General features: G+C 42.8%; 2 protein-coding genes across 3 annotated transcripts in view; both read right to left on the bottom strand.

The window, feature by feature from the left end:
• The window catches only part of npr3 (natriuretic peptide receptor 3), a gene marked incomplete at both ends in the record, with an annotated part of 33,687 nt that extends 11,023 nt beyond the window's left edge, over window positions 1-22,664 (bottom strand). The window contains 3 exons of the mRNA XM_080004333.1: window positions 4,843-5,018; window positions 5,263-5,385; window positions 21,998-22,664. Coding sequence (XP_079860459.1) covers window positions 4,843-5,018; window positions 5,263-5,385; window positions 21,998-22,664 — 966 coding nt within the window. The remainder of the gene's footprint in view (window positions 1-4,842; window positions 5,019-5,262; window positions 5,386-21,997) is intronic.
• Window positions 22,665-28,258: 5,594 nt separating this feature from the next.
• zfr (zinc finger RNA binding protein) lies at window positions 28,259-69,948 on the bottom strand. Of its 2 annotated transcripts, XM_080003835.1 has the most exons (20): window positions 69,862-69,948; window positions 69,486-69,567; window positions 47,836-48,106; window positions 46,018-46,162; window positions 45,521-45,742; window positions 45,099-45,337; window positions 43,505-43,714; window positions 41,684-41,987; window positions 41,314-41,492; window positions 40,871-40,990; window positions 39,642-39,787; window positions 38,901-39,066; window positions 38,290-38,492; window positions 38,039-38,189; window positions 37,564-37,705; window positions 34,391-34,488; window positions 33,351-33,446; window positions 31,055-31,166; window positions 30,668-30,765; window positions 28,259-29,443 (listed from the first exon to the last, which is right to left on the bottom strand). In XM_080003835.1, the coding sequence occupies exons 1-20, from the start codon at window positions 69,896-69,898 to the stop codon at window positions 29,261-29,263; spliced, it is 3,204 nt and encodes a 1,067-aa protein (XP_079859961.1). In that variant the 5' UTR covers window positions 69,899-69,948; the 3' UTR covers window positions 28,259-29,260. The 2 variants fall into 2 exon arrangements, 1 of the variants encoding a protein (XP_079859961.1); XR_013844245.1 differs by lacking the exons at window positions 28,259-29,443; window positions 30,668-30,765; window positions 34,391-34,488 and having other exon boundaries at window positions 31,127-31,166.
• Window positions 69,949-72,089: the final 2,141 nt, after the last annotated feature.

Here is a 72,089-nt window from a genome sequence, read left to right as displayed (position 1 = left end):
GCTGATGGTGTGGCTTCCTTCAGTGTTGGGAAGTGGGTGAGAATGTTGTCCTCCATTTGGCTTGAGAGAAGCTGCAACTTTCTCATGAAAGCCTTCACTGCGCTGTATATTTCATGCACAAAAAGGCCCTTGCATTGCAGTTTGACATTTAGTTCATTCATTAGTGCAGTCACATCTACAGCAAAACCAAGGTCTGCCATCCAGTCTGCATCTGAAAACTGTGGGATGCTTTCTTTTCACAGAACTCGTGAATCTCTTCTCTCAGGTCCCAGACACCATTCAGCACTTTGCCTAGGCTGAGCCACCTGATAGCTGTGTGGTAGCTTATGTCACGATGTTCAGTCTCATTTTCCTCCAAAAGTGAAACAAACTGTCTGTGATTCAGTGCTCTTGCCCTGATGAAGCTAACTATTAGCTACACATCCTGATGTATAATACAATGTAAAAATGTCAATATCTGCTCAGGGTTCATTTCTGTCACTTTATCCTGCATTCTCTTCAAAAGTCCAACATTTTATCCCGTCAGATTTGGACAACCATCTGTTGTCACACCTGCCAGCTTGTCCCATTTCAGTCCTAACTTGTCCAAACGTGCATTTACCTCCGTGAACAAATCACTCCCAGTTGTTGTCCCTTTCATTGATTGCATGGCTGCCAGCTCCTCCGTGATTTTGAAGTCTGTAGTTATCCCATGTAAGAGGATGAGTAGCTGGGCAGTGTCATGTACATCGCAGCGCTCATCCAAAGCCAGGGAAAAATAGTCAAAGTTGACCACTCTGTTATTCAGCTGAAGCTCCAGATTTCATCGGGAGAGGGTCACGTTCTCAAATGCTCCCATTTTCTCCCGGCATATTAGTACTGCAGAGTCCAACAAACAGTCCTTAATAAACTCTCCGTCAGAAAACGTTTTACTTTTTCTCGCGATTTTGTGGGATATGACATAACTTGTCTTGACAGCTGCATCTCTGGATGTGCAAAGTTTAGTAAAAGGTCCTTGTTTGTTTTGCAGCTTAGCCAGCAAAGCCTCCGACTCCCTTGCTCGCTCTTGATCAGACAAGTTATTGTATTTCGCCTCGTGTTTGGTCACGTAGTGGCAATTCAAATTGTAATCCTCGAACACAGCGACCTGTCTACCACAAACTATGCACACGGCTTTACCTTTGACTTCTGTAAATACATTTTTAGCAGTCCATGTCTTGTTCAAAACGTGGCATTAGGCATCAATTTTTCTTTTTTTTGCGTGGGCTGACATTTTGAGAGATAGCTGGCCAGCATCACTTGTAGCTGTTAACCCACGCATGCGCGCCCTTACACAAATAAAAAAAAAGCACACTTTTCAAAATAAAAGCAACATAGTTGTATTGCATGCACAGCAAAAATACTTTTTAATTTATGTTTTAATTTACGATTGTCCTCACGCGGGCCGGACAGAGACACCCAAAGGGCCGGATTTGGCCCGCAGGCCGTAAAATGCCCAGGTCTCGTCTAACTTGTTGGCCGCCATTGTTGTTGTTACTCATACAACCGCGCATGTTCCACCCGTGGCGCTGATTGGCTGATCATTAGTCCCCCAGCGGCAGTCATTGGCTAATGTTAATCCCACCCGCCCATGGCGCTGATTGGCTAATTGTTAGTCCCCCCGCAGCGCTCACTGGATCACAAGATCATTTTTCAACAGAGAAATCGCTGTTTCATGTCATGATGCCAGACCAGAACAATCAGTCAACTCGTGGAGCGGATTCAAAAGGCCTGGACTCAAGGCAAGTGATAAAGAGTTTAACATTTAGTACAATATAATAATGCAGTGCAAATAATTAGTAAAGAAGAAAAAAATGAAGCACTCCAAAGGGTGGCAGACAGGATGGCAATACATTAGAGGAAGATCTGACATGCAAGGCTCTGTGATCAACAGGAAACACTGCAGAGTGCGATTACTGTCCTGAAGTTGTATTACGATGTATTATTAAAAGAGGTTTTGGTCATTTCTCAACCCAGGCAGACAAGTCAGACATAAAATGTTGGTTCCCATCATGTCTATCTGTTCATAGCACAACCTTGCTGAACACTGAAACATACTGCTCTGCTACAGCTTCTCACTGTGCTTAAATACAGTCCAATGGGGCAAATGTTTAAGCCTTAAAAAAAAACAAAAAAAACAACAACATTATAATACATGCTCCTGTTCATCATGTAGAACTGCTGGTGGCAATGTCTCAGCTTCTAAAGAAGCAAAACCCATTTCAGTGTTCACTGCTACAGAGTGGCACAATGGCAATTATCTCCGTCACACACAGCATCAGTCCCCAGCCACAAGTGTTCAAGATTCGCAAGTTAAACACACACTCTTGGAGAGTACTGTGTAGGCAAAATCCTCCTTTTCCGCTTCTACAATAACATGTTTGCCAAGCACTATCTGAACAGCATGCACCCTAGGCAAGGACGAACTATTCCCATAACAAGGAACACCTGTGACCCGCTAGCAGAACACACAAAGACACATAGTCGAAGGCAAATCCTTAAAAGGACTTCAAGGTCATCAACAGACACCCCACCCCAACTGTCTCACACATCGCACCACATATATACATGTGTACTTCCTGTATCCAGCAGGACGGGTGAGCTCGACTACAGGCTGCGTCCTGCCATTCGCTCTCTCCCTCTCCTCTCTTTGAAAAGACTAACTCTGTTCCTCTAAAATAAATATACACACAACAACAAATTTGTTCACGATCCTTTATTACAGAAATTACCACGACAGTACAGACTGGGCTCTTTGTCTGAGAAATAAATGAATCAGAATTATTCACTCTCTCTCAGTCTCTCTCTCAATTGCAATTTCCCTCTACCAGTCTCTCTCTCTCTCTCTGACATCCCTCTCTCTGTGATCTATCATTTTCCCGGCCACTGGGATTCTGTAAATTGCTTTATTTGTGGCCTGTCTGAGGCTCATCCATCTAATTGTACATTAATCTATCAACTCCCCCCTTGACACCCACCATCCAACAAGAAAGGCCAAGTTTCACTTTGGTGAACCAAACCAAAAACAAAATGAGCGCGCAATGTAGCCATCATTTTTTTTCGGACAGCCTTCTAACGAGTGTGACGTCTGACACAAATTAATCTTTGCCTTTTACAACTCTCGCATTCATCAGCTCACACATGTAGTCAGGCAAGGGGTCATTTAAGCTCACCAAAAACATCCCCAATTATGGACAACTGTAAAAGCCACATAATTTAATATTGCATGTCAAAGCAGAATTTTGCAGATTTGCAAGCGAGCATATGGATGTGAAAATCGGACCCCCCCGCCCAACACCTTCTCCACAGAAATAAAGAGACTGTGCCACTCATATACCTGCATGCTCAATATATATACTGTAATAACAGTGTTGTAATCCAACACACCCACCTACTGGTTGGGACTGTACATACTGCAAATATTTGGGGTGCAGCAGGTTGTTCACAAGAGGCGTATTCAAGGAATGGGGTTATGTGCTTGCACCAGCAAGAGATTCTCTATAGGAATCTTGTGGCCTTTATATGGCATCTTGCACTGGAAAGTTGTTAATTGGCCCCAGAAAATTCTGCCCCCCCCCCACTTCCAAAGAGGGGGGGGGGTAAAAGATAGAAACATGAACAGGTCCAAGGTCTTTATCTGGAACTTTCTGTCCATTTTTTTTCTTAACTGTTCAGCCCCACTCACCCCCACAAACGGACGTCATCGGAGGCACCCATCAGCGGGCAAATTTTCAGTTGGTTTTTTTATGTTGGTGCATTCAGCTTAATTGAAACATTCCTGACTTTAAGTGTGCCCTGAACTGTTCCCTTGGTGATAAATGAAAGCAAAACTCTATATGGCAATAATCCAGCCAAGAAGACTCAGAAAAACCCAAACTAAATTAAACTAAACAAACTAAACTAATTGGCTCGAAGCTCAAAGACTTCATGAAACTGTGTTCAAGTGTGATAACTTAGTAAGCAAATACTACATAAGCTTAGAACGGACAATAACAGACTGTGTAAACAAACTCAAGCTCTGGTTGAGAATGAGCCCCACTGTGTTTAATTGTCACAGTGGCCCATGTAAAAAAAACCTCTCCTATGCCAGTTATACATGAGCAGCAAGGAATTGGCCATTTCCAAATTCTGTCAAACTGACATAATGTTATAGAACAGGTGCTTGCACATAGTAAAATTTTCATGCCCTCAGAATGGATATCTATCCTCTCGCTGTAAAGCAAGATCCAAAAAGCACATTTAACAGTTTAATCCTCACAATTACCAATGACTTGTACAAGACTAGATGATGTAAAGGATATGTCAGGTGACAGCAAGTCTGGCATTTTCCCTTCTAATAAAATTCTTATTCTTTTGAACACTGTGACGGCCAGACAGACAACCAGCCCGTCATTCAATTTCCTTTCAAACCATAACGGGCTACCGCTGTGCTGCTCAAAGAGCTCCTTTTTAGCCAACCATTCCCCTCCGCTGTGCCTGTCGGTATGCCAGGTGGGGGAGCCTATTGACCTTGCGCAGCTTGAATTGTACACCGCTGAAAAGCCTGTGACTTGATGGCGCTAATCGTGGAGTTTCCTTTACATGATTGTGTTTTACAAAAGGCTTGGCAGCCTTTCAATGCCCACTGGCATCCAAAGGTTTGGACAAAAGCTTCCCGCTGTGAACAGTGCAATTATAGCTTGGAACTCAGCACAACAAATTGGATTTCTAGAAAGTTTGCACTGGCGTGCAAATAATATACTATTAGTCTGCATAACATTTAACAAACATATTCTTAAACCTGTAATATATCCTGTTGACATGAAATTCTCCAAACTTACGTACACTTCCACAGTCTTTGCAGTCGTGAATGTCTGATTTCTCAATGGCATTTTTCACTTCCATGGAGAAGTTCTCAAACTCTGGTTTGACCGTCCTCAGCAGGGTCACAGTGTTGAGGGAAGCGTATGATTGCCGCGCTTCATTATCGTACTTATCTCCTCTCTTCCAGGAGCCGTTGCCTGGGAAATACCACAATATATTCCGAATTCAGAGAAGTGCACATGTTGGATGACAGTGAACCAAAAGGTACCAAAAGTCTAGGGTTGAAGGCCAACTCTGGCAATAAGAGAGAAAAATACATACTCAAATAAATACAAATAGACTTCTACTTGGAATTATACAGGAAATTGTGGGAATTGAGCTCATGATTCTTTGAATATTTTCATGAGAAACATCTGAAAAGAAAAAGAAGTGTGTCTTTACCGTATGAGGAGGTGTTGAATAGTTCAATGTTGAAGAAAATGTAACTGCCGTTGGTCAGCCGTCGTCTGTGAGCAGCTAGCATGATTTCCCGGATCATGTCTGCTCCCATACACATGATCATCACTATCAAAAAAAACATAGAGACAAACAATATTCATGTGTTAGAGCCAATCCTACAAAAAGTCTCTATGTATGCCCTAAAGTAAGCACAAAACCTTGATGCCATCAGGGTGTAAAATTAGTTTAAATTTGCTGATAACAGCCATCTGGCTTAATGCTTTGTTTTACACTGTTATTACTACATTGGATTCAAATGTTTACAAAAAAAAACAAAAAACCTGAGAGGGTCAGAACGAATATTGTACCATTTCAACTTTTTAAGATACAATGAAACGGAGCAGACATTTAATCAACATTCCATCTTCCACATTCAACATTCCATAAAAATACATTCCATTTTCCTGTGCTGTCAGCATGCTAGGCATAGAACACAGAGTATTTGTATGCTATTGGGTCTAGGACAGAGTAAGTATGCAAGTGGAGTTGAATTTCTCAACCTACAATGCAACTCTTTATTAATTCTTAAATCATCAAGAACTGCTGCAATTACTCTGTCCTGTGGATGACCTATAAGATGACAAGAGCACAGCTTTTTGTTATATAGAGCCTGAGCCTGCTACAGAGTCTGCTCTCTTCTCAAGAAACCGCCCTCTGAGGTGGAACTTCTAGATTAAGAGACCAAAGTCCCCATCCAGTATTTGAAGTTAACTATGTGGATTTGCTAAGTAACACAACCCAGAGGTACATTTAATAAGTAATCAGCTCTCTCAGTGCATATATGGAGCAAAAATATGGCAGGGGTTTTACTGGCAGTACTAGCCAGCTACAGGCCTATCTCTAATCTCTCTTTACTGTTGAAGGTTCTGGAGAAAGTGGGTACCGCTCTGCTTCAGCTTCATCTGAAACAAAATGACCTCTAAGTAATTCTATTCAGGTGTCTGTTCAACCAATAGCACTGAATCAGCTCTGCTAAAGGCAGCAATGTGCAGCTGATTGTTCCCTCTTGTTGCTTTGGCTCTGAGCTGTGCCTTTGACACTGTGGACCACAATACCCTCCTAAAGCAACTTGGACTAGCTGAATATCTGGCTGGTTTCTTGAGGAGGCAGTGAGTTTTTTATGATATTTGAAAAGTGTCAGTCTACTTCCATTTACCCTCTTAATGAATCAACCTCACTGTTATAAAGTTATTTTATCTTCAATCCAATTTCTTTAACCACTTTTCCTGGTCAGGGTCACAGCTGGGCTGCCTCTCCCACATTAGGGAGGGAGACAGCAGAACTTCTCGGCAACTATCCTACCAAGCACCGCCCCACCAAAGTTGTTTACCCTAAAGAATAGCACAAATTACACAAATTACTTGTGTGTCCCTGGCCAGGTCACAATTTTGAAAAAAAGCTCTTCTTGTGTGTCTCCATGTTGGCTTTGTGACTACGGAGGCATTTGCCTGACAGCAACAGCTGAAAGGAGGTGATCGAGGTGGTAAGGATCCTTAATAGTCGTTTACACTAAGGTTCCTGAAGCTACTCACCCACTCGATAGGGGTCCTGTTGACCATGAGGGGAGTGTCTCCCCGGCTGCTTCCTCCCAAAGTCCATAATGGACTATAATTCCATAACCTTTGGCCTTGCCGACGTTCAAGTAGAGGTTGTTGGCCTGGCACCACAGTGACTGGTCTTCCACCTCTTCCCGGAAGGCTTTCTCATTATTGGTGATCAGGCAAACTTGATGAGGATGTTGGATGAGTCTGTCACAACACAGTCATGTGTGTACAGGGAGTGAAGCTCAGGATATGACCTTGGGGCTCCTGTGTTCAGTGTGAGGGGGTTTGAAATAAAGTTGACTACTCTAATCACCTGGGGTCTGCCGGTCAGGATGTCAAAGATCCAGTTGCATATGGAGGTGTTAAGTCCAAGTTCCCTAAGATAGTCTCATTTGCCGAATTGGGAGAGACCAGAGGCTTTGCAGTCCTCCTTGAAGCGTGCAACAGGGATCCAGTGTCCTTTCGCACTGAGATATGCTGATGAAAATGTAGCAAAACACATTTATTCAAATGATGAGTGCTGCATCCGGATGTTTGGTCTGGTGTCCGGTTAGCACATGATTTAGTTTGGATAGTGCCACTCCACCACCCCAGGATTTGCTCGACTTTAGAGTTCCACAGTCAATCCAAAATACAGAGAAAGACTCCGCAGGTTGAATTGCTTGATCCGGTATCAAAGTCTGCAATGTTTTAGTCAGAAAAAAGATGTTACAGTCTCTCACATCCTGTTGGAATCTGACCCTCGCCCTGAAATCATTCGACTTCTTCTAAAAATACTAAACATTAGCAAGTAGGATTCTGGGCAGAGCTGGACGAAGCCTATATTCCAACAAATAGTCTGCTTCTAACAAGATGCTACCATACTCTGCACAATGGGAGAATGAGTATTTTCTTCAGCTTACTCTCGGCCAGTTATGCCCTGTTCAGACTTCACAATATTTGCTGGATATGGCTGTTCTAGACAAATTTGTGAGCTCGGGACAAAATCCTCCGCATTGGCGCCTCTTGTCTGTACACTCCCGTCACCGCCGCTTGTATAGTTTGGACGGGTCTACGACACACAGCTTTTTGAGCCGTCCTGAGCTCCTAAGGTTTTAAAGTATGTTTGGGGACAAAGCTTGTGTCGTTTGAAATACCATCGGAAGCTCATGGATGAAAGCAACAGCGAGGACACCCAAGGGAGGAGTAATATAGAAGCATATATGGAATGTATTTAACGTATATTAAAATAAAGGAGTAGTATGTATTTTCATTGCACTTCACTGTTTAGGCTTAATAATATTATATTTAAAATAATTTAGCTCCAACTGTGGAATTAATCCATGCCCAGTTCACGTCTCCCAATCCACTCCTCCAAATTTGAGTAATGCAAACCTTTGTTCATTATAAAGCTCCATCACTTATTTTTGTTTAATTTATCAAATCGTTTTTTTTATAAATCGTATTTATTAAAAAAAAAAATTATTAACAATTTCACCAAGTAGTATAAAGTATATAAGTATATATACTTTATAATTTAAAAAAACAAACTTTAATACTTATATTTACTGCATAAGTATAGGGGTCCTGAAGGGTGGACAGGTCACAGTCGATGATCCTCTCTGCTGCTCTGATGACCTGTTGAGTCTGGCCTTATCCTGGAGGTTGGCAGGCACGCAGACACGCAGTTTTATTGAGTTTTTTACATAAATTTTGTTGGTTTTGTCTATTACTGACTTACCAAGTCAATAATGGAAAAATGAACAATAATGTGCTCCTTGCTGATGTTCTAGTGTAAACTGGGGTAACACTTTCAATTACAGTCAAGTTCAAGTTCAAGTTCAAGAGGTTATTTGTCACATACATATACATACGGTCATACATATATGTTGTAAAATGTCATGACACCCGGTGATTACGCACAATAAGCACTATAAGCTGTAAAAATACTAAAAATACCAGAATGTGCGTAATTGACACAAGGTGCAGTAATTTTTTGTAGATTTAAATTGCTGGGGTCAATTTAACCCCAAACACAAAAGATTTCTGTTAATTTTAAAGGGAACCTATTAAGCTCATTTTCAATTAGTTAATATAGATCTCTGAGGTCTCCAAAACACGTTTTTGAATTATTTTTGCTGAAAATACCACTCAGATTATCAATTAATCAAACAATCAATCAAACTTTATTCATATAGAACCTTTCAAACAAATCAAATGCAATTCAAAGTGCTTTACAAGCGATTGAAAAAACATAGGATGTTAAAAATGGATTTAGAGACTACCCAAAAAAGGTTGAATGGGACAACAATAAAAGATGGGTAGTTAAGATTAAAATATGTATAAATACTTAAACCCATAAAATTATAAAACACTACATAAAAGCAAGACTGAAAAGATGGGTTTTTAGTTACCATTTAAAAAAAAAAAAATTTGAGCACCTCTCAGATTCTCTGGAAGGCTGTTTCAGCGGCTTGGAGCACAATAGCTGAAGGCAGCACCACCAAATGGTTTTGTTCTGCTTTGTGGAATGGCTAAAAGAGAAGAAGTGGAGGATCTGAGGTGCCTTCCTGGTTCATAAACGAAAACTGTTTCTGAGAGGTTGTCTGGTGCAAGGCCAGTGTACAGTAGGAGCCACTTGAAGAGGGCTCTTCCAGCCAGCTGACAGCCGAATTGCAACCAGCTTCCAGTCAACTTCCAGTCAACCACCAGGCGCCTCCCAGCCGGCTGCCATTTGGCTGGAATCCCCCCTCCTTCTCATGTGTCCTGACAGGGCTTGTTTAATTTCGACTGTAAACACGCCCATTTATTAAATTGCAGTGTCACCATGAGATGGCGCTAATTTCACAAAAAACACAATCACATTCCTGAGCGAGATTTCAGATTTTCACCCCTAACCCTAACACATTACCTGAGATATTGTCCTTTGAACCCTGACCAGAGGTCATCTTTCAAAGTTCAATTGTTTTTTTGTCATGTGAAATAAGAACAGGTCCTAATGATTTATTTTAATCTTCATGTTGCACAGCTTTTCAATTTCAAAATGGAAGCTGTTTTTTAATTTAAATTTTTTAAATTACAAAGTTCAATAGCTTTGTAATGAGAGCACTCAAACTAGGTCTATGTAATTATAGTATCAAGTTTATTGTCAAATACTTGATAACAATTCAAGCATCATTCAAGCAGTAATGAGATTCTTAGTCTCAGAGCTAATTCAACTTTACATAATACGTAAAATAAGGGTGTAGTAGTGATTAAAATAAAACAGTATTTAAAAACAAAATTTAAAGAGAATTCAAACAGTTAATTTTTAAACAAAAGTTAAAAATGTTAAAGTTAAAGAAGTAGTGTAGTTTAAGTAATGTAAAAGTATTTACATAAAAGAAAGACAAAATAAAATACAGACAATAATGACAGTAAGTCAACTTGATAGTGGACATCTTAAATGGTCGTGGTCAGAACAATGCAATGTCATACTTAATGGTAAGATAGACACAGTGATAGTAAACTGGATATTTGATTCCCCCTCTACAGAGAGGAATTTTCACCTCTCAGTGAGAAAGGGGGGATTGCTCCATTGAGATGTGGAGATATTTCGTCAATGGGTCTTCGTTTGCATATGTATGGGTTAGGTGTGAGGGCTTCCAGACCTGTTGGGTGACATAATAACTGGCCATTAAAGGTAAACAAAGTGATGGCCCAAGGCTTTATCTGCGGTCTGCTTCATAGTGACTCAAAAAATGTTAACTGTACCCTTGTGTAAAAGTTACAGACTGCGAGGCTCCGATACAAATGATTAATAAAAAAAAAACAGAGGGTAGGAAGCAATAGGTAAAACAGAAAAAACATGTGATAAACAATAAAGGGTGATGCAGCAATACAGATAAAAACAAAAAGAAACAGTGATCGATAGATACCAACAATATACTTCAAATAAGAATTTCCATAGAGTTGTAGTTATAAGTGATAATAACTTGCTCAAGTTGCGCAACCGGCACACTGTAGGACAAAAAAAACTCGCTCCTATTCTCAGAGTTAGGTTTACCTCTCACACAATGAGTTGAAGACAGCAAAATGTTGAAGATAGCATGCTTGTATTCATGAATTTACCAATTTACAGTAAAGCAGCAGAAATGTACAATATGCTTAACCGGCATACGGTACACATGCTGTATAACTGCCACCAGTAGTTTATCCTTGGATTTTCCCCTAACCCCGGTCTTAATTTGAGGTAGGGCTGAGGCCTTTATTTGTTTGTGTTGACCACACCCCCGGCATTCATTAGAGGCCCGTTTTTTATTTGAGGAAATACATTATCACCTCATTGCTAACCCTGCAATGTGTTGTTATTTTTATGTCATTCATTGTCCCAAGCTCATTCAATCGTCACAGAGAACACAGAGGAATGTTTTTTTTTAAGTTTTGTGTTTATTTTATTTAAGCACAGTATGAAACCAGATGAGAATGGCACACTATTATTTTATATATCTATGTGTGTGTGTGTGTGTGTGTGTGTGTGTGTGTGTATATGGGAGTGGGAATATATATCATCTGGGACCTCACAATACGACACAACTTGTTTTCGCATGTGGGGACTCCCCGAGGGGCACTAGGACCTGGGGGAGCTCCCTGAGAACCAGGCACTGGTACTGTTGATGTGACGTCACCCAGGGGGGTTTCAGCACAAGTTCTGTGTTGTGTTTAATCTGTAACTTTCACTTATTTCACCTTATCAATACACTAAAATTTGTTTCTGAACAAATTTGAGGTGAGAACTAATCAATCCAGTTGCTGAATCTTCACTCATATTAGATCGACAAGATATAATTTAAAACTTTGTTTCCACTTTTGTAAAGCATGGGCTCACTCTGGGATTTTCTGTTTCATTCAATTAGCTTTGGAAAATGTAATAAATACATTGACAATAAAAATACTAATTTTATAATTTGTCCCTGTGGCAGTTCCGCCTACCACACACCACCCAAGTGGCGTTTCAGGGGCCTCCGGCACAGAGACACAGACGACAATGGGTTATAGACATCAGTTTATTGTAGAGAGCAGGCTAGGTGGAATTAGCAAGGAGCAGATGGAACATGTCATGACAGGGCTCCTACCCTGAGTGTGTGTGAGATGGGGGTTTTAACCTGCTGCTCGTTAGCCCAACCAATGAGAAACAGGTACGCAGCCACCCTGACCCAATCACCTAGATCCAGGTCAGGTGTGGCTGCTCAAACCATCCCATCTCCACATCACAGTCCCATCCCCGGCACATCCATCACTGAAGGTTCAGACTCTGAAGGTTCAGTCCCTGTCCTGGCTTGCATTGTGTTTTGAATCCCCCCCCCCAACTTGTTTTCCACAAATGCAGCCTGGGGCATTCCCAGGCGATGGCCCAAAATTATGTCATCGAGAGATATAATATATATATTGATATAAAATAATTAGAGGCAGTTGTATTCTTTGGTAGACCACAAAGGAGAACATTGCAATAGTCTAGCCTGCTAGTTATAAAAGTGTGCGTCAGTCTCTCTGTGTTGCTCAGAGAGAGAGATGGCCTCACTTTAGAAATGTTATTCAAATGATAAAATGTTATTTTTGTGACACCTCGCACAAGAGCCTTGAAATTAAAATCAGAGCCAAATATCATTCCTAGATTTCTTGCTTTTGGCATGGGTTGAATCCTTGTGTATTTTGTTTAGGGGTCAGTTTCTCTCTCTGAGTCTTGGAACCAATGATCAGTACTTCTGTTATATCCTTGTTGAGCTATAAAAAAATCTGTGACATCCAGGCCTTTCTATCTAAAATACAGTTACCAAGTTAGTCAACTGGCCCAGTGTCATTAGGAGACATGACCATAAAGAGCTGAGTGTCATCAGCATAGCTGTGGAAAGAGATGCCGTGCCTCCTGATGACACTGCCCAGGGGTAGCATGTACAGATTAAAAAGCAACCGGCGTAAAATTGAGCCTTGTGGTACCCCACAGGTAACCTCATAGTGTTTAAAGGAGTGATTATCTATAGATATAAAGATATGAAGTAAACCAGTTAAAAACAATTCCAGACAGGCTAACTGGAAACTCCACAACATGCTCACGTAATCTATCTAAAATAATCTGGTGGTCCACAGTATCAAAGGCGTGCTGCCTTTGATACTGTGGACCACCAGATTCTTTTCAGATCTTTTCAGGTCAAGTAGCACCAGAACTGAAGGCTTATTGCTGTCAGTATTTGTTCTGATATTGTTCACTAATTTTAGCAGGGCTGTCTCTGTGCTGTGATGTGTCTTAAAACCTGATTGAAACATTTCAAATTCAGTGTTTTAAGTATAAAAATGTACTTACCTGATTAAAAATTAGATTCTCTAAAATTTTGTTTAAAAATGAGAGATTTGGAATCAGTCCGAAATTGCTGGGGGTTAAAATATCTAGGTTCCCTTTCTTTAAAAGTGGTTTCAATAAAGCAGTTTTAAAATCAGTGGGGAAGACATCAAGGTGTAGGGAGTGATTTACTGTGGCAAGGAGGTCTTCAGATACATAATTAAAAATAGTTTTAAAAGGGGAGTTTGGAATTGGGTCGAGGGAACACATGGAGGGCTTCAGTTCTGTTACTATTTTCCTGAGAGTTTCAGAATGAACCAGGTCAAAACATTCCAACTTGACATCACTCTGTACACAGGATATAGGTAAAAGTGCTGTGTGCTTGTTCTGCTGAAAGATACCAGATCTAATGTTGATTATTCTCTCCCTGAAGTAGCCAGCAAACTCTTCACATTTACAACCTGGAGTTGTAAGTTGTGGGATTAACCAGGGAATCTATTGTACTAAAAAGCATTCTAGGATTGTGAATGTTGATGTTTATCGGGTTTGAGAAATATGCATTCTAGCCATTCTAAAATGCCTCTAAACCATCCTGTTCAAAGACACTCTGTTTCTGTGGGGGGGTGCCACCCTCCACCCTCGCCCCTAGGTCTGTGAGCCAATGGGATTTGAGCACAGGTTCCAGGTTCTATGAGCCAATGGGATTTGAGCTCTACTTACAGGTTCCGACGTATTTAGTCCGTAAACTTTCACTGTTTTCACCTTATCAGTCCATCTATTTCTGAACAAATTTAAATCTTAATCTTGAATTTGAGGCGAGAAATAAGAAATAAAGTTGCTGAATCTTCTCTCATATTAGATCTACAAGGCCTCATTTAAAAGTTTGTTCACTGTCCCTGTTGTTCAGCGTCCCGCCGCACCGGGACACCGCATGCCGGGATTTTTGGTTTCATGTCAACGTAGGAAAATAAAATAAAATGAAAAATAAATAATGAAAAATAAAAACATAGACAATAAAAACACTATTTTAATTTTGTTTTGCGAAACTCACAGCGGGTTGCACACTGCACCCTACAGTCTATCTACCGCATACTTTTAAATTCTTTCTTTAGAAACACACAGCACAATTATTTTTTTAATACTTTACTGTAGACATTACATGAGACATTGTCTGCAGTTTCTCCACGAAGAGTTGGTATTAATGCGTCTTTCTTTTAAAAGATTTGTGCTAGTCTGTGAAACTAACAGCGCAGTTGCCAGCGGCACTTGTTATTCTTCAGCCGTGGGTGGAGTTACTCAGATGGAGGACACTTCTAATTCTACTGAGGCACCAAGTGATGCAGGAAGGGATTGCAAATCTGAAAGACTTGTTTCACCACGTTTTCTAAAAGAGACAGCTCATAAAAAACTGAGTTGTCTTATTTCACAGTTTGCGTTAGCGGGCCCAACAGAGACCCAAGTGCAAAAGCACCGAAAAAGGGAGTTTTTCATAATAGGTCCCCATAACATAATAGCTGGGTTAATTTTGATTTTGACAGAGGATACAATAAACGTGCTGAAGGTCACCATCTTTCATCAGTAGCTGACAGGGTCTTCCAGTGCCCATTCACATTGTTTAATAAATTGTTTATAAGAAATTGTTTAATAAATAAATTTGAACATTGAAAACATTTAAAAGAATTGGTGACTTTTTAAAGACTTATTGATCGTACTGTATATTGGCCTATTTTTTTGAGTCAATTGACTTTTAAAATATATTTCTGATGAAAAAGGGGTGTCATGCAAGCCAAAATTCTCGGGGGCATCACTAGAGCACCTCTTTTCTGGCACGTCATGACAACATGGTGGCGCATACTGTTAACGGTGAATAATGTTCCCTTTGAATAGATTATTATTTATTTTAACATGCATAACCTGGTTATACGTGTTAAGAGACGTCTTTAGACATGTTCTTAAAACAATTCTCCATAAAAAGTACAAATTAAAGATAAATTAAAACAATTCTTCACTAAAAAGTTCAAATTAAAGATAAATTAAAATTTGACCAGTAGTCAAACAAGCAATATTTTTTTGACTGAGAAGGAATTAAGAAATAAATACAAAGCTTTTATAAAGTATTATAAGTTTTCTAAAGTTATTTGCTTATTACATTTTGATGATAACATTTATTTTACTGAATATCAATAATTATAATACAAATTAAATTCATTGTCATACTTTTTGAACAGCTTAGATAGATTGGCCAATAATATAATTATTAGACAGGTACTAAGACCTTGTTGTGGTGGACCAAGGGGCATGATTGAGCCGCGGTTGCAGATGGCAGCGTAGCTTCGTTCCCGCAGCCATACAGCTGTTCCGAATTGGCCCAATTACCTCACAAGCAGCGCTGATTGGTCCAAGTCAGGAAGCTTTCTTAATGTTTGTTTGTCTTACAGTGAGAGATCAGCGGGCTCGGCAGCTGTCCACCAGCCAGCCGCAGAGGCGCCGCACGGAGCCCGCTGACCAACGTCCGCACTTATTCTGTCCTCTCATTATTAGGGGTCCACCCCGAAGGGGTGGGAGCCCTATTGTTTTTGTTAACAAAAGCTGGCGGTCAGTGGTGTATGGATCTCATGGAACCGACAAACTCACAGACAAGATGAATATGATTGCTATTCTATTCGGGGCAGTTCTGACACGTCGTCGTCCAAGTTTGATCCAGATCGGTACATTGATACGGAATAACTTAGTAAAAAACTTAATTTTATTATCTCCCCAACTGTGAATTCCCTGCACACATGCAATGTTTGGTTGTACTGGTTTGTTTGGCGCATGTTTGGTTGTACTGTTCAGTAACTTAGAAAATAGTCTTAAAAACCAACATGAAAAAGATTCATAAGATCGTGGATCGTGATTCTGCCGTAAAAAAAATCGTGCTATGATATTTTTGCCGTATCGCTGACCCCTAGTCGCGCTGACTGGCCAATCACAGCAGTTGGGAAGGTTTCATGTCGTCTTGTCTTGCAGTGAGGAGTCCGCGGCAGGGATCGGGCAGGAGCGCTGTGGAGCCAAGTGCTTCGAACCACAGAGTCCGATGTTTGGTCTCGTGTTTCAGTTATCCCTTACTTTTCATTTTCTACACTTGGTAGGTACTTTTTTTCTTGCAAAAGACCGGCAGGTATAATGTAACTGACCTTCATGTTTGAGATAAATTTATTTTTATTTGGTGCCATGTGGTGGCATTTCTTTTTTTTTTTTGTGTGTAAATATAATTTATATATAGCCTTAAGAAGACTGAATTCATGTGAAGAAAGTCATATTTTGATTCAGATATTTGTACATTTGAGTTTATTCATGTATAGGTTTGTGAAATACATTATTGTGAAGGCAGTTTTCTGTTGATTTACAAAGTACAATAGACAAATTGTTTTCACAGAAATGGATGAATAATTGTGATCACAATACTGACTAAAATAACTGTGATTATCATTTTATTCATAGTCATGCAGCCCTAATTCGGAATGATAACCGGTATTAGTTGCGGTATAGGAAACCCACACACAGGCGCAAAGACCACCCGATCATAGAATTACACTGTAACCAGGTCGGAACAATTGAACTTCTGCAGTCACAAAACACACAGGAACAGAGAGCCAAGCACATCCATCCATTAAACTTAAAAGAAAGGCAAACGACCCTAGATCGCGCGTATTGCTGCTTGCAGCTACATTTATTATTTATCCTTTTGGCAAGCGAGCCCCTCAGTTTTGATTAAACCAAGCCACCTAGCACTCTCCTGTCAATGAACGAATGCCCAAGCGGCGCTGAACCCTTCTGCCTCCTCCATTCCACCCTGGGAAGTGGTCACACTTGTCTTTTATCTTGAAAGACCGGATACTGCAGGTAAGACTGCAGTATCTTGGGGAAAAACACACTTGACTTGGGAATTTACTCGCCTTAACTAAGGACTTGAATTGCCCAAGGAAAAATGACTTGGCACTTGCTTGAGACTTGGACCAAATGATTTGTGACTTGGATAAGAGGGACTTGGTAACCACTGACGAAGATGGCAAAAACACACTCGTTGTGTGGTGTCAGAGCATTGTATGCCATCTCATAGGCAAAATGTATTCCCAACCAAATATGAACTGCAAAAAAAGGGTCTCACACTGGGCTGAGAGAAACTTTCCCCCTTCAGTGGATTAAAAATAAATAAACCAACAAACAGGCAGCCCGGATAAACAAGGGGCGCAATTGAAAGAACCCCGAGAGTGTCCCTGTTAATAAGGAAGATTCAGAGTCTTACTGGAACATTCCTCACAACTCTGTCACTTTAACACACCTCTCTTGAAATATCCCTTGAGTTAGTGGGACAAACTTCAACTCAGTGCTGCCAGCATATAGCACCCTTTAATTACACTGAGCCCGAGACACACTACTGGCCCTGTGTGTGCTCCCCAACCCCTTCCATGAAGTAGTGCTTGCAGCCAGCAATATTTCAAAAATCCTGGATTTTCCCCTCTCGCAAGGGCACTGATGCTAGTTACAAATGAACTTAGGAATGCTCAACGGGGCAACACATGGATGCATGCATTAAGGGCTCACAGTGAATTTTATGTGCCCTGGGTTTGCCATAAAACTGTGGAGTTAGTGCATATGCAAAACAGAGGACTGTTGTGCCAATTTGTAATTCTGCGGCTACTGAAACAAGGATTTACGGACTCGGGTTTTCTTGGAAGGATGGTGGACAAACATGACAGATTGATAGGCTATGCCTTCCTCTTAAATTATGAGATTCTGGACAAACAGCCTCACAGAGGAAGTCCTATCTGTTTTATGAAATTCTGTTGATTTATTGGCTATTGGCTATTATTGTCAAGCAATTGACTAATTCCCGGACTGACTGACAGGTAGCGAGCCAAATTAAGAGATTGATCAATTGGTTCAATTATTGATTTCAGCTTTACATTTGTTTTTGGCCCTACAGCCACAGCAAGTCATTGACCAAAGCTGAGGACCTCGGGTGGGAGGTGGTGTCCTCAGAACACAAAGTCTTTATACAGGCTCTGAACGAGTGGGAGTGCATGTCTCTGGGGGATTTATATTAAACATGGAGCAATCACAAGAGAGGACTGCTTGTATGGTGTAATAATATGCATTGACAGTATATTATTAAAAAGGAGTGCTAGATAGATTGTGGCAGCATGACCATACAAACATTACATGGGGATATAACCTGAGAGGAGGAGCTAGAAACGCTGATAAGTAACAAATGGTGTACAAAGGAATTATGGATAGGTTACATCTTGTGTCACTGGTCTTTATATGGTTGTTATCATAACATATAACGTTACACTCAACATTACACAAAACCTTTGTGCTTTATCTCCCCTGACAGTGTTCATACTTGATTTCTTATATACTATTTCAATGCACATACTGTGAAAAAGACATAATGAATGAATAGTTAATAATTATATGAATTAATGAAGTATGTAAAAAAAAATATAGATATATATATACACACACACATACATGCATACATACATACTCACTGTGCACTTTATTAGGTACACCTGTACAATCCAATGTAAGAAAGTATACCAGTTCAGCCATAGATTGAGCTTTGTGTTGCCTATAATGTTCAGGTTTTTTTAAGTTGTCATAGAAGAGGTATTATTTCAATGATATGTTTTATCATCAAGGTCATAATGGCATTGTGCACCGGGTTATCTCCCAAATAGGAGCCTTTCTGTGTGGAGTTTGCATGTTCTCCCCGTGCTCACATGGGGTTTCCTCCACCTAACGTCAGTAAGGACCCCCACCAAAAACATGCACACATCACATCATCGTCTGACCAGCGATGGACACTCGTCACCAGGTCCCCGGGCACGTCGACGAATGCTGCCCACTGCTCCTGGCTGCCCCCGCAGAGGAAGGACAAGCCAGGATGGGTTAAATGCAGAGGCCTCATTTCACCGGCCAAAGCATGTGCATGTGTTGTAGTGTGGTGTGTTGTGTGATAATTCTTGTAATTGGTGATGTTGTATTGAGCTGCATTATATTCAGAGGAGTTTCTAATATTCTGACCCCCTTGTGTATATCAATAGGGAGGCAAATAATTTGAAAACACCTCTCAATATACAGTAAAACGCCACATTTAACTATGACCTCAGTCATAAACATACAATTGAATTGACACATTTCCGACTCTGCCTTGTTGTTCCAGCACATCCCACGGATGTTCGACCGGATCGGACCCTAACCCAGGCCATCCACATGATGTAGAAGAAAACGTGATTCATCAGACCAGGCCACTTCTACCATTTTTCAGAAATGTGTAAAGTAACTCTTCTATGAGATGGGACCAGATGGGCTAGACTTCGCTCCCCATGCAGATCAATGAGCCCATGGGCGCCCATGACCCTGTCACAGCTTCACCGGTTGTCGTTCCTTGGAGCACTTTTGCTAGGTACTGACCACTAACCACTGCATACTGAGAACACCCCATAAGACCTGCCGTTTTGGAGATGCTCTGACCCAGTTGTCTAGCCATCACAATTTGGCCTTTGTCAAAGTCACTCAGATCCTTACGCTTTCCCATTTTTCCTGCTTCCAACAGGTCAACTTCAAGAACTGACTGTTCACTTGCTATATATATCCCACCCCTTGACAGGTGCCATTGGAACCAGATGAGCAATGATATTCACTTCACCTGTCAGTGGTTTTAATATTGTGGCTGTGTGTGTGTGTGTGTGTGTGTGTGTATATATATATATATATATATATATATATATATCTGCACCGTTTCACTTATATAGCATATTCTAATTTATAGGATGACCATTTCTGTAATATATGGTAATATATAAACAGGAACTGTTATGACCACAGGATTGCAGCCAAAAGTGGGAACACTAGCATGTGTACGCTGATGTATTTCCCCAGAGGTTAAAAGTCACTTTCGGATTGATGGGGCAGACCTGCACAACGGCACAAGTGGAATTGGAGCACAATTTTGAATGCAGCTCGCTAAAATTTAGAAGAGTTATGCTAGAGCTGGTGTGTTTTTCAGCTCCAAAAAAGTTTTGGATTATCTGGTAGTCATTTCAGGTTTTGGTAATGGAGGCTATACTTTAAAAAAAAAGGTAACACCCTTTAATCACTATTACAGAGTGTTGGTATAAGAATGACATTAGATAGGTAATCCTTTGTAATATAGATACTAATTAACACTTGTTTTGCCCTCTCCAACTACATAGGTTCTCCATATATATATATATATATATATATAATATTATATTTGCCATAAGCTGCTGCAGGGACTTTATTGAAAACATGATAGTCTAAAAGACTATATTTGCCATGAGCCCCTTTGTCCAACATCACAAAGAGCTCCTTCGGCTCTCTGGTGGCACTTGCTTGTGTTTTGAAGAGAAAAGTGATTGGGTGGTTCAGAAAAACAGATATAACTACAGCTATGTAACAGATTCTCTGCTCTGTACACCATAAAATGTTCAGATTTTGTTGTGACTCCACCACAGTGGCAAGCATTTCCAACCTCGAGAAATATTATATATAATCTACAGTGCCTCTTCATTGTACTCATTGTCGGGGCTTTACTGATCTGAGGACTTCACCTAAATAATTACTAACTTCTGAACAGTTTTGGTTTTGGTTTTCTTTTTTTGTTCTTTTTCCTCCAGTATGTTGCAGCAGCAAGCGTAAGTTTCAAAATAAAACTCTCAACAAATGGGCACAGTAATAAATGGGAGATACCTGACAGATATAGAGCGGGGCTTGTCGTCATGCTTGCTGGAAGAAGTCCCAGTGAGTACCATCCATGTTGCTTTAAAGCCTGGATTCTCTCATGAACATGATTTTGGTGATTTATCAGTATCTATAAATACTGTGATGTGATTTGATGCCACATGGGGACACTCAAACCTCACCATGTTGGCATTGTGCATTGAGGCTAGGCTGAACTCTAGAAAGATACAAAGGGTGTTTTTAGTGACACAACAAATAGAGGTTTTTCGAGGTGGTCTGTATGACGAATGTGGAAGCGTCTGATTGATGACAACGAGCCAGATCTGACATGACTGCCAAGCCACACACACAGTTGGGCCATTTCGTGGCTGATTTCAATGAAACATCTGTGAAAGACGGTGCCTGCTCCTTGATAACCTCAGAGCAGTACTCACGCCGGCACTCGTGGTGGCAGTCCCAGCGTGGTAGCCAACGAAACCATTTGTAGCTTGTTCATGGAGATTTATGACGGCGCTGCCTAAGAGGCTCTCTCCTTAAGTGTGTGGCTAGACTGGACTTCTGTGTGTCACCCCCCAAATTATCTGCACAAGAGATTTAACATCAGATCCTGAGCAGTATTGTGTAGTAAGCCTGCAGGCTCAAGAACTTCTTCCTGCCACAATATTAAGAATAATAATGAAAGATGTATATTTAATACGACACAGACAATTAATTCTATGATAGAATTATAGAAGCCAGAATCGCGATTGTGGCGCCGCCCCTTGCGGCCGCCTGCGCGAGCACCGTGTGTCGATTACTCACATTTGAGTATTTTTCGTACTTTTCGAGCTTATAGAGCTTATTGTGCGTAATCACCGGTCGTCATGATATTTCACTGCATATATGTATGATCGTATGTGTATGTATGTGACAAATAATCTCTTGAACTTGAACACACACATTTTTTCCAAATGTGTGCACCAGAACCACATTTGAAAAAAAAAGGTATATTTAAAACCCCAAGACGTCGATGTAGGGGCTCCGTAGACAAGTCACCAAACAACGGTTTTTGTTCGTCTTTACAAATGACCCAACTTTTCCCATTTACCTTCCGTGTCGTAGACGCCCTGGAGGATGTCGTCGGTGTCCAGCCCGTCCTCTTTGGGGCGCAGCGTGTAGGTCTTGACGCTGACGTCGACGTCGGCCAGGCGAACGAACACCCCCTCCAGGGTGAAGTGGCAGTTCCTCTCCTCTCCGTCGTCCTCGTACACCAACAGCGCGCCCTTCCACGCGAACTGGCGAAAGAGCGCCGCGAACGTCTCCGCCATCTTCACGTACGGCGGCGCGACGCGCGTCAGGTGCGAGTACTCGCGGCGCTTGTGGCCGAACGCGGCGGCGAGCGCACCTGCGGTGACCACGGGGATGTCCCAGTGCGAGGCCAGGCGCGCCACGGACGCGGCGGCGTACTCGCACGCGGGGCCGAGGATCACGTCCGGCCGCTGCGCGCGCGAGCCGTCCGCCAGCGCGAAGAGCGCGTCGTTGCCGCAGTCGGAGTTCTCGTAGCGAAGTTTGAAGGCGAGACCGGAGTACGAGGCGTCCCTCCGGAGTCTCCGCTGCGCGTAATCGAGGGCCGGGGACACCCGCGGGTAGGAGAATATGTAGGAGTTGTTTTTGGGCAGGATCACCAGCACCTCTACGTCCGCGGCGATGTTCGATGTCCTGATCGGGCTCGAGAGCAGCAAAAGGCACGAGCACAGCAGGGCGAAACACGCCATGGTCCCTTTTGCGTTTAAATAGAAAATCCAATTTTGGAGGAATCAGGGATGTATTTTTTTTTTTTTCCCACCCCCAACCACCACCACCAGTTGGCTCGACTATAGAATCTAATTTGACCCCAAATTTGTGAATTTTCCTACAAGTAAAAAAAAAAAGACATTAAAATAGTAAATCGTTTTTTAAAGTACTTATTTAAAAAAAAATGTTTTTGCAATGCCCTACGTTCGAAGCTACTATCTATGGGTATAAGGATGACCCCCCTCAGCACCTATATATATATATATATATATATATGTATATAGAGAGAGAGAGAGAGAGAGAGCGAGAGAGATCTGTCTATCTATCTATCTGTCTATCTATCTATATCTATATCTATGTATATATATAACTATATAACTATAATGTTATCCTGTCCCCTCTGATAATCTTCGCCGTTTCAATAAGATTACAGCTCGGTCAGCCACCACACATGCATGCTGGCCTTGCGGGGTGGATTTTTGAAGCGTCTTGACATTAGTATTCATGCGTCATCTCGGATGCCCCGCCTCCTCCTTAAAGTTACAGCAGGTTTTTTTTTCTTTAAGAAACTCGTTCTGCAAATGACACTGTCTCCACCTAATGCAAAGTAATCCAAAGGACCTCCGTGTGGAGGATTTTCGAGTCACAGACATTTTTCTTTTCTGTCCTGTGGATGTCCTGTAAGAATGACAGGAGCACAGTTTTGGTTATGGAGAGCCACCACCAACCCCCCTCTTTGGAGAACTATTCATCATGTTTGGATCTATAACAACTGATCACTACTCCAAGAGGGGGAGAATCACCACGGTGAGACAAATAAACATAGAAACAAACAACATTTACACAAAAACATGAACATTGGATGACAACATGTATTGAAAAACTGAATTAACTACAACTGGTCCCGTGGCCTCTTCCTGTCAAAGTTATGGCAGTAAATGAGGGAGGAAAGGAGAGGAAAGCACCCCGGTTGCTGGGGTGCACTCCAAGCAGGTGTGCATGCTTGGGTGTGTGTGTGTGTGTGTCAGATGTCCACTGGTGAGTGCATTACATTTACATTTAGTCATTGAGCAGACGCTTTTATCCAAAGCGACTTACAATTATTCAAACACCGACGGACGCAGCCATCAGGAGCAATTAGGGGTTAAGTGTCTTGCTCAAGGACACTACAGCATGCTAGCAGGAGGAGCCTGGGATCGAACCAGCGACCTTTGGATCACTAGACCACCAGCTCTACCTCCTGAGCTACCATCCCCTATCACCATCCCCTGTATATGACTTATCCCCATTGGTACTGGTGTAGATGGTCGGTATTATGTTGCGGCGCCTCCAAGCAGCGCAAGGGGCCCCGAAGCCCCCCGAACTCCACAGCCCCGCGGACAACCGGGTAGCCCGCCCTGTGGCCACGGAAGACCCCAGAGAAGCCAGAGGGCCGTGGAGCAACTCCCACGCCCAGCCCGAGGAGCATGACCAAGTCCCAGGGAGCACGCGGAGGCCCTGCGCACCAGGGGCGCACACATACAACCAACCCCCGAGTGCAGGCACAAGACGCAGCCACCGGCACAGAACTTGCACAGGTCTTGCCGACCCGCCTCCACGCCCACCCACGCCCCGCACAAGGGGGGGGGGGGCCCGCCCCACCGCAGCCGACCAGGCGCCCCGCCCGATGTGAGTGCCAAGTGACCCAGTGTGGGGAACCTCGATGTTACCCCTTCCCCCACGATGCCGGCAGGCCGCCAGGTACGCAGGCCCTACAGCACCCGGGGCGCCCGCCACAGGGAAGCCCCGCCGCAGAAGGAAAAGGCCAACAGCCGCCCCCAACACCCCAACCCACAACCACAACGACAAGCAGTCTCCCCAGGGGCCCCAGAAGGCACCCGGCGGTGCTCTCCGCAGCCCCACCAGGTCGCAGCACATCCCAAGCCAATAGGCGCAAGCCGTCAGGCCTCCAGCCAGGCCAGGAGGGGGGGCCCACCCGACCGCCCCCCGGCCAACCACGCCCCCATACCGACCCGCCAGCGACCGGCCACCCAAGTGCTCAATGTATGCTGTTGGTAACTGCAGTTAAAATTGCATGTTGGGTAGCTCTGCGCCCACATCAGGCACCTGGTCAGCCCCCAGCCACCGAGCATGCGGACTACAGAACAGAGGGCGGCAGACGGCACCCCCACCCACAGCCCGACCCCCCAGCGACGAGCACCGAGAGCGTCAGAGGGCAGGTACCTCGGCCGCCCGTTGGGATGACAGGAGACCGCCACCCACGAAGGAGGCCACATGGTGAGCCCCGCGCCTAGCACAGCCAGCCAGGTTCAGGACTCAGTTTGACAGGCCCAGACGGAACGAGACACATTTTTCAAGATCTTAAGGAGACGTCTTGTCTTAAGGGTCGCTGAGAGCAGTTTGATTTGAGATGGTTGGAAACACTGGTGTCTCTCATCGCTTATATTAATATATTATCTATTGTCTTAGGCCTGGTCTCCTATGGCATGTGCTGGAATCCCAAGATGTGTGCATACTGCTTGGATGGAAAAAACGTACTTAAACATGCAATGTGTATCCCTGCCGTAAGAGTATGCCCATGTTGAAGTGCTCAAAAGACTGCCTTACACATTTTATTTAGTTAATACTAATATTCAGTTCATGCTCAGGTTGCACGTACTGTGTAGACACTGTTTTGTGTTATATGTTGTGGGATCTTCGTATTACATAAGTAAATAAAAATTGCAGCGGTGAAAATAATGTTTTTATAACATAGGTATAAAACTCCCTATAGCCAGCTATAGAATGTGTACTGTAGGTATACCAAATAGGAGTAGTTCTCTACGTGGATTCTGGGACCACAAAGGTCCTTCAAGAAGTTTCAGGCAGTCGGCAACAAAATGATTAATATTCAGCTGTCACCATTATTTTATTTTCAAGATGTTAGCACCATTACATAATGTACAATAATGTTTGTTTTGATAATAGTTTCACTGTTGTCTTTCTAACTATAGTACATACAGGTGTGGAATTTTTGACTAAATCATATTCGACAAGAAAAATCTTGACAGATTGGGATCCCAGAGACAAAATGTTTGCATATCACATTAAGGGTCTGGGCTGGGCTTTCTCTTATGTTAACGCCCAATTTTCCTTACTGGCAAACTATGACCGCATACAAATTTACTGTCTTCATGGACCACAACCAGCATTGTAGTGCACTGAAGGGTTTCTACCGAGCGCCCCCTTGAGGAGTACGAAATACAAGGTGATAGGGAGGCGAACAAGATTTTATTTCTTAGTTTTTGTCAAGGCAAACCTAACAGACTGTATGCCCCAAGGCTCAGTAAGTTGTGAACTGCAAGTGACTCACCTAAAAACTCTAGCAGACGAGAAATCTTAAGCTTTCTGGCAAGAGGAGTGTAATTCATCGACATATAAGGCTGCACTCTCCGCTGAACCCATTACACTTACACCATTAAATAATTAGGCAAGCAAAGAGACTCCTACGTAATGTATTCACATTACAGCCTCTTTTAACTAGGTCTTTATCTGTAGAGGTTTTTTTTGCTTTTCTGAAATTACACTAGTCATTATATACCTAATTTTGGTCATTTATGTAAAAAAACAAACCACCTTGTCAAACATTAAGCTTATAATTGGGACCCATTTGGCCACTTATATGCATATACTGCAGAACCCTCAAGAAGATTTTCCAATTGGGGCACATAGGTCAAGTGAGGGCAAGTCCGTCTGAAAACACTTGTCTCTGGTTTGTGATTTACAAATCTATGCATGGACACAATTTATGTCACTGATGTTTTTTAATCTAATAAAGTTGTTTGCTTTATGACCCACTGTTCTTTCAAATCTAGAAGAGTGCTCATGTACTTATGGCTATCTGTTAGGGCATGCTGAAATGGGGTGTGTTTTGCGTTACGGGCCTAATAATGTTTTAATGATTATGGTGACTCAATAACAGGCCTAATGTACGCCTTTCAAAGAAACACCGCATGTGGGTCTGTGCAGGTGATAGGCCACATGCAAAATAGCGCCATCAGTTCCAATCACCCTATCTGTGGCCGGTTGTGATTTGGCAGCCAATTACACTGCGGGACACCATAACACACACACCACTTGAAGCTGACCGGGCGGACAACTTCCCTTGCTTACAGCAGTCGTCATACAAAAATGAAGTAATGAACCTTAAATGCTGATTTGGGTTAAGTTTATTTGGTTGGCTAGTGGTTAATATAACTCTTATCTAGTTGGACTACTTGAAGAGTATTCAAATTATGATTTTATTTCATGGGAGTAATTAATTCAACAGCTTCCCAAACAACTCTGGACAGAGACTTCTGCCTCACTTCACTTAACACGGCTTAACATGTTATGTTATATAACGATCACTCCAGCAGCATATTACTTATGCACATCACTACTTATGAGAGAAATCTATAACTTTATATTCTATAACCTATATCCTGGCAATTGCTGAAAGCATTTTGTGGCCCTTTAACGAACAACAGACATGCGTGGCCCTAAACAATCGCTTAAACCGTTAAGGCATGCGACCAGTTGACTAGTCAAGATGACTTTCCAAGGCGTATAAAAACAGGCTTCCATGCGGCTCTACTGTATGGTTGTGAATTAAACCACCAGTTGCTGCTGTGCTCTTTGCAACTTCAGTATCTTTACGGGTAAGACGCGGTGAATAGGAACACCTTGAATAAGTTTGTGGCGCATGATAAATATGTTTTGGGAAATTACTTTGTTGAAGCAACCCACATTATACGAGTGTGTTTTGGTGAAAATATCATGTCTTTGATGAACAATCCAGGACTGGGATCCCGGGGGAGTCTGTGCAGCCATTCCTCTCAAGGCTTTATATTATCCTAATGCTGACATCTATTGGCAAGTATGAGGGTGGCATGGATAATAATTATTCTAGATTTTACCAGATTATCACACCAATATACACACACATATTCTGTAGTTGGCAAACAGTTTGACTAAATACCTTAAATTCCTGATTAGCTTCTAAATCAGTTTCTGGTGGCTTTCATAATTCCCATGTCTCTATGCTATTGTTTATACAATTGTCCTGACGAATATACCTCAAAGTACCAATAAAACCCTAGCTCTGTAAACCTTGAACACAAGAACTGTAACAGGAGATAAGGTAATCCTAAGAAAAGATAAGTGAACAGACAAAAGGTGATCACTGTAAAGAAAAAAAATATTTTACGTGCGACGTCAACCTTCCGTTTCCTACGAAACAATTTGAAGCCTCGGGTTTGAGCTCACGCTTACCGCCATCTTGTCAGTTTATGGAGCCAGAGCATCCAGATTTGGGCAGCGTGGCAATCTTTGTGTGTTGAGGTGAAGTGTGAAAACACCACAGTTGACTCACCTTGCTCAAAGACAACAAGATACCCGTCAATCAACACAACTCTACTTGCTTGAAATGTAGCTAAATGCAGTCATCTAGTTCTCCCATAACATTTTGGGAGAAATAATTCAAAGGAAGGTACACAGGAGTCTTCATTCAGGAAATGTATTTAATCTGCTTTTGAGAGCAGAGTACAAAGCCTGACGGCATTGAGGATTGGACCTACAATAAACTGCAATTACAACACCAATATGACAGCCCCGATCCCCCATTGTCATTTCACATAGACTTTTCATATTAAAACTACTCAGCGTCAAATCAACATTAAAAGGGGGGGGGGGGGGGGGGGTTAGCAAGCCATTACAATCCCTCACACAATTACCTAGTAAAACAAAGTGTTAAAACCCAGAACTTCACAACAAATGATCTGCACATGACCATGCCCACCATAAACCAAAAAAGGTAATCTTTTTTGCAAGATTATAGGAATATTTTTAATATGTGTTAGAGCTACATTTATGGATAATCTGTATAAACCCAGAAAAACATGTCTGGAATCAACAAATTCTTCAAATATCCGAGACTAAGTGTGAATCTGGGAACGAAAATCGCAGCCATGCGCTTTAGAATCACGGCAAACGCCACCCTCACGTTGCTCGCTGTAGAAATAATATCCAAAAGTACAGCATAGAAAACGAAAAAAGACAAAATTATGTTTTTCACAAGGTTTAATGCTAACAGTTTACCTCTGAATGCCACTAGGAAATACAGAAAATGTAGACATTGGCAAAAAGCTTAGCTTTTCATTCTGATTCAACAGCTGGGAAAAAAGGTTGTCTCCATGCTGGCCGAATCCTTTCAAAAAGGGTCAAAAAATATAATGACAAACAAACAGAGGAGCTGCAGAGCTACGGGATACCATCGACACAATTACTTCAGAAACTAATAAGCGTAGTTGGGTATGAATTTTACCTTGAGTTTCAAGTCTACGGCTAAAAATCACTAAAGGCTGGATGCTTATTTTGGTTTCAGATACATCAGTTTCTTTTAACAATAATGAGCTGATTACGACACTGGACAACACTGGCGAAAAATCAAAAACAAAATAAAACCCAGCTGTTGTTAAAACTGCAGTGACGATACAGAGTATATATTAGCGACTATAAATAAGTGTGTGTGTGTGTGTGTGGGGGGGGGGGTGGGCACTCAGTAACTGTCATAGTCTTTCTTGTCCTTCTTCCCTTCACCCTCGAAGGTGTCCGTCCCATCGCTGTTGTCACGGCGACGCTTGCGGTTGTTGCGCACGCTGAAGCGAGGGTTCATCTGGGGTAAGGGGTCCATGCCCAGGACCTTGTGGATCTGCCGGAAGGCCAGAAGCCTGAGAGCAAACTGGACAAACAATTAACACACACAATTTCACCCTTGTCAAAGTCGCCGAGACCTTTACGCTTGCCCATTTTTCCAGCTTCCAACACATCAACCTCAAGAACTGACTGTTCACTTGCTGCCTGATATATCCCACCCCTTGACAGGTACAATTGGAGCGAGGTGATCAATGTTATTCACTTCCTATTTTAGTGGTTTCAATGTTGACACACACACACACACACACACACACACACACACACACACACACACACACACACACACACACACACACACACACACACACACACACACACACACACACACACACACACACACACACACACACACACACACACACACACACAAATCCCAATCGATCGCTGGGGGCCAGCAATTGATGATAAGACGCATCTGTCTTTTAGAGTTAGGGGCGCGATGATATTGGGCACAAGCAAGTTTTTCCCATGCATTGATTTGTGGCGGCCCACGACAATTCTCTCTGCCGATTGAAATCCCTCCGGTGCTCCGAAACCGCCACACGCGCCCTCACTAAAAATTAAAAATTATCGTTAGGAGCGCATCGCTTGAAATCCTCTGTATGACACGCCGCTGCTTTCATCTCCCATGCGACTCACCTTCTGAACATTTGGTCAAGAGCCAATGTCAATGTCACATTATGGTTGCTTAGCCAATCAGATAAAAGGTGGATCATAAAAGTTTACACTACCGATGACGTCCGGTTCATACAACTGGTCAGTTATTTATGAAAGTGATTAAGGACAAATGGGTTCAGTTCATCAAAATAAATAAATAAACAAATTTGAAAATAGCCCCAATTCAATTTATTTGTTTTATTTACAAAAATAACAATAATTAAAAAAAAGAAATAAAAATAGCCCCGAATCTAGTCATCTGTGATTCCGAACACACCCTCAAAAATAATGATATCGTTGCTAAAAACCCAAGTACGTTTTGCGCCTGTCTACCTCTCCGTAGGTAATGGAGACATTGGAGAGTGAGTAATCACATGTCCCGTTCCTCTAAATAAAAGCAAATAAAAACATTGTGTTTTTAATTTAGATGTATTTGATTTTACTAAATTTCCTTATAGTACGAAACAAAAAAAAGCACTGTGGGTACCAGGGACACTATCAGCATCACTCTCTTCAGGTCACGTTCGCCCCCACTTCCCCAAAGTTTTGAGAGTTGACAGCAGTGGGATAAATAACAATTAAAAAAAACGACCTGTCCACTTGAAGTGATGTCCTCTCTCTGTTGCTCTTCCATAGTCGTTAAGGTGTCAGTTGGATTCTTTTCGCAGGGATCCACCAGTCCTGGCCCACCTGATTAAAGACATCAACTAGCATTACGGGTGGTTGGACGACTACTACTAGTGTCCTAATAAATAAATACATTTTATACATACAAAGCACAGCACTCAAAAGACGCCAACATCAATTGAAAGTACTTGCCGTTCAGAGTATGTGCGTTGTGTTTCACATCCCTTGTAGTACTCATGGAGACTAGTGAGCATTTGAATTCCCATGATTTTAAACTACAATGGCTTACTTCAAATAAGGCATCTATTTTTAAAAGCTTTGTCAAGTCTGGTGTAGAGTCATGTGGCCTTACCAAGGAGCAGAATCCCAGAGGAAATACATTCAAACACTCTTCTCAGTGCATCGCCTGGACTGAGGGGGGCAGAGGCACTGCTGATGGCCTTCTCAACCAGCAGCTCCATGGCCTTAAGGAAGGAGGCGGATTACAGGTTGACTGACTGACATACTTACATACATATGTAATACAAGAAAGCAAGGATAGGAGTTTCTAAATGAAACAAATACGGCAACAGATACAATTCCTTCTCCAATTTGAACTACAGGTGATAATTATTAGATTAGTGATCAATTTGCGAGGCACCTCAGCTGGTCGACATATGAGCTCCTATTCTTTTACCCATTCAAGACTATGCACTTATTTGTACCAAACAATTTATTTTCAGATCAGTTGGTGCGTCATTGCGCGAGGAGTCCCTCACAACGCAGCACCAACTGATCTGAAAATAAATTGTTTGGTATAAATAAGTGCATGGTCTTGAATGGGTCCATCCCTCTTTGTTTGCCAGTTATCAAAGCAGAACACCCACAAGCTGAACGATTACAATGTTGCCTTGTAAACGGTCATTGAGGCTTATTTTTTGCTCATGTGTGGAGACTGAATTAAGACCTCTTGAATTGAAATTTGTTAATGTTTTCCATTTACAGTAGCCACTATCGCGAGTGAAGTCGGCTGGCAAATAAAGCTTAGTTGAAGATAAGTATTCTTTTCCCCACAACCATTGACCAATGCAACAATCCAAATCAGTCTCAGAGACTCAATAGGTATCGTTATGAACATGTGTTTAACAGATCTTCCGTTCTCATGAATGACAATAAAATTTGTTTAGAACATCCCTAGGAGTCTGTATAATTTGTATGATGAAAACAAATGAGAAATGGAGCTAGAATACCCCTCACCCAAATCCACCATATCCAAGTCGTGTGTACGCATTAATATACACCAACCAGCCACAACATTAAAACCACCTGCCAAATATTGTGAAGATCCCCCTTGTATCGCCAAAACAGCTCTGACCCGTTGAGGCAAGACTCCACAAGGCCTCTGAAGATGTCGTGTGGTATCTGGCACAAAGACATTAGCAGCAGATCCTTTAAGTCCTGTAAGTTGCGAGGTGGGGTCCCCATGGATCAGGCTTGTTGTTCCAGCACATCCCACAGATGCTGGATCAGATTGAGAGATCGGGATTTTGGAGGCCAAGTCAACACCTTGAACTCTTTGTCATGTTCCTCAAACCATTCCTTTTTTTTTTTTTTGCAGTGTGGCAGGGCCCACTATCCTGCTGAAAGAGGCCACTGGCATCAGGCAATACCGTTGCCATGAAGGGGTGTTCTTGGTCTGCAACAATGATTAGGTAGGTGGTATGTGTCAAAGTAAAATCCACATAAATGCCAGAACCCAAGGTTTCCCAGCAGAACCCAGAGCATCACACTGCCTCTGCCGGTTTGCATTATTCATATATATTCATATGTATACATTATTCACCAGACCAGGCCACCTTCTTCCATGGTCCAGTTCTGACTGCCACATGCCCATTGTAGGCACATTCGGTGGTGGACAGGGGTGAGCATGGGCACTCTGACCAATCTTTGGCTATGCAGCCACATACGCAGCAAGCTGCGATGCACTGTGTTCTGACATACTATAGCCAGGATTAACTTTTTCAGCAATTTGTGCAACCAATGCATACTGGGAACCTGATTGCTTGGCACAAGACCTGCCATTTTGGAGATGCTCAGACCCAGTCATCTAGCCATCACAATTTCACCCTTGTCAAAGTCGCCGAGACCTTTAGGCTTGCCCATTTTTCCGGCTTCCAACACATCAACCTCAAGAACTGACTGTTCACTTGCTGCCTAATATATCCCACCCCTTGACAGGTACAATTGGAGCGAGGTGATCAATGTTATTCACTTCCTATTTTAGTGGTTTCAATGTTGACACACACACACACACACACACACACACACACACACACACACACACACACACACACACACACACACACTATTTGTGGAACTGTACATGACAAAATGAAATCTGATTGCACACGTTTTGTAAATGAGGCCCAATATTGACTCCAAACTGTACTGTCTGTACTGTACTAGCGTCAAACTCAATACGACTCAATATGTAGCTGCCGATACATCAAGAAAGACTTTGCATTGCCTGTGAATACCAGCATCAGTGGGTCGATAAAAGATAACGGTGTGTCCAAAGTTCAAATTGCCCTGTGAACAGTTTAAATAAACCAACCAAAAACGGGGGGTTAAATGCAGACTTTGTGCAGTGCAATGGAGGCTTTACTCACCCAGCCGGGGAAGGAAGACCACGTGGGAACTCTCTGGCAAAGGTCCCGGAGGATCCGAATAATGATCACACATGACTGAAGTCCGTTTGCTCTAGCCTTTTGACGCAGTAAAGTTCAGTTTAGTCAGTGTCAAACATATAGGCAATAGGTGTTGAGGGTGGGGTGGTGGTGGTGGGGGGGGGGGGGGTCGGACAAACAAGTGGATGGGTTCTGGTACGGAGGTTCAAACACTACTGTGTATAATGGAAGCTCATGATTGACTGGAGGTTTCAGTGAGCCATGATAGTTTGCAATCAGCTACCATTCCCAGCAGTATTGTACCTCATCGTTAGTAAGAGTTCAAAGTTTGCAAGATGCGAAAAGAAACGGAAGATGTTCCTTGGCATCTTCTAAACCCTGACCTCGAGTTGACCCAAGATTTTCACAAACGGGTACATCAAATAAATGTACGAGAGGCCACCTGGGGAGGATAGCATAGGGACTGAGAGAGATGCAGGATATCTGAATAACTTTGTCTATGCTTTTGCTCAGCCGGCAGCATCACAGTAAAGTAATCAGATGTTTCCTCTTCTCTTAATCCCTATTCTACAAAAATGAACAAAAAAATAAATAAAACACAAGAATACAAAACGCTCAACATAAAAGCACTTATTGATGACACTCTTATGCAAAGTTACTCTGCAGCCTTATGGAGTCATAGAATACACTGGACTTTTGTAAATTGTGAAAAAAGGGAATACAAGGATGCCAGGATTTTTTGTAAGACAGTAAATGTATGTTTCTAATCAACTGTATCATCAAATGCAAATTATTGAACATTAAAAGCTTGTTATATATGATTGAGGTGGCATCCTTGAATATTTGTTGCAAATAGTAATAACTGTTTTTCCATTATATTTGATAATTTCCCAGTTATAACAAAAAAAATTTAAATCAAAAAGAGGGAAGGTAAAAATTGAAAATTAAATCAACAAAAACTAAGAAAAAACAATAATGCATCTCATAAGGCTACAATAAGAAAGTAAAATGATGTTCCGAACCTGGAACCACTTTGCGTGGCGCAGAGCAGCCAGAGCGTCAAGGCAATTTTGCCTGTCCAAGACGTCCGCTGGGTCTTTCACCATACCCGTGGTTACATCTAAAAATGGATTCGAATTGTCAAAACCGGTGAGGAGGAATGGGTGTTTGACCAGGTCAGCCAGGCTGGCAAGAACAAGACACATTGCCACACATACCAAGTGCCTCTTTGGCCTGTGGGAGGGGGGGGGGGGGATTATGTATTGAGGTTACTGGGGCATGACACCTTATGTCACACATAGCAGCACATATTTGTCTTTAAGAGTAGATGAATGTGGGGGGGGAATAAATAAATAAAAAAGGGCAAGGTTATTATGAGAGTTCAAGAACTGGGGTACACAATTTAGAATACTAATTTTGATTATTATTTTCTATCTTTTCTATGTGACGGCATAGTGATATCTACAGCACCTTTGCTTTTTGCTGGTAAAGGTTGCATGTAACAAATGATTGAACATTTCTGACATGTGAACAATTTTATCAGGTAATTATTATTTGCAGCTACAATTATTTCCTACAAATTATATAAAAAAATAACAAAATAAAAACATTTAAAATTTAGAAGCACCCCCTGCCAATTTCACATCCTGCTTTACTTGCCAATGTTTTCCATGGGGTGTGGTTAGTGATTCAAGGTCATGATTTAGACAACCTTTAGCAAAAGTAAGCTAATACAGAAGCTAGTATCAATAATGGAGAGCTTGGTTGGTCTCAATGGGATATAGCGACTGCTAAAACTTAAGTTTTGAGGTGGAAGATTTTTTCTTGATGGCAGACTTTCTCAATAGACTTGTCAAAAGGCCCAGTTCAGGAGCAGATTAAGAATTTTTGATGCTTAAAACACGTATTTGTTAAAATCGTATGGGCAGTGACTGTGGACTTTATGTATTGGATTGACGCTGGAGGTGGCCTTTAAACCATCTGAAAAAATAATTTGTGAATGCTAGGTACATTGTGAGCCAACTGTCTTGATCGACTGGTTCAGTAAAGCTGGGGGAAAACAAACAAACATGGCGGAGTATTTATTTTCTGAACCTGGAATTGTCCGCCACTGGTTGAGATTAACCTGATAAAAAGGGTGGCATGACAATGGTAGGTGTGGCAAAGTGTTTGGGGGGGGGGGGGGGGTCTTGGTCAAAAATCCTTCCGGAGCTGGTTGGGTGTGAAACAGGCCTCTGATGGGAGACGCATTACTTCAAGATGGGATTTTTTTTTTGGTCTTTGTTCAGAGAAAAGAGGAGGCTTTGGGCTAGACTATTAAGAATAGCTATGGATACATTGAGGCAGCGATGCGTGCTGGAAAGAAAAAGAAAACATGAAAGCTCCCAGCAAACAAAGGGCGGGGGGGGTTAGGACATCACTGCATGCATACCTAGCATCAGTAGATTGGAGTAAGACCCCCCCCCGATTACTTTACTAAGGTGTCTGTCATAACCTACTTCCCTGGTATTTACTGTTACTCCCCTAAGTATTTCTATTTAATTATTCAGGTTGTTTGACAACAACAATAAATCTTTTATCATTACATTGAAAAATATAAATCTTCTGTAGTAAATGACAATAATTGGGGAAAAAAAAAAAAAAAGACAAAACATTAGGGGCTAGGTTTTGTCAAAATCCCAATTTGTAGGTCACAAGAGAGGCCATATTTACTGAGGGGAGCACTTCTTAATAGAGGGACTAGAGCATGGTGAATTTTCCACCACAAGACAAAGTAATAAGGAAAGATTTGTTTCCTGTGGGGACAAGATACCCAAGCGTGGTTTCCTGCCATCCTCTTTCTGTTTAGTGGAATTTTACTCCCAAGGCTTTGGGGGCAAATCCCAATTTGAGAAAATAAATGAGCACCATTCCAACTTTCACACAAATCGGCTGGATGTCCCGCCAAATTTCAAGTTGCGCACAAATGTCTCAAGTTAAGAATTTGACTCACTGATGCGGGTGCTTTCGACGTCAAATTCCTATTGCTTGAGAAAATATGCAGGACTGACTGTAGTAACAGTGAGAACTTCTAAACCAATGGCTAATAGTGAAGATGAGAGAGAATCCCGTGGGACACAGGAAACAAAACTAATCTTAGCTGGAAAAAGAACTATACTTTACACAATGCAAACACTGATCATGCTTCGTTTTAAAAGGAGAGCATCTGAGAGACACTAAAGTTACAGAGCAAATAAACCTAGAGAGCAACACTGCTTGCACTTCCATGTTACTAATGAATTTTGTACATTTTAATAAAAAAAATAAATCAGATGTGATGTGCTGACTAATTGGAAAGAGCAAAGGGAACAAGGAATTGGAAATTTATCTCAGTTTGAGGTTTGGTTGCCAGGGGGTCCCCTCCCAAGATTAACATTAGCGCCCTTGTTCAGTGAGCCAAGAAGGAATACCATATCCAGAATGAAGAGCCAACATTCCCATCCCCTCTGAAGTTCATCTAACTGGGCATTGATATCAGCTACTAGAAAAAGCCCCTTAACAACAGTAATTTCTAATGGCAGCACACAAGAGCATCAGCAACAAGGTCAAATTGGGCCACAATGGAAAATTTTGAAATGTTTAACATTATGCAAATATTGGCACAATTCAAGCAAACAAATTGTTTTCATTCGCTTGTCTGCGAGTCCCACAATAATGAACATCCTTATTGGTATCGGCATCCTTATCGGAATTGGTAATCCTATTCAACAAATGATCATGAAATTCAATCACACAAGCATTTACCTTGCTGACTGGCTGGATGACTAGCTACACTATATGCCAGAAAATAGCTTGTCAGTTGGATAGAGCTAGATGTGTCACTTTGCTACAAATGACAGGAGAAAACACTTCTAGTATTGTGAATACCCAGTTAGGCTTCTCATAGTTTAGGGAAATTTTGGACATTAGAATCGAAATAAAGAAAATAAATACATAAATAAAATACACGACACGGAAGGACAACCTCTGCACCCTCATTCTAAATAGAAATGAATAACAGTTTCTGGAAAAGTGCCAGCAGGGGGTGCTGCTCTTTAGGACATGTTTCAACAGGTGGAAATGTATTTCTTCGGTGAGGTGGCAGAGAGAAAGTAAGAGAGGAGAGAATCAGAATGAGAAGTGAATGTAGGGAAGGAGCCGTGATGGTTTTCCCAACCTCCATCACGGACGCCCTCATCTCGGATGACGGGTGACGTCAGAGTGATCGTCACTTGCATCTTGGTTTCAGCGCAGGATGTTAGGATGATGGCCGCTTCCTGGATTGAGCCCTTCACCTCATACTTTTCCGGTGTAACCATCTAGGGGGGGCACAGCAGAAGAAGGTCAAGGAGATTTTGATGAGATAAAAATATAATGTCTCACAGTATTGGAAATATCAAGTTTTTGTCTACTATCACTGTGTAGCGTACACACCATATAGGTTAATGTGATTAACCACTACTGGGTTCTTCACTGGAATTTTGATTATGTAAGCAGATGTTGCGATTCAGATTATCATAATAGTTGGAAATTTCTCACACACACACACACACACACACACACACACACACACACACACACACACACACACACACACACACACACACACACACACACACACACACACACACACACACACACACACATATTACTGTTAATTGCTTGGGGAGGTGCTCCACAATGCGTGTAAGCAGTCCCTTGGTTGGCTTCTCAGAGCATAGCAAGACGAGGTTGACATTCTTGTCCCCGCGAAGAAGCAAGCCTTTGGCCAGAACTCCCACCCTCATCACTCCCTTCAGTGCTCTAGAAGGTTCAAAGTAAAGAATTTGGTGAAAACACCTGTGTATAGTTTAAACCAGGTGGTAAACAGCAAACATTGTGAATTGGATAAGGGAAAACTTACCGATCTTTGATAACTTCCTTCTTGTCCTTGTCCTCCTCTTTGCCCTTGTCCTGGTCAGTGATTATGTCTGACACTAGTTTGAGAGCACGCTCTGTAATTGACACAATCTTCTGGATGGCCTGGAGCTCATCCTCAGAGGGGTAGATAGCTGCATGCTTAGTCATGACATAGCGATCATCTGAAGAGTCTGGGCGGCGCGGGGGCTGAAATTGTGCAAACACAGCACTGATAAACTTTCTGCAACCCTCAAGTAGGTGACCAAATTATGAAGATTTACTATAGAAAAATGTACAAGTTAAAGGGACCATAGCGGTGTCAAATTTAGTTTGTCATTATATGTTACTGCACACTTTCCTCAAACAAATTTTCTGTCAACTTACATTTTCTTAATAAAAGCAATAACTTGGTCTGTCATTTATTGTAGTTTTTTTTTTACCCTCTAGCATTGCTTTTATCTATTCTTTTGTTATATAGAGGGGTAGGGTGTGATGGAGCACTGGTGTGAAGCTTAAGGACAATAGTGGGCGAGGGACAGCTATGCTTGTTTGTTTTGATTAATGTCATCTCGTGTATTGGTGTGTGAGGACAGAAGCAGAGTAATTTCTCCTTACCATGGGCCCCTGAGGCTGGGGAACAGGCATGCCAGGCCGGACTCCCAGCAGACCTGGGGGTCCAGGGGGCCCCTGGGGATAGCCTCCATCGGGCATGCGGCGCCGGTCATCCCAGTGGTGCTGCTCCTCTTCCATGCGCCTCCAGTACATGTCTTCCTCATAACGCCTGGAAATGTGACAAATAAAAAGGTTTGGCATTTTTAGTGTTTTAACAAAAATACCTACAGTAAAAGGTAATTTATGGTTCGGCACAGTGGCTTCTGCGATAGCTGACGTGGACCTCCATAAAACTGTAACTGCACATAGAAGACTCCAAGAACTGTGAGTGGTCCGCTTGGATCGCATCTTATTTCCTGCTTGATGTGTCACTTTACCTTTCCTGCCGTGTGTTTCAGTAGTCTACATAGAGAATCAATGACACACCACCCAAGGGTGACACAAAAAACAGACGAGCAAAGCACTGTGGCTGCAGTCAGGAAAGCCAGTGCCACAAAAACCGATACCATTCTCAATACAACGGGTTTCAGGTATGTGAGAGATTTGTTCATAAGCAAAAGCACTGATCAAATGTGATCAAAATATTGAAAGCACAATGATGAGTTTGAAAATAGAGTTTTGTGCATTCAATCAGAAGCATTGAAAAGAGAATCATGATGATCCAAGAATCAATTCAGTCTTTCACCTGTAGTATGAACCAGTTAAGTTCATTTTATTTATAAAGAATTGTGACAGTAGCAGTACCTCATCTCCATTCTCCAGCGCTCCTCCTCCTCCCTCCTCCTCCAGTACTCTTCCTTCTGCATCTGTTTCCTCATCTTCTCCTCCTGGATCTTCCTGGCCCGGATACTGGGCTTCACCTCCACCTGCAGGTCTGGGTTCACCTTTTTCTACAAAAGGATCAGATAAACGTTGCGCTTGACCAACTTGAAATGAGTTGACGGATTCCTGCGCTGGTTGACAAAAATGTGTTAAAGAGGACCCATTATACTCCTTTTCAACACGTTAACATAGGTCTCTAAGGGTCCCCAAAACATGTCTCTGAAGACTTTTGCTGAAAACACCACTAAAATAATGCATTCTAAGTGATCATAACATGTCTGTTCCTGATGCACTGTTTCAGTGTATGCCACTTAAAATGAAAATGAGCTGCTGCTCCCCATGCCCACTCCAGAACTGTTAGTCCTAGTTATGTGAGCCTGTTGTATGAAATACATAGACTTTCACTTATTTCACATTAACAGTCCACCAAAATCTGTTTCTGAACAAATTTGAGGCAAGAAATAAGCAATCCAGTTGCTGAATCTTCACTCATATTAGATCTACATGGCCTAATTAGGAAAGGGCAGAAATTAAAATAAAATAAAAATACATCTACAATAAAAACACAACTTTGGCTGGTTTTGTTTCAGCTGATAATGCAGCGCAGCTTAGAGTTAACCTACCGCATACCTTTTATTTTATTTTTTTATAAAGAATAGAAGATTAGAATAATTATTTTGAAAATGCTTTTATTTTCCTCATCTGAATTTTGTCATGGACCATTGATATTACTTCCTCTTTCTTTTAAAATATTTGTGCTGGTCTGTGTAGCCAACAGAGCAGTTCCCAGCAGCGCTTGGTATTTCTCCAGCTGTGAGTGGAGTTACTTAATGAGTTCTAATGTGTCTAAATGTGATGTAGGAGCGAGACACAAATCTGAACGGCTTGTTAAATCACGTTTTCTGAAACAGGGGCCCAACAAAAAACTGACTGATGGGCCTACTTGCACACAAACTGTGAGATAAGACAACCCAGAGATCCAAATGTATGTGCATAAGCACTGAAAAAGTGAGTTTTTCATAATAGGTCCCTTTTAACAATTTGCTCAGAGGAACATCGTCCGAAACATTGTTTTCCTTCGTAGGACATGTTGACATGTTTCCAGTGATAAATATAAACAAGAACACAGTATTTTCCAAGTCAGCATGGACCTTGTATTGCAGGCGATGCCGCCGTCCCTTGAGGTGCATCTCCTTTGCGTTTGGATCGTTGAAACTACATTCACAGAGCTTGCAGTGGAAGCGGATGACTTTGCCTTCATCATTGCGGACCTAAAGAGGGGTTTGTATGGATTATACTCAACAATAAAGTATAAACAGATTCCAATGGCTCTGAAGCACATGTTCTCTTAGGATTGTAAATTGATATTTCACTTTCTTTAAAAAAAAAAAAAAAAAAAAAGGTCTATCATCGCTTTCAAAATGCTTGAAAGAATCCAATAAAAAGGAAAATGACCGGGGTAATTGCAACTTATGTTCTTTGGCAGCACGAGGCTGGTTGACTCAATCACCAGGCAAAAAAAGGGTTTAAGCAACTAAATAAATAAATAAAAAGGCTGGAAAGAATCTGAAATCGGTTATTTCACAGAGCATACCTCCTCTACGTAGTCGTGTCCAACGGGTTGTACATCGCTTTGCAGTGCAGCCAGGGCCAACGCAGATACAGAGTCTGATGTGTCGCATTTAGTCTCAGGAGTGATCAGCGAGGGGGGCACAGGCTTTGAAACCTCCAACTTTGTTTCGTCCAGCTTTGCTGTGGTCTGTAACTTGTTCCCTGGAGGAAAGTGTTTGGTTTCTCCATATTCTTTCTCCTGTTCACATGTTGTACAAGTAAAATTCATATCGCAGAAATCGACCCAAAACTGGGTTCACCTTGGGTGATAGGTTTCCTATCGACAGGCTGTGTTTACTTTGGTTTAATAAGATAATGCCATGACTGGAAATGAGAATCAAGAAATCACCTACCGACAAAATTGATCTTAGGCGTGTTGACCTTCTTTACAGCCATAGCTGAGATGACTGACGAGATGCTGCTGGCTGCAGGGTTTTTGCCCATTCCCCCAGCGCTGTTGACTATGTTGACTGTCTTCAAATAAGGGGAGTTTGAGCTGGTTTGGGGAGGGTTGGAGGAAGCGGAGGTGCTAGAAGTGCCTAGGGTGGAGCCAGGGATTTTGTTGAGGCCGGCTGTGGTGGAGGAAGCAGCCTGTGTGACCACACTGGGCTCTGTGGAGGGGATGGGCTTACCCAACTTGGTGTGAAGCTTTACCACCTTAGAGAGGAGAGAGCGGTTGGAAGTGTTTCGAAGAACTTTTAAACAAAAAGAAAATTGAAATAAATATATAATATTACTTTTATTACAAAAAATAAAAACAAAAAACTCAAAATCGACTAGAAATGCTTGTTTCTCGATAATTTTCAGCTGGCTATGACTGTGACATACAGTCTGTGTGATACTGTGACCAATGTACTTTTGCTTTGGACAAAGGTGCCTTCTCAATTACAATGCAATGTAATATGGTCTAGGGTAGTGGGGTTTGGGGAAACTGGGGAAAAATCCTCAACATAACCAGTGTATCCCCTATATGCACCTTGCAGCAGCAGTACGCCGTGGCAGAATTTTATTAAAACATTTTTACAAGAGGAGAGTGGAGACGAGAGGAGGCGAGGGCACGTCTTATCTCTTTAGAAAGTAACATTTTGTGCTGTAGACGCTTGATATCCAGGTCAAATAACACACCTGTGAGTAAAGCATATAAACCAGAGACTTTACGCTTACCTGATAATATCAGCACAATGACTATATCAACAAGCACAAGTTAGTCAACAATGAAGCAAGCAATGCTGATCACAGATTCAGGATTATCGTTAGCCGAAGGGAAAACAATCCTGAAACTCTCAAAGTGCGTATCGCAGCTTAACATCACAGCAAACGCAATCATTTCATAGGAATACGCAAGGAAACACATCTGGGAAACAAACAACATTTGGAAGATCCAACTTGATACGATTCATTAAAAGTAGTAGTAGTAGGTATGCCACATGCACCGATTATTCCTCCTGAAGGCGGCCCTTACTAAGACAACTGAAAGATTCCCTCACGTGCCAGCTCTTGCCTTCCCATCTTCTCCCTTCCTTTTTTTTTTTTATTTATTTTTTTAATTTTTTTACTTTAGAAGTGCTGCAGTTAAGAAATTGCCTACATACCACTTATACATATTTGGATAGGACTCCCTTAAAGAAACATGACAAGAAATAGTTTTCGCATTCACCTCCACTACTACAACTCTATCCTAGGGGGAAGCACTGATAGAGAGATCCACTATCTTTTTTGGACTGATTAGAACTGCACTTGGCTATCATATGGGACCTAGGACTATATCATAAACATGTTTTAGATTTGTGAAAGCTTTTGTCCATTTGGGTTACATTTCCCAAGCTTCTTGAATTCCAGTTCCTGTTTATTGAGCTCCAAAATGTCCTGTCACTGTAGAAAAGGTGATATACTTTTATTAAAAAGTTAAGTACAGGTTTTGGAGTCCTACACTTAAAATAATTGTAAATTGTAGTCATATATAAATGTTTAATGCATGCTTGATATTTACAAACTGGCGTAGTTGTGCCCAGCTTACCTCTGTTATGGTATACCGTGCCCAGTCACCACTCAAGTTCTTGCCACTTTACCTCAGTGTTCAACACTCACCACCTCCACTAACCAATTTCCTGGAAAAACACTGAGTAACAGAGCCCCAATTTTTAATTTGTCTTTTATATCGCACAAAAACACACCTTTTGGTGCTTGGCGCCCCTAATATGTGCAGCGTACGCATCGGCTCCAGTGCAGGAGACGTCGCAGAGCTCGCAGCGCAGTTGGTTCTGGGTGCCTCTGGCTGAGGCCCCACCCCCACTGCCGCAGCTGCTGCTGGTGGTGCTCTGGGATGCCTTCAGTGCAGCTTCCTTCTTCTTGTGTTTCTGGCCCTCCAGATGCTCCTTATATGTCTGGGTGGTAAGGTGGGGGAGACAACACACGCACATGAGAAAGACATGGGCGGCCTAGCATCCAAATTTGAATTTGGTGTAGAATAGAGTCAGGCCTGGGCCAAACTGCTGACAAAACAAAAAACTTTGGAAAATCATTGTTGTACTCATGGCATCCTAGAGGTCAATGTGGTGGATGGGAAGGCTTGAACAGCCACACCTGATGCTCATTGGTTGGGTTAACGAGCATCAGGTTTTAAAACCCCTACCACACACTCATTCAGGATAGGAGCCCGTGTCATGACATGTTCCATCTGCTCCTGGCTAATTCCAGCCAGCCTCATCGCTACAATAAACTGGTGTTTAAGACCCTCCCCAGTCGTCTGTGTCTCTGTGCCAGAGGGCCCTGAAAACGCCACTTTGGTGGCGTGTGATGGCGAAACTGCCACAGTGGGGCCCAATGTGGGGCTCCGGCACGGGGAAGGGACACAGAAGGGCCGTCGGAAGACGCTCTGGAGCCACCAGCGGTTCAACGGGCAACCCAAACACCAACCCTCTCCCGATTGGCAGCAGCAGCCCCTAGGGGGTCCGGCGGAGCACTGGGGGAGAAGTAGCGCAGCAACCACCACAGGCAGCTAGCTTCTCCGCCCAGCAGGCATCACCGGGATCATCGCCATCGCCGTGACCATCCAGCAGCCAGGCCACGAGCCAGGCCACCCCTCCAAGCAGCCCCCACAGCAGCCAAGTCCGGCCACGCCGTCACCAGCCAGCGCAGCAGCCCAGGCCCCACGCTCTGGAAGGGAGGAGGGGGCAGTCTGTTGGCGCCCTGGTGAAAGGAGGCCGGTCAACCATGCTGCTCCGGGGAACCCAGGTCGTCTGGGAGGGGACCTGTTATTTTTTTTTGGACATTTGTTTGTAGAAGGTGTGGGAACCCTGCTTCAGAGTCTGGTGTTTTATTAATTTAAGGTATAAGAACCCTGGGTTAGAGTCTGTATTTTTAGGCATAGTAACCCTGGGTCAGAGTCTGTTTTAAGCATTTATTTTCATTTTTGGTCTCTGCTTGGGGGGTAGGCTTCAGCCAGGAATTCTTCCTGGCCTCAGTTTGGTGTTGGGGGTATGTGGTGGATGGGATGGCTTGAGCAGCGACACCTGATGTTCATTGGTTGGAATAACCAGCATGAGGTTTAAAAACCCCAACCCCACACACACTCATTCAGGATAGGAGCCCGTGTCATGACATGTTCCATCTGCTCCTGGCGAATTCCACCTAGCCTCATCGCTACAATAAACTGGTGTTTACAACCCTCCCCGTCGTCTGTGTCCCTGAACACGCGATAGTCAATTAAGGGAGAAACCTCAAAGGTCAGCATTAACAGCAGAGGAAAAGCAACAAAGTGTGGCCTACCTGGGGCCCTGCGCAACTTATCTTGCAGACGTCGCAGTAGTGAATCTGGGGGGGCTTGGGGGGTTGCTTGGGCCTGAGTTGTTTGCTTTGGAATGGGGGCTTCTTTGTGAAGGTGCTGCCCGTCCACGCCGCGGTGGCAGCTACAGCCGCCGCTGCATGCTTCTGCTGCTGTTGCTGCTGTTGGTAGTAGGAGGATGCTGCTGAGTAGACAGCCGCCTCGTAGCCAGAGTATGACGTGCCTGGAAAAGTGCAAAACAGCTGCAGGACTTTTCAAAGCACATATGAAAATCAAACCACATTCAAATCATGAATTACATGCAATTGACAAAGTCAGTTCCATCAGTCAATTCTTTGATGGAATGACTGACATGTCTCTTGGTTAAATTAAATTCAAGGCAATGATTTTGTGTTGCGAATCTTACCAGAGTATGTGACTGCATTAGTGCTATAGGTGGGGCTCTGGGAGTAAGCAGGGACTACAGATGCAGTGGGGGCTGCTACGGGCTGAACCGTGGAGGACACTGGGTAGATGGAGAAGGTGGATGTGGCCGGGCTGGGGGCAGCAGGCTTGATGGCTGTCACCTGCCGGGTCTGCTGGGTCTGCGTGTAAGGTGTGACACCTTGCGTGTATCCTGGTTTGGGGGCTAAAGGATACAGGTAGGAAATAAGGTTTGATTGAGTTAAGAATGCTTTAGCCTAGTGTATGGTACTAGCAAGGGCTCCACACCCCCTGTACATTATATCAGTATATTCAAATCAAGGTGTATTCATGATTATACAGTAAGGACCTGGAAAAAAAAACAAAAAACTGGATAACCGTGAAATATAAAACTGGATGTTGCTGGCAGTTAAACCAATGGACCAAGGACTATACATTTGTTTTAAAGCTGGATGCACCACAGGGCATGCTAAATCCTACCTGTCTGGTAGTAGGACTCTGCCACACTGGGCTGAGACTGAGCAGCGGCGGCAGCCACAGCAGCTGTAGCTGTGGGCTGCTGGTAGTACTGCTTACTGTCATAAGCTACCGCTGGAGCCGTGGAGCGCACATAGGAGTAGGAGTCCTGCGCAGATGCAGAGTTAGATAGAGCAAAGAACAGACATCAGTCTGACTGCTGAAAAAATGTATAAATATAAAATGGCATGCAAATTAGTTAAAAAATATAAGACGAAAGTAAGTCGATTTCTCATTCACAAATGGACACTAAGAAAATCTGTTTAAATTTAAACCAGTGCCGTTAAACCAGAGTCGCCCCTCAATTAATCTTGTGTGGCCTGAAAAAAGGAAAATGTTTCACAGTTTTATAGCTGCTAGTATTCACGAATGGGGTGGGAAATTTCAGGAAATGCATACTTTCTGCTACATATAGTTTTTACGATTAGCATGAAGGATAGAAAAAATATTGAAAATTTTGCACATTAGACAAAAAAAGGTTAGAATTGTATGTAATTTGCAGCATCACCCTTTCCTAATAGGCGATACCCTTTTGAAAAAGTTTAACAAAAAATGCCACCGATTGGTAAAAAGCTGTCCCTTCGATCAATTGTGATGCTTCTTGGAAATAACCGTGTTCTGATGCAATGTGGGGATACTGCAAAATACAATTTTTCGGGGGCGCACAAGTGCGCACAGTGGGGTTCGCACGCGCATAGAATGTAATGTCATATGCCCAATGCGGTTCAAGAAGTTCAGGATTCATTATTTACAAATAGATTATTTCCACAAAAACATCCAGTTTAATAAATCAAGTCCCATAGCAATGGAAAGCCAAGGGGAGACGTGCGTCCTGACAGTGGAGATGCACGTCGACGACTTGGACAGTTCCTTAACTCAGTTGTGCTGTGTCTGTGAGATGTACTGGCAAGGCGTGCCACAAGTGTACGTTTCCTATTGAATACACTGTTGAAGCTCCACACGAAGCATTTCTCTATTTGCTCTATTTTTTTCCCTAGTTTTATATTTTTTCCCCCAACTGCGCGCAGCCACGTAAGCCTTTTCAATAGAAACACAAGATAAAACTACATAGATGTTTGTAAAGAGTGCAATCATTTTAAATGTTTTATGTGAGTATTGCACCAGAGACCTAGAGCTGCTGTCGAATTTGCTTATTGATCAAGACCCGTTTTAAATACAAAGAACAAACATATATTACAACTACCCCAGGGTTGAAATGTCCAGTTGGAAAAGAACCCCTTTTTATTAAGAACTTCTCTTCAGACACGCTCTCCCTTCCACTCACACTAGTGTTGGGTCGTTCACGAACAATCCAGTTCTTTTGAGCGTCTCTTCTGTAGGAACGAAGGAAACTGAGTCTCGCTGATGAGCCATTGTTTTTTTTGCAAAGTTTTACAACCCACCAATGAACTTGAACCCCCAGTCATACAGAGCGTTACACTAGTTATTTATGGCAGACTACTATTAAACTCTTTTACGCCACTTTAACTTAAAAGAAAATATATATTTGACATTTTTTTCGTAAATTTAAAGATACCAAAACCGTACCGTTTACCATGGCCCAAAAACCATGATACATACTGTACCATTGCATCCCTTGATTTATGTGTTAAATATCAGTCTGCTTTGTTGTCCTAAAGGTACACTTGAAAAAGGTCACCATTACACACACGAAAATTCTTCATTTTCAGAGTGAATGAAAAAAAAAAAAAAAAAAAAAAAGAACACTGTAATATAACAAATATCCTGACAAAATGAGACCACTGTCTCAAGCTGGTTTACCTGGTAATTCTGGGAGGTGACGGGAGGGGGTGGCGGAGGGACTTCAGGCTGGCGCTGGGCATAGGCATAGTCTGTGGCTGCATGGGCCGGCTGGTAGCCCCCGTAGGCTGCTGCCGTGGCTGCAACTGCCACAGGTGCCGGCCTGGCTACGGCAACTGTGGTAGGAGCGTAGGCAGCCGCTACGGTATGCGCCGCTACAGGGGCCTGATGCACGGTGTAGCTGGCCACCGTCGTGGGGTGGGTGTAGCCTACCCCGGCTGCTGGCTGCTGGCTGTAGCAAAAGAGGGCAATCTTTAATGTTAACCCAGGAGGACTCACTGCAATCTGTTCAAACTGAATTGTTTTTGCAACCTTTTTGAGAAATGCTGACCAAATGCAGGGTATCAGCAAATTATATTAAAGATTTTTAAATGCCGCCTTTATCTAGAATTTGAAAAAAATTTAAAATAATTTCCCAAATATCTACTTTTTTGGTGGTAAAATTGAACCAAATTCTGGTTCGCATTTAGCCTAAAAGAAGACACAGATGGGGTTTTTGACACGACCAGTAGCAAGTGTGTCAAATTTTGTGTTGTTTGCGTGTGCGTATTGGCTTTTAACCAAATTTGATTGAAGGACTGACTGGCTGCTACAACTCAAGGAGGTGGGGTCTGCCTATACATCAATTCTCAGTGATGCACAAATATAACTTTATAGGAAAATTTGTGTAAACCCGACAGTTTGTTTCTATGTTAGGTCCTCCGTTAATACTACATAATTACTATGGGTGTCACGATTCCAATTTGAAATCCAAAATCGATGTAAATGACTGTTAAATTCCGAGAAACACAAACAGGTTTGCGATTCTCCCTTATTTTTGTGGGTAATATTGTCTGACATGGTCGCCATATTGGGGCGGTCAAGATCTGCCAGTAAACAAATGCAGTGTGCTCCCCTCCGGAGTCGACTGCAGCTCGCCCGGCTCCCAACCGACTTCCTTGAAATTTAGTTCGGAGTCGGACGAGATGCAGTCGCCTCCAGGAGTCCACTGCGCAGCATCCCTCAACACACAGCACCCGCCCACCCGCGGGTTACAGTCCATTCATGGTATTTAAACAAACATGTACAAACTGGGGATGTCAAAATGTGCCCACTAAACGACCGACTGCCTCCGTGTTCTCAGTGTCAACAGGAAAATCTAAAAAATGTTTTGTTGTAATCGCTTATTCAAAACATTGTTTTTCAAAATATCCCATTTAAAAAATGTAAAACAAAATAAAAAACTAACGGTAGTGTAATGGAAAAGTGAGCAGTGTGAAACAGTTTCTCACTTTGCATACTTGAAAATTGCAACTTGGCATAAGATTCATAGGGTCTCACGAAACCATGTGGTGCAATGAAAGATCGCATGAATCACAATGAAAGATTTCTTGTAGTAACTGTCCTGTGGATGACCTGTGGAATGACAAGACCACAGATTTTTTTTTAATAAAACTTTGACTTGCAAAATAGTTTTAGAAACAAACACCAAAAAAGAATGGTTAAGATCACGGATCGTGAACCTGTCTGAAAGAAATCGGGATATGATATTTTTGCCAGATCGCTTGCCCCAAACACCAACACAATAACTTAGAACCAGCCTTTAAAATAGATACTCCCAAGTGGCGAACCTGGGCCACAGGCACGGACCACAGACCCTGCCCGATGCTTGAAGACCAACACCCCGCCAGAACCACTGGCCCCCATGCCTACCTACATCCCATGCAAAGGCGAGGCCCACCGTACTGCAACCGGCGAGATGCCCCACCTGACCCACAGAGTAGAGTGCGCAGGGCAACCGAACATCTACCCCCCTGGGACAAACATCGGCCGAAGACAGAAATGTCACCATCGCCCGAGATATGTCATGGGATAAGATATGCAAGATATGTGCCCCCTCCATCCCCACCGCAGAGAAGCCATGCAGGTAACCACACCAACCCACCAGCGCGCCTCCAGACACGAAACCCCAGTGCTCAATGTGTGATGTTTGTGTATGCAGTTGAAATTGTGGGTTGTGGGGGTGCGAATCATCCAAGCATAACAAACCGAATCACTCACACCCCTTCTGCCCCTTAGACCCTAGTCTGGTGGTGTGTTGTTTGGAGTAAGATGTGTGTGCGTGTGTGTGCGTGTGTGCGTGCGCGTGTGCGTGTGTTCTAAGCTAATATGAGTGGTATTCAAATTGCAGGACAATTGTGAAGTATGCCAAGGCAGGAGATGTGACAGGCAAGATTGCAGCCGCCCACCACATCCCCACCCACATAGCTCGCACCCCACATGTCCTGGAAACCCTAGGCCTATTGTATGGTGTACGTACTGAGTTTGAGTTCCTGCACTGGGAGAGCCAACCAGATCAATGCAGAAGTGCAGCAGGCCGGGCAGCGGCCACGCGAGCCACGCAGACTTGGCAATTGTTAAGGAAATCAAAATGGGTTGCTAGTGTTTGGGAGGTGGGTCAACTGAGGAGAGGTCACCGAGGAGACATTGACGGGAAAACTGGAATGCTCTGAGCCAAAAGGGATGATAACTTCTAGGTGATGTTGGTCCAGAATGTTTGGATAGGTGGTAAGAACCAGATGGCATGAAAGTAGTCATCTCTGGTATTGAGGGAATAATGAGAGCAAGCTTCTTTTGTCCATGAATCCCATTTGAACATTTTGTGTTGGGTGATAAGAAAACATGTTGATGGAAATAAGCTTTCAGAAGTCAATATCGGTGGAAACAGCAAGGTCTTGTTGCCATTCCATCACAGGCAAAGTTAAATCTGTTTTTAATAAGTTTGTATATTCTGGACAAGGGCTTTTTAAAATTGCCTACAGACGTGGACAAATTAGTTGGTACCCTTTGACGAAAAAAGAACCCACAATTTTCTCTGAAATTACTTGAAACTCACAAAAGCAATTGGCAGCCATCATTGTTTATTCCATATTTAATAGAAATCAGATCTTGCTTTTGATTTTTGATTCACCAGAATCATTTACATAATAAAACAAATAAATGGCATGGACAAAAATGATGGGACCCGTAACCTAGTATTTTGTTGCACAACCTTTAGAGGCAATCAATGCAGTCAAGCGATTTCTGTAGGTCTCAATGACACTTCTGCACCTGTCAACAGGTAGTTTGGCCCACTCTTCCTGAGCAAACTGCTCCAGCTGTCTCAGGTTTTAAAGGTGCCTTCTCCAGACTGCATGTTTCAGCTCTTTCCATAGATGTTCGATAGGATTCAAATCAGGGCTCATAGAAGGCCACTTCAGTATAGTACATCAGTACATATAAGCACTAACTCTGAAACTGCTCGAGTAATAATTATGATTATTTTGTCATGTGAATTATTCATATTTGTAATCAAATCTATCATTGTTACTACCACTGCAGTTTAATTTTTTATGTTGTATGCTAAAAATCTTTTTTTTTTTACATTTTATTGACAATTTTCACCACTAGGTGGGGTATAAGCAATGTTACTGTGATTGAGCTAATAGAAAGTTGCTTTTTTTTTTTCCAAGGAAATTAAGTAAGGGCTGATGGCAGAACCTGAGGATGGTGCACAGGATGTGAAGCTGGATGATGAGGAGGAAGAGGATGATGATAAACAGGATGAAGGAAATTCTGATGACAAGGAAGAAGAATTTGGAAACTTGAGTTGCACTCCTGCAGCCGAAGATGACAGCGGTCAGGAAGCTGGAATCGGCGACGATTGTGGTCGATGCAATGATTTTAGCATTAAAGCATTAAATCATGCGTTAATGCTTTTGCAGTAGTTCAGCAAATACATGATTTTTTTTCCCCCCTCCTATGTTGCGGGATGATCGCTACTCGTCATTACTAATGATTTCCTACTCGGTTACAGATAGATAAGATAATAAGGACTCAGTCATCACATCACAGAAGAACTGTGTCTTACTCTTCCACCCAAAATCCTTCAGAGTTTAGGAGCCGTGAGCGTATGTTGCAGCGGTTCATCATCAGCTTCTCAAACGGTGATTCATCTCCGGGTTCCAGAGCGACTACAGGGGCCTGGCGTTAAAGTCTAAATCAGTTTCTTTCTTGTAGTCAAAGATCAAAAAATCTCTGGCATGAATGGACGGTGTTCCCTTGATAGGATACTCCTCTGATAGTATTCTCCTCATCCTCCTAAAAACAGCTTTTACTGGTGAGTGTTTTCAATGTCCATGGCAATTCCGTGGTCGCCGCCAATGCAAGCTGGGCCGACAGCATACTTTCCATTACGTCGTCTGAGTTCATGAGCCAGGCGAGCAGTGATGCGTGCACCAGAGTGCTTTGGAAACCGAGAGGTACTGAGAGGCAAACGCCTCATTCACCTCAACAAGATCCATGTCACCTCCTCCTCAGTTATTATCCATTCTTGGGTGCTTCTGTTCTGTTGCTATCCTGTTGGAGGACCCATGACCTGCGACTGAGACAGCTTTCTGACACTGGGCAGTACGTTTCGCTCCAAAATGCCTTGATAGTCTTGTGCCCTGCACAGATTCAAGACACCCCGTGCCAGACACAGCAAAGCAGCCCCAAAACATAACCGAATCTCCTCCATGTTTCGCAGTAGGTATGGTGTTCTTTTCTTTAAATTTTTCATCTGTGAACATACTGTAGAGCTGATGTGACTTGCAAAAGAGCTCGAGTTTTGACTCATCTGTCCAAAGGACATTTTCCCAGAAGCATTGTGACTTGTCAATATGCATTTTAGCAAATTCCAGTCTGGCTTTTTTATGTTATTCTTTCAAAAGTGGAGTCCTCCTGGGTCTTCTTCCATGGAGCACACTGTCACTCAAAAAGCAACGGATGGTGCGATCAGATACTGATGTGCCTTGACCTTGGAGTTCAGCTTGTACATCTTTGGAATTTGTCCTTGGCTCTTTTTCTACCATTCACACTATCCTTCTGTTCAATCTAGGGTCGACTTCCCTCTTGAGGCCACGTCCAGGGAGGTTGGCTACAGTCCAATGGACCTTAAACTTCTTAATAATATTTGCAACTGTAGTCACAGGAACATCAAGCTGCTTGGAGATGGTCTTATAGCCTTTACCTTTAACATGCTTGTCTAATTTTCTTTCTAATCTCCTCAGATAAATCTCTCCATGATGTTCTCAGGTCCATGTTCAGTGTGGTGCACACGATACCAAACAGCAGAGTGACTACTTTTCTACACTTAAATAGGCTGAATGACTGATTATAAGATTGAAGGCCTGTGATAACAATTAAAGAAAACAGTTTGAAATATCAATATAATCCAATTATTTATAATCTTTTCTAAGGGGTACCAACAAATCCGTCTGGGCCATTTTAGAATATTATTGATTTATTTAGCATGATTTATCTCTTTTCACAGTTTCTTTGCTTTACTCAATGACATAAAGGCATGCAGGTATACATGAGAAAATTGCTTTTAATTTCATCACTTTTCAGGAGCATTGAAGCATTGTTTCAAAGAGCTGTAAAGGTACCAACAAATATGTCCATGTCTGTATATGAGTAAGATGCTCAATCATCAGAGGTGTTTGGACCATGTTGTTCATTAATTTGATTTTTAGTTTGAGGCTACTGCAGTTCAGTAGTAAAAATCTGAGGGAAAAGCCCAGTGCCAGATGACATTCGTGGACATGTAATTCATATGGCAGCTGTCCCTTCACCTACAAAAAGGTAACCAGAACAGGCCGGCTCAGTAATGGTTTTGTGTGCTCTACCATTCGGCTCTCAAATTCTCACAGGTGAGGTTTTTAGCCCAGGTGCTTTCATGTAATGTGTCGGGTAGAGGTAGTGAAATTGATGATCCATTTGTATACATTTTTAATTAGCAGACTGTTTTTGATTTCATAAAACCAAACCAAACCTTCAATACAATTTAAAAAATGTATGTATACCATATGAATAAAAAGGCCAAAACCCAAACGCTTTAAAAGTACCCTTAAATAATTTTTCAGCGACTAGAAACCAAAGCAGACTCCATGATGTGTAAGAGGCGTCTATTGCTAGTCTACCATGCACAAAACCAGTGTGATCCATATCGAAAACATTTCTAGCATTTTTCTATCCGCATTGACAGGACTTTTACATATAATTTATTTTAAGAGAGGAATTTAAGAGAGCCACAGATCTTTATCCTGAGCAATGAAGGGTAGCTAGCTGCTCTGACTGAGGGCAAGCAGCCTGCTAGGTCGGTCAGCATATCCATTTGTCTAGTTTGTAGGTGGGGAAATTTTGCTTTAGTAGAAGTCAATATCTATCGTTGTCACTACAGCAAAGTGTCTTCTCTTGCCGCTTGATGAGACAGTGCACACGTTCCACTAGTGATGAGTTTATTATTTTTCTTAACCAAGTCTGTTGCCATAATCTCACTGGTGTTGCACATGTAAACATGACAGTGTGGTTGTTGCTATAACCTGCTTATCACAAGCAGTGGAGAGTATGTATACGTCAATGCCCTCTGTCAGAGAAAAAGGCATATGATCAACTATTTGAATGATGTTTTTACATGTTTTATATAGGACAATAGTTTTTCGTATGTCACGTGGGTTTTTAAAACATTGCCTCTGGGTTTTTAAGGAGCCTCGCAGAGTTTATGTAAAGAGACTTCTTGTTCTTTTCTCAATAATGTCAATTGTAGTATTGAAGAACCAGATCACATTCCATCCTCATTCAACTTTGTATGGCGATAAGGATAACCCCAGAGGGGCTTGAAAGAGCATTGTATGGCATAGAAGGATTGTACCTGTGACCGAAGTTTTATTGTTAAATTACTGTTTGAGGGTAACACCTGGGGAGACAATTGAGGGGCACAGTCCTGTAAATGACATCTGACCAATGGCACACAACCTCTCTTTGATATAAAACTCTCTTGGTCAGTAGTTGGGGTAGACTGGTCAGGACACTGCTTTGGAGCAGTACTGGCCCTGTCTCTTTATTCTGCAGAATAAATATCTTGAATATTCGCAGTTTTTGTTTTCTTGTAGCGGGCAGATTAACCTCACTGATTTTAGCAGAAGAAGTTCTTCCACACCTCCTACACCAAAGACAAGATGTAAGTGTAAACTCCGCTGATACAGACCATTGGTGTCCCCGAATCAACCCCCTTGTCACACGAAAACTAGGCAAGTTCAACCATAACACAGCATTGTTAAAACCAATGGGATCAGTATGTGTATTAATCTGCAATATATTAATCACTATATTACAATGTTATTGCACTATTTTTAAGTCAAATTCAATGCTTTAAAACATTTTAAAACCTCAAATATAATTTAAGATCCAAAAAATGTTGAAACTATATATTTGATAGAAATGAGAATTTATTGAGTCAAAAACAAAACTTAACGTTTCCTTTGTTTGTTCAGTGCTGAGAAAGTCATTTTCAACTTTTCCATTCAAACCATTAACCAATCAGAGCAATTCAAGCATATTAATAAGCCTAATAAGTCTTAAAAATAAAGGCTGCCGAAAATGAGTGTACATGACTGTTTGAAAAACAGCACAAATGTTATGAGTGGATTACACAAATATATTTTGTTTCATTGATTGACGCTTTGACAATATTGTGACATTCATGGCGATATAGGAAATTCATTTTATGAAGAATTTTTTTTTGTTTTCCCTCTGTTGTCCTCCGGCTGCTCTGCCTAAACTCTCTGTGATTTACGGAGTTTCCTGATGGAGAGAGAGCTTTACTTGTTGTTAAAATAACCGCTAACTAACTGTTGCCAACTCTAGCTGTAGTTAGCTAGTTAGCAGTTAATCATGCAGCTACAGGGCTCCAGACAAGCTTTTTCCACTAGTAGCACTACTGAAATAGACAAGCAATGCATTCATATTTTTCCCCTATCTTAATTGCATTACTGACAAATGTTTCGGTAATAGACAATTTACATAAATAACAATGTGCTGTTTTATTTTGAAGGAAAAAAGTCACAAAGTGAAGTAGTGCTTGAACAGAAAAATCAATAAGATAAATAGTAAGTTCAACTGTTTTTTATTTTTAAACAGACACCAAATAATAAATTAACACATTTAAACATAATGTATGCGGTCAGTACATTACCGTCATTAAAAACCACAACAAAACAAGTACAAAAGGAACTCCCCTTATATGCCTCTCCTTGCCCTCCCTTTAGAGCACATCCCCTTGAGCTACCAAGGTTAGGCACTTCTGAAGGCCAACCCTTGTAGTTGGGCCTTCTAGCTCTTATCCTGACTGAACCAGATCTGTACAGGCTCCTTGGCATCAAACTCTCCCAAGCTAGTTCCCTCAAGACTTATTCTAATCGGGTCCCCCACTGTGTCCACATTCAGGGACTACAGCTGCCCCGACTAAGGATTTTCCTAGTTGACTATGGTTTGTCAGTTGAAGTCATTAGTCGACTAATCGTTGCATGTTTATGATATTAACTTAATTATGGAAATATATGTTTTTGGAGCATCAGAAAATGGTTTGAGTTCCAGGGCTGAGAAAGAATATTATTAATAACATTATTAACACTATGCTATATTACAGATAAATACGAAACCTAATAACCAGCCTTTAAATTTTATTTACAAGCGCTGCGAACACAAAGCAAGCTGCCTGTTAATCACATCGGCTGAACTTATTCGGCCCAGATAGATATTATTTTTAAATGGGGAAACTAGTTTGGTTGTACTGTTCAGTAACTTGCAAAATAGTTTCAGAAACCAACACGAAAAAGAATCATAATAAGATTGTGGTGGCAACGCCATCAAAAGCTGTCATTCTTCTGAATTTGTCAGCACAACCAGCAAGGAGACTGAACATCTATTTTGGTTCAAATTTGTTTCCAATTAAAAGCCCACTAGCATTTAATACCCTGTGTATTAAATACTAGAGAGCTTTTAATTAGAAACAAGCCAGCCATATAGGTTTTAAGGTTATCTTTGAAGCGGCGCAGCTCCTGAATGTAGTTTTCCTACGACCAATCAACGAAAAACTTGGTAAAATAAGACTCTTCTCGTCAACTAACGTTTGGTCGCCTATTTGGGTGCAGCCCTAGCAGGGACCCTCTAATATCCGATTTAATCCTCTCCTGTGCTGAGAATCCCCTTTCACTTATAGCAGAAGAGGACATGGGGAGGACAAGCATAATGTGCTCAAGATGTAGGATGTTCTACAAATAATATATTTTTAATTAATTTATGAACTAAAACCATTTGTCCTTAATAACTTTTCACATACCTTCCACATGTTAACACATAACTAACAGTTTGTATGAACCAAACGTTATCGATAGTGAAAACCTTTACGACCCGCCTCTTTTATCTGATTGACTAAGTGACCATAATGTGACGTTTAGGAGCATTGCACATGTAGGGCCCGAGTCACACGGGAGAGGAAAGTTGCGGCACGTCCTACAGAGAATTTCAAGTGGCGTGCTCCAAACGATAATGTTTAGTGAAGGCGCATGTGGCGGTTTTGGGGCGCTGGAGGATGGATATTTCAATTGTGTGCCATAGTGGTACCGCCGGGTTTCGGACATCCCATGCATGATCATGTTTTCATTCAGAGTGACACGGAGAAGAGGGGCTATTCACAAGACTGTGTTGGCTTAGAGTGAGAAGGAGGGGCTGAGCACGATGTTCTACAATGAAATAAGATTTTACCCATTTTAAATAGTAAAAGAAAATCAATATCCGGCATTCACGGTTGACATTACAACACACACACACACACCCACCCACCCACACCCACCCACCCACCCACCCACCCACCCACCCACCCACACACCCACACACACACACACACACACACACACACACACACACACACACACACACACACACACACACACAATTTAGTAGCTGACTCCTGTCCTATTAGCCTGGACAGGGAGCTTTTTTCTTTTCACAATAAAAAAACTAAACAGTACCATAGTTACTTATTTTGGTATAGAACAGGTATAAACAGTATTTTTTACACGCAAATAATAGTAAAATAACTTCTTGAAATAAAAACTCAGTCAGACCAGTGTGTGTGCGTGCCTTCACTTTGTGAACCTGACAAGACAGTGGGTGCACTATTTATCAGCTTGGGAGCCTCCCGGCGAGGGAGGAGCATAGGCCATCTCTTACAAGGAGGGGTAAACATTTGCCGGTGGAAGGAGGCAGCAACTTAAACAAACAACACAATATAAAACTTTAAAACGTATATTATAGAACAGCTCGTTGCCCAGCGAGACTGTTCCTTCATTCATTCAAAAGAATCAGATTGTTTACACACGACTTAACACTACCTGGTGCGAGTGGAGAAGTTTGCAATAAAGAGGGACACGGCCATCCCGGGGGGTTATTTTCTGGACACCTTGATTGATTGCACTCCTTGCAAAAACATTTCTCTGTAGTTTTATATCGTGTTTCTATGGAGAGAGCTTGCGTAGCTGTGCCAAATGAAAAGAACAGTGCATAAATAGAGAAATACTGCACAGCTGGTGTGGCCAGATGCGCTGCAACAGTGGATTAAATAGGAGCAGCACTTAGAGCACACCGTGCCCATACACTGCGACTCGGATTCACGTGTGCGTATTGAACCATAGGGGGTGTACCGAACAGGTCAATAATATACCGTGTACCATTGCATCCCTATTGTCCACTTTAACAGAAAGCCACAAAAATCCAAAGAAATTCTCGAAACCATTAAATCATTGTCTGCTAGCTGTAACTCAATTAATCATCCACCTAATATACTCATTGATGTTCTCAGGGTAACTCACAAAAAATAAATGGTAAATGATTTTAATAATCATTTAATTTCTTCTGGTTTCTTGTTTAACTATGAAAATCCCCATTTGAGTATCTCCAATTAATGGCCACTGACAATGTTCAGGTCTTTAACTTACCACACCAGAGGTTACCCTTACCACAGAGGTCATTAGAGTGCTTATAAAAAATTAAAAAATAAGTAAGAAAACCTAGAAAACCAGCCGGTCCAGATAACTTAGGAGCCTGTCTTTTTTAAATTAGCATTAGGATTTTTAGATGAACCAGTGTGTCACATTTTTTATCTTATCGTGTCAACAAATAAAATCCCCAAGGACTGGAAAACTGCCTTTGTTATTCCCCTCTTGAAAAGGAGGAGACCCAACGTAGGTGCTTGAACTCCGGTGAACAAGTGAAAGAATACCTGACTACCAACCCTATACGGTCTACATTTCAGTCAGGATTCCGCAAAAGGTTCATAGAACGTAATGTGACAAATGTGCCCCCCCGTTACAGAAGTACAGGATTTTATTATTTACAAGTAAAGCATTTACAGAAAAATGTCCATTTTTTACAAACTTTAGTCCAAAAGCAACAGAAAGCAATGGGGAGACATGCACTAGAGCAGAAACAAAAAAAAGGTGGTGGTGGCAGGTGCCAGAGTACCTGCAACCACCAGCGTCCCGATGCGCAGGTGACTGTGATCTGCACTCTGCTCTGCTTGCCCAAAGCGGCAAAATGGCTAGAACGTGGGCGTCCAAATGCCTTTTCCATTTGCCCACTTGACCCTCAAAGTCTCTGTACGGGACTGTAGAGCGGACGTAAGATCCGACCACCTCTCTCCCTCCATTTTCAGAACAACTGCACTTACACCGTTTCAATGCTCAGATTTTTCCTGGCAGACAAAAAAAGTAAATTAAAAAAACGTCTGTTATCAATGTCAATCACAATCGATGGAGTCTGGGAGTCGGGAATCTGCCCAAGCCTATTCGCTTAGCCATATAAAACAGGCAGGTCGTAAAAGTTTTCACTATCTATAACACCTGGTTCATACAAACTGTCACTGTTATTGTTAACATGTGAAAAGTAAATAATGACACATGGGGTTAGCTCATTAAAAAGAAAAAATATCAAAAATAGCCCTATTTTTTGCTAAAATGAAAAAAATACAAATCTATTCACAGATCTATTAATCTGTCATTCCAATCATGCATTTAAGCCCACAAAAATATGTAGCACACAGTGCCTTTGAATACTGAACTTTATTCCAGTATCAAAGATTAACCCATCTCACATTTGCAAGGATAAGAAATCTCTTAATCACTGTGGATCTACATTGGTGGCCTTGACTATATTGGTGGCCTACGCGCCCAACAGGCCAAAAAAGACAAGTAACTGACAGACCACTTCACCGATCCTAATCTCTATGAAAACCTACAACCCCCTCTCCCCCATCTCATCCTGACGAACATTCAACTACCCGCATGAAAGACAAACTCTAGAATGATAGTTTTCACATCAATATTAACTAAAAAGAGGCGAATGACACCTCCATCATTGTCAGGGGAAATGCCGCTTTTTTCTGGTGCATCACGTTCGACATTGTGAACACATCGGAAAAGGGGTGTAATGGTTCCAGTGTGATTCGGAAAAAAACAGAGGAGACAGCAACTTAAACAAATAATGACAAAACTGTAAAACTCGAGAGAAAAAAAAAAAAAAAAAAAAAAAAAAAAAGGATTTTGAGCTGTTCAAAAGAATTGGATCGTTCATGAACGACCCAACAGTAGAAGCAACATGGAGCACCGGCAGCATAACCACTGAACCACTGCTGGAGTGACTTGGAGCCTGGCGGGAAGCATGGGGGTCCTCCACCATGCTCCCACGGTGCAAACCCCACACTCACAACATTTCACGGTTCCTCAGGTGAAAAAAGCCAATAACGTCTTGTGGCAGGCCAAGGGGGTGTGGTACAGAACACACCTCTACAAGTGGCACCTGAACAGGATGGAGCAGCGCAAGGCAGAATCCCGGACGACTTCCCCCCGGAACAGATGGTGGCAGCGCTCACCAAAATGCAGGAGCCGCAAGCCCTACAGTTCCGGAAAATGGCGAGGGTTGGCGAGCCGGTCCAGGAGGCGCTCTGGGAGAGTCAACAGCCCATGAAGGTCCTCCTCTGGGAGATCACCAGACCTGCCGAGGAACGATCCCCCCCGTCCCCCCTCAGAATAAGACGGGGGTGGACGATCCCGAGGCATTCCTCCACAACTTTGAACAGATGACCGAGGCGGCCAGAAGGTCGGCCCGCGAGCAGGCGTGACAGCTCATTCCCCTCCTCTCAGGAGGAGCCCAGCTGGCGGCAAATGCCCTACCTCCGGAGCAGCGAACGAGCTACGCTGTTATCCGGAGGGTGGTGATGGAACGGGTCGGGAGAACACCAGAGGGCCGGTGGGCCCCCTACGACACCGCAGGCCAGCCGTTCCTGCACGCCCAACAGCTCCTGGGTGCGGCCCAGAGGTGGCTGCGACCGAGAGTGCTCCCCGCACCAGATCGTCGAGGCAGTGGCCATCGAACAGTTTGTGGACAATCTCCCGGCCTACGCCACTAGCTTGGTGCGTCGCCACCAGCCAGCCTCTCTCCAAGCCACCATTGCCCTCGCTGAGAACCACGCAGAGGCCTACACCCGGACCAGATAAGGGCCCACCGAGGGAGCCGCAGGACGCTGACCGTTGAGGGGCCCGCAGCTGGATCCCGTGTGGGAGTCGTCGCGGGACCGGCCAGTACCAGCGCCGCAGACCTGCCGGCCATCACCATCTTCCTCCCATCCAGGGCCCCAGGAGGGGCCCACCTCCCACCCCTTTCCCCGCCAGAGGAGGGACGACCACCGGCGGTGGACCACCTCCTACCCCATTCCACCCCCCCCCCCAATTCTTCCTGGGTGGCTCAGCCTCAGGACCCGAGCAAGACTTCTAGGACTGACCAATCGTGGACGGTGAGGTCGTCCGGGTCGCCGGTCTGCCGGATCCCTCCCCCGTTCCAGAAGGTGCCTACCTTGTGCTTCCAGGTACAAGGGTTACAAGGGGGTGGACATCAGGCTTTGCTGGACTCCGGCTGTTCGCAGATGATGATTCAGCAACACCTGGTTCGACCCGGGGCTTTAGGAGAGGCATCATGGGTGGATATTTGTTGTGTGCATGAGGATATTCACACATATCCGATAGTGTGGCTCAAAATTCCCTATAAGGGAAAAAGGCATATGGTTAAGGCTGCGGTTAGCTCCCGCCTGTCGCACCCCCTGATTTTGTGTACAAATTGGCCGGGTTTCAATGTCTTAATGAGAGAAGCAGGGCGGGGTGCGCTCACGGTCTCTAGGTATATGCAAGTGTTGCACGGCGCACGGCAACACAAAGGTTGCACCGGCGGAGGTCACCAGAGTGAGGGAGGGGGAGCCCCAGGTAGGAACCTCCCCAGAACACCCAGTCCATCCCATGGAGGATTTTCCTCTCGAACAATCGTGGGATGATACGCTTCGAGGGGTCTTTGAGGGCGTAGATAAAATCATTGGCGTGTCGGTCCGCCCGGATTCTGCACTCACTCACCTGTCTATCGCGGTGATTAGGGATAGATTATATCGAGTGAACCGTGACGCTCAGTTGGGAGAAGAGGTTAGCCAATTGTTAGTCTCTAAAAGCCATCAGGGTTTAGTCTTCCGGGCGGCTCATTATAACCTGATGGCCGGTCAATAAGGACACAAGAAAACACTCGAGCGGATAATGGCTCGTTTCTGCTGGCTGGGTTTCTGGGGGACGTGCCGCGGCGCTGTGCTGCCTGTCCAGAGTATCAGCTGGTGAATCCACCAGCTATTCCCCAAGCACCGTTGAGGCCCCTCCCCTTAGCCGAGACGCCATTCGACAGAATCGCTATGGATCTCATCAGGCCATTAGACCGCAGTGCTCATGGGTATCGATTTGTGTTTGTGCGACCAGATACCCAGAAACAGTGCCGCTGCGCAGTATTACGGCCAAAAATGTGGTGCAGGCGCTGTTTCAAGTCATCTCCCGGGTCTGGATTTCGAAGGAAATCCTGATTTGTTTATGCCTGGTCGAGCGCTTCAACAAAACATTGAAAAAGATGATCATCCACGATGACAGCCATAATTAGGACACATCGCTGAACCCCCTGTTGTTCGCGGTGCAGGAGGTTCCCCAGTCCTCCACGGGGTTTTCCCCCTTTGAGCTACTGTTTGGCAGAAGAACTTGTGGGGTTCTCGACCCGAAAACTGTCAGGAAGGTCCCAGCACCAGTAAAAACGAGGTCCAGTACGTCCTGGACCTGAGAGCAAAGCTACACACGTTAGGGCAGAAAGCCTGTGAGAATTTGCTCCAGGCCCAGGAACATCAGCGACAGAAGGGCTCGGTTAAGACAATTCTCACCAGGAGACCAGGTGTTAGTACTGCTCCCTACATCCAGCTCAAAATTACTGGCGAAGTGGCAAGGGCCCGACGCAATTTACCACCTGAATCTCCTAAAAGAATGGAGAGATGGTGTGCCCGTAGCACTGGTCACAGCGACAATTGAGAGGAAATAGTTGGGGCCAGAAGTTCCAAAGCCGGCAGATCTCAACACGGCCCTTTTATGTGATCATCTCTCTCCCAGCCAGAGCGCGGACGTTGCGGCGCAGCAGCAGTGCTTTGCCGACGCGTTCTCTCTGGATGCGGCCCAGCGGTGGCTGCGACCGGGGAGAGTGCTTCCCGCACCAGATTGTCGAGGCAGTGGCCATCAAACAGTTGTGGACAATCTCCTGGCCTATGCCGCTAGCTGGGTGCGTTGCCAACAGCCAGCCTCTCTCCAAGCCACCATTGCCCTCGCTGAGAACCACGCCGAGGCCTAAACCCGGACCAGAGAAGGGCCCATCGAGGGAGCCGCAGGACGCAGCACCTTTTAAGGTATCATTTCTCTCCCGGCCAGAGCGCAGACGTTGCAGCGCAGCAGCGGTGCTTTGCCGACGCGTTCTCTCCCCTGCTTGGCCGTACCTCCACCATGTGGAGACGACCCCGGGAGTGAAAGTGCGCTCCCGGCTGTATCGCCTGCCCGAAAACAAACGCAAAATAGTGCAAGCATGCTGGACATGGGGGTAATAGAGGAATCTAGTGCTCGTAGGTAAGCCGGATGGGTTGGTGCGGTTCTGCGTAATTCCCGGAAGGTGAACACGGTGTCAAAGTTCAATGCCTCCAGAATGCCCCACGTCGAACGAGCTTCTCGCCGGTTAGGTACGGCTAATTCTTTTACCACGCTGAATTTAACCAAGGCCGCCTTGTCCCAGCAGTCCAAGGAAAAATCAGCCTTCTCCACTCCGCAAGGCCTTTACCAGTTTTGTGTGTTTCTGTTCGGGTTGTCTGGTGCCCGCGCAACCTTTCAGAAACTCATGGACCGCGTCCTGCGTCCGCATGTAGCATTTGCCGCTGCATACTTAGACAACGTCATTATTCATAACGATGCGTGGGAGCGGCATCCGATTGTGTTGATATGTGGCTGCCCCCTTTGAGTGATAGTGACAGACAAACAGTTACACAGAAGTCACACGGAGGTGTTAACTCTTCCAGATCCCTACAATGAACTGATAACACGTCCAGAGGGCTTCCCTGGTCTACCCAAGAAAGGTATCAACATGAGTTAAGTAAGTTAATCTGTAGTCAAACTATATTTAAGCTAAAAAATTTTCCATTCAAGTGAATTAAAACCCTGTCTTTTTTACGCCAAGAAACAGTGGAGATATCGACGTCTTGGCTTCAAGGTATTTCTTTCATAAACTGTTACAGCCACCAAGTGGCCGGAAGGAGAGGAACGGCCCCGCTCCACATCCTGTATCGTGCGCTTCACTCGAATAAGTGTGTCATGTTCCTAATGTCTTTTTATTAATAAGTACAAGTATTAATTTGTTAAGCCAATATGTTAAACAATGTAATGTAAAATGTATCATGAGTGCGATGTTAAGACGTATGCAATGCTTGAATGTCTTCACAAATCCCTGAAAATGATTTAATTTGGGATACAATCTAATCATTATGTTGAATCATTGGATTGAATCATTGGGATGGGAGAAATATTGCCAAATGAAAATACTTAAAGTGTATAAATTACGACTATAACGCTAGAAGAACCAACTTGAGCTTAGAGATGTGATGTCACCCTGAGGAATTGGCTTAATGAAACACCCCATTTCACGTAATAACAAAACCGGCAGACAGCCATTTTAGCAATTGGTCTCCATGGGCAAATTTCTAAACACAGCAACTCCTTTTCGACCTAGAGTGCCATCTTCTTAAGTTTTCCTGTTTCCTTATTCCTTTTTTGGTTTAGCTGCTCAAAACGTATTTTTGTAACTTTCTTTTTCCTCTGCTCACTTAGAGTCATCGGGCCAACGACAGTACTTGACAAAGTTAATTTCACACAAGTCATCGGACATACAGTAGTTCAAACCCAACCACTCCCGATCGTCACACAGATCCGTTTACCGACATCTCAAGAACCAAGATCTTTTCCGTAGCAACTTCCACTGCCCTGAAACGGGATTATGGAAGACACAACAACGCCGCCTTTGTTCTAAACCCAACAATGTACTACAGCGGATTTTTCCCTGTTGACGGGGATCATTTCGGAACGGAATAAGTGACCACTTCAAGGCTTCCAGCAGCTGCACAACAGAGCGTAACGATGTTGAACCGGCAGAATATTCCTTCTGCTGTGCATCTGATCAGAGTTGGTGTTTAGGAGATCTTAAACCTGAAGATTAGAACTTAGGATCAGATTTAAATTCTCAGTCCTTTATTATACCCCTAATGTATAATAACCCTACCCTACCCACACACTCCTTGCATAATGCTTTCCCTTTCTGTTTTTATTGATTTTCTATTATTTCATTCTTTTTTTCCCCCATTTCATTTTCTTACCAAGTATTTTAGATAATAATAATTTAGATAATAATTAATAATAAAGACTAATATTGAGTACACTGTTTTGTGATATTTAGCTCCCGTTAGTAGTGCAATCACTGAAAGAGAAACAGACCGCACAATTTAGATATGAAATGGACTGATAAAGCTTGATGACTGATTTACTTAAACACATTAGTTTCCTTCAACTAAGCAAAACGAAGGTGGTGCCCCTTTTACGAGACAATTATTAGTTATTAAATATAAAATTGTAGTATTTATCGCTACAACCATATCACTGATGAAAAACACAAATACGTTTTGGGTCCTCTGTGTGTCCCCTGAGTGAGTGATTGGGGTGCAATATACAGTACGCCATTTCCCTCCCCATGTGTATTGGAGACATTGGAGAGGGAGCGATCGCATGTCCCGTTCCTCTAAATAAAGCAAACAAAAAACAGTTGTCTCACCTTTAGATTATTATTTTACTCGATCAAAACCGCCCAAAACAGACTGCTGAGAAGTGACGAGGGAGTCAAAACTTTCAGGTCTGCTACGTGCAAACAATACAGGCAGTAGCACAGTCCCACTACCACTACTGCCAACAAGATGGCGCAGTGTATGGCCATTTCATTTTGCACCCTCACCAACCTCGCAGCTCTTTGCCTATTTTTAGGGCTCCCCCCAAATAGTCGACCAAAGGTTAGAAAACGAGTCTTCATCAACCAAGTTTTTCCATTGGTCGCAAAAATAAATAAAAACTTAAAATAAAATCTACTGGGGAGCTGTGCCTTGTCAAAATTAGACTTGGAAACCTATATGGCTGGGCCCGTGTTTGACCCACTACAGGGCTTTTAATTTGAAAAAAATTCTAACAAAAAGGGAATTAGGAAGGCGCAGCGAGTAAGCGGCAAGTCGGGGCGCTGTAAAACTGGCGGTCGTCCAGGGAAGGCGCATCAAGTAACCGAGCCAGTGTTCTGGTTCCGACTGCAACAGCAATATTTAAATATCACGACTGCTAATTTTTATATTTTGTTGTCCTTACTTTTATCTTATTTTTTTTAAGTTAAAAAGTGGCTACCAAAGGTCCCAACCAGAGGCCACAGAATGGTTGCCAGGGGCAACAGTTACTGTCAAGCCCGGTCACGTGGACTGGGAGACGTTTCGTGACGAGTCAGATGGTGACATCGACGAAAACACGGAGCGGTCCAGGTGTATCCAAACTAGAAACTGTGGATCAATAGTTTAGGATCAATCCAGACTCGACACCAAGCTCAGGAACCTAAGACTCCACCCCAGCCTGTGCAGCTGGATCCTGGAGTTCCTGTCTGATCAACACCAGGTAGTGAGGATGGGCCCTAACACCTCTGCCATCAACACAGGAGCCCCCCAGGGTGTGTCCTGTGCCTCCTCCTCTACTTCCTGTACACCCATAACAGCCTGGCTATGCACAGGTCCAACTTGGTAATTAGGTTTGCCGACAACATGACAGTGATTATCGACAACGACGAGACGGCCTACAGGAGTGAGGTCAACAACCTGACAGTGGTGCCAGGAGAACAACCTCTCACTCAATGTTGATAAGACAAATGTGCTGATCATGGACTACAAGAGGAGAGAAGAAGAGAAAGGCTGGATTCCATCGCCATCAGCAGGTCTGCTGTAGACAGTGTCAGCAGCTCCAAACTGCTCGGCGTTCACATCACTGATTACCTCACCTTGGACGAGTACACTGATCATGTGATGAAAAAGGCACAGGTCTTTCACCTCAGGCAACTGAAAAAGTTAATCATGGGGCCCAAGATCCCACGGTCCTTCTACAGAGGCAAAACCAAGAGCATCCCGATGCGATGCATCACTGCCTGTATGGGAACTGCACTGCCCTCAACTGCAAAGTGCTTAAGAGGGTCATACGGACAGTCCAGAGCATCAGTGGATGAGAGCTTCCCTCCAACCAAGATATATAAACAATGGACAGTGTGTCAGTAAGGCCCAGGGGATTATCAGAGACCCAAACAATCTCAGCCACAGACTAGTTCAACTGCTGCCGTTTGGCAAGAGGTACCGCAGCCTCAAGGTCCGGACCAGCAGGCTCCGGGACAGTTTTTTTCCCCCACCAAACAACCAGGCTTATGAACAATGGACACTAACAGCCTGTTGCCTGTCTGTGACACAGTTTGATCCATATCAATTTACTGCGCGGAGAGGGGGCGAACGACCGCATTTTGCGCACCTGACTCCCTCTCGGACGGTACAGACGATGCGCGTGCCAGTGCTGGGTTGCACACTTGGCACACTTTCTCCATGACTCTCTCCCCAATTACCCCCTCTCTTTGTGTTAGAAGAAAATAATCTTAACGAGTCATGCCTCGTCCTCACACTTTTGTTGTTGTTTTATTCTGAGGAAAGCGGCTTGGCTCTCAGTGTTGCATTCCGCCATCGCTGTCCACAAATATATTTTTGATTCTCCTTATTTCTAATTCCCCATTGAAATGTTATCCATGTGCATTTTGTAAGCTCCTTTCTGTTTTAACCTGTTATTGTAATGGTTACTGAGTGAAAAAAATATATAATAATAAAAAAAGACTGCTCGACTTTAAGAATCCCAGTGGACTGACTGGTTTCAGACTGACGATTCGACTTTCAGGAGGCAGCCCTAATTGTATTATATAACCATTAAAGTGGTTATGAAAGCTTGAATTTAATTTAGTTATAACATTAGTATTAATATATTCTAGTAAGTAATTATATGAAGTCACCTCAAAAAAATAAAAATAAATACCATAGCATTTCCAAACAGACAAAAATCGGGCTGAATTTGTGTAGTCTAGATCCCAGCATTATGGAAACTCGGAAAACGAATATATACCTAACACGACTAAACAGGACCCTGTGTATTACTGCCTGCAGCTATACTTCTATATTTATTGTACTATTACTGCTTTTTCTATTGTTATTGCCACTGTTGCTGCAATGTCGAGGAGCCAAACCCAATAATTTTACTCTCATAGAGGTAGATAATGGCAGATAATGGGATGTAACAATAAAGGAACCTTGAATCCACCACTAGTTTCTTCGGCGTACCTCTGGTGCTTTTGAGATGTCACGTGAGATTCAACGGCTTTCACCCCAGTGCTCCCTAATGTTAAACTTATATTAATGGCGGTGTCTCTTATTGTCCAATCCTAAGTTAATCAAACAAATACACTCTATTAGACGTTTTGAGTAGGCCCCTGTGCATGACAATTTTCCCATCAGCCTCACCATCTGCAAATTTAATACCTACAGCAAATGTTATACAATTAATGACCTTAATTTCCCTGATTTAATTTTAAGACTTAAGGAGCCATGGGAACCCTGTGAACCCTGTATTAATTTAAATCATTGCGCTGTCCTCCCCTCAATATATTTATTTTCATCATTGCAGCCGTTGTACATTACGGTGCTGTATTAATTACTACGATCCCAGTCAAGCAAATTACAAACATATATTATCTTTTTTCTGAGATTGAGATAGATTGCCCTTAATAATTTGATAACACCGGAAATCTGGTCACTGCAAATGGCACCTAGGTGGTTTGAAAAAAACAGGTTGCAAAGAAATACTATTCCTTGGGTGGACGGGCAGCATTCCAGTAATTCAAATGCCACCTGCATAATTTCCATACATATAGGAAGAATAGCTTCTGGATGCATTTCCGGCGGCATCATGCGAAAGAATACCTGGAAGCCGGTATTGTAAAAAAAACACAGGTCTACGTCTGAACCTGACAGCCGCTTGGAACGTTTTTTCACTAGACTCACGAGGCAAAGAGCCGCAGCTCCGTAGTGCGGTTGCCGACGACCGCCTCCTCGTATACCCCTCCCCCAACCTATAACGACGGCTAGCTGGTTAAAATACAGCGCGCCATGCACAGGACTCCTAGGAGCCGCGGGTGAAAGTCTATGTCTTTATAATCGAGAAACAATTTGTTATCCTTACCTGTATTGCGCAGCAGCGCCGTGGGTAAATCCAAAATAGTTGCCGGTAGCCATTTTGGCATCTTCACCAAGCCGGCTGGGCACTGCGGACAGGCCAGAGATACAGAGGGTGAAACGTAATGGTAGCGGCAGAAGCTAGAATATGCTAGCCACGGAGGCTAGTTTACATTAGCCGCAGAGGCTAGTTTATGCTAGATGCAGAGGCTAGTTTAGGTTAGCATGAGGCTACATAGGATACCGTGGCATCATGGAAGTGAGAGAGACCACCCAAGGGAGATTCAAGGACACTGGATGAATGTCGAGATACACCGATAATATTGTAACACATCTTAAGGGTAAACCCTTTTACAATTCGAATTGCGTTTGCGATTACTTACCATAGGTGAAAGAGACCACTGGGCATATAGGAATCATTGGGGTCCTGTTCTCTGTCGGCGTCAGTCTCGTAAACCGTCGATTTTGGAGTCGTCGGACCAGGAAATGTCTCGACTGCGCATGCGTGGAAAGGTTGCCTTTCAAGTGTTGTATTTTTTATCTGCCGGTCTCAAGGTCGACGACGCTGTCCAAAAGCGTGCCATTGTTGTTATTATCGTCGTTTTTGTTTATTGTAACTACTGCTAATACGGCTAGACAACCAACCATATTGCATCGAGCCGGTCTTTTATGTCCAACTGAATTACCTGCCATCTGATTGATTTAGAACCCCTTAAAGTTGTGGTTTTAAAGGGGTCTGTAAACCCAGGTGCTTTGCTGTGTATATTCAAGATTCAAGAGGTTTATTTGTCACATACATATATATACATTCATGTATGTATATGACATGAAATGTCATTGCAACGCACCCGGAGATTATGCACAATAAGTTCTAAACCGAACATAATAGCTAACCTCATTTCTGCCTGGCTAACTAACTGAAACTAACTGATTCCTAAAACGTAATGCAGTTAGTGAATAGAATAATATTAAATAAAAAATATATAAAAAATCAATTAAAATACGATTCAAAAAGGTAATACAGAGTGGGGGTACAAAATGGAATTAAAGGAAATAAAATTATGTATATGGGATAGGCTATTTGTATATACAGATATGTGCAGTAAAGTGCATGTGAATAAAGTGTGTGTGGAAAAAAGATATACAGTACAGTATACAACAGTACGACACAGCAATACAGTAACACAGAACAGCAGTACAGCGCAGTATGCAGTAACCCAGTACAGTGATACAGTATGCAGTACAGTATGCTACATACAGTACAGTAAGGCAGTGGGGCCTATGTGTGTGTCTTCAGTGAGGGCCCCTGGTGAGTTCAGCACTGACAGTCTATATATACATTCTATTTTATATACATATATACATTTATATATCATACACAGTATACACACACACAGACATACACACACACACACACACACATACTGTATGTGTGTGTGTGTGTGTATATATATATATATATACACACAAAATGACACATTGCAACGCACCCGGAGATTATGCACAATAAGTTCTAAACCGAACATAATAGCTAACCTAATTTCTGCCTGGCTAACTAACTGAAACTAACTGATTCCTAAAACGTAATGCAGTTAGTGAATAGAATAATATTAAATAAAAAATATATAAAAAATCAATTAAAATACGATTCAAAAAGGTAATACAGAGTGGGGTTACAAAATGGAATTAAAGGAAATAAAATTATGTATATGGGATAGGCTATTTGTATATACAGATATGTGCAGTAAAGTGCATGTGAATAAAGTGTGTGTGGAAAAAAGATATACAGTATAGTATACAACAGTACGACACAGCAATACAGTAACACAGAACAGCAGTACAGCGCAGTATGCAGTAACCCAGTACAGTGATACAGTATGCAGTACAGTACAGTAAGGCAGTGGGGCCTATGTGTGTGTCTTCAGTGAGGGCCCCTGGTGAGTTCAGCACTGACAGTCTATATATACATTCTATTTTATATACATATATACATTTATATATCATACACAGTATACACACACACAGACATACACACACACACACACACACATACTGTATGTGTGTGTGTGTGTATATATATATATATACACAAAATGACACATTGCAACGCACCCGGAGATTATGCACGATAAGTACTAACTGGTACAATAGCTAACTAATTTACGAACTAACCACACTAACCGATTCCTTAAACGTAATTCAGTAAATATACTAAAATAAAAAAGGTAATAGACTAAGTAAGAATACAAAATAGAAATAAAGCAATATACTGTTATATATATATATATATATATATATATATATATATATATATATATATATATATATATATATATATATATATATATATACACTTTTTATACTGTATATATATACACATAAGTGCAGTAAAGTGGCATGTGAATAAAGTGAGGTAGTGTGTATGGAGATATACAGTACAGTATACAACAGTATGGCACAGCAATACAGTAACACCGAACAGAACAGCAATACAGCATAGTAATGCAGTAACCTAGTACAGTGATACAGTATGCAGTACACTATGCAACATACAGTACAGTAAGGCAGTGGGTCCTATGTGTGTGACTCAGTGAGGGCCCCTGGTGAGTTC

Source organism: Zeus faber (assembly GCF_960531495.2).
Source record: "Zeus faber genome assembly, chromosome: 7".
Taxonomy (NCBI): Eukaryota; Metazoa; Chordata; class Actinopteri; order Zeiformes; family Zeidae; genus Zeus; species Zeus faber.
The sequence above is the reverse complement of the archived record's forward strand: the minus strand, read 5'-3'. Positions and strand labels throughout refer to the sequence as shown.

Excerpts from the sequence above, each read along its gene's own strand:
- zfr (XM_080003835.1), bottom strand. The coding sequence starts at position 69,898 with ATGATTCCTATATGCCCAGTGGTCTCTTTCACCTATG. Across the intron at positions 69,568-69,861 it reads AGTGGTCTCTTTCACCTATG|TGCCCAGCCGGCTTGGTGAA; the intron begins GTAAGTAATCGC and ends GCCTGTCCGCAG. Across the intron at positions 34,489-37,563 it reads TGAGGGCGTCCGTGATGGAG|ATGTAACCACGGGTATGGTG; the intron begins GTTGGGAAAACC and ends ATCCATTTTTAG.